The sequence below is a fragment of the Vidua macroura genome, chromosome 2 (assembly GCF_024509145.1).
Source record: "Vidua macroura isolate BioBank_ID:100142 chromosome 2, ASM2450914v1, whole genome shotgun sequence".
NCBI lineage: Eukaryota > Metazoa > Chordata > Aves > Passeriformes > Viduidae > Vidua > Vidua macroura.
The window spans coordinates 13,447,817-13,508,625 of NC_071572.1; the positions used below are offsets into that span (position 1 = coordinate 13,447,817).

The 60,809-nt window shown below is 39.0% G+C and overlaps 2 protein-coding genes and 1 long non-coding RNA gene across 8 annotated transcripts; 2 read left to right on the forward strand and 1 right to left on the reverse strand.

The window, feature by feature from the left end:
• The first annotated feature begins 4,462 nt into the window (after positions 1-4,462).
• On the forward strand, positions 4,463-17,373 carry LOC128803174 (uncharacterized). The gene is made up of 3 exons (XR_008435650.1): positions 4,463-5,926; positions 9,984-10,103; positions 17,130-17,373. It is a non-coding gene; the product is annotated as an uncharacterized LOC128803174 (long non-coding RNA).
• EIF2S3 (eukaryotic translation initiation factor 2 subunit gamma) lies at positions 11,148-25,181 on the reverse strand. Its single transcript, XM_053969826.1, has 12 exons — positions 24,912-25,181; positions 22,623-22,686; positions 22,049-22,176; positions 21,808-21,929; positions 20,383-20,477; positions 19,009-19,167; positions 17,627-17,761; positions 16,627-16,721; positions 15,566-15,710; positions 14,974-15,143; positions 13,855-14,027; positions 11,148-11,673 (listed from the first exon to the last, which is right to left on the reverse strand). The coding sequence occupies exons 1-12, from the start codon at positions 24,978-24,980 to the stop codon at positions 11,610-11,612; spliced, it is 1,419 nt and encodes a 472-aa protein (XP_053825801.1). The 5' UTR covers positions 24,981-25,181; the 3' UTR covers positions 11,148-11,609.
• Positions 25,182-25,319: 138 nt separating this feature from the next.
• Positions 25,320-53,654, forward strand: KLHL15 (kelch like family member 15). 6 transcript variants are annotated; one of them, XM_053969819.1, is made up of 5 exons: positions 25,320-25,861; positions 27,872-27,968; positions 29,653-29,763; positions 37,698-38,409; positions 46,792-53,654. In XM_053969819.1, exons 4-5 carry the CDS (start codon positions 37,705-37,707, stop codon positions 47,899-47,901), a joined length of 1,815 nt encoding a protein of 604 aa, XP_053825794.1. In that variant the 5' UTR covers positions 25,320-25,861; positions 27,872-27,968; positions 29,653-29,763; positions 37,698-37,704; the 3' UTR covers positions 47,902-53,654. The 6 variants fall into 6 exon arrangements, with proteins under 6 accessions (XP_053825794.1, XP_053825800.1, XP_053825795.1 ...); XM_053969825.1 differs by lacking the exon at positions 29,653-29,763 and having other exon boundaries at positions 46,792-47,548; positions 47,783-53,654; XM_053969820.1 differs by lacking the exon at positions 29,653-29,763 and having other exon boundaries at positions 25,320-25,551; positions 25,778-25,861.
• Positions 53,655-60,809: the final 7,155 nt, after the last annotated feature.

Genomic DNA, 60,809 nt, shown 5'->3' on the forward strand with positions numbered 1-60,809 from the left:
TTGTGTCAGGTTTGGTACACCAGAGAGACAATACACCTTGTATATAAAATTTTATAGCTCAGTTGTTCTCAATACAGTGAATAGAGCCCTTGCAGTCCAACTCTAATTTTACTTGTGATCTACTGTTCTTTGTATTTTTCCCTAGAATTTATTTTGGTGTCACTCAGGAGTAGGTACTGTGCTATATCTTTTTCCTCACAAAAGCAAATGAAGTCAGTGGCTTTTGCTCAGTGCCCTCTTAAAGTCATGCTTGAATGTAGCAGTCCTTGACTTAGTTCTGGAGATACCTGCTGCTAATTTCATACTTGGACATTTATTTATCACAATGGCTATTACAATGTTGTGATCAGCTTCCAGCTTGGTAATCTTAAAAAGGAGTTACTTTGTCTGTTGAGTCATGAAAAATGAGTTACAGCTCCAAGTGAGTAGGGCTGATATTTTTATCCATCTTGCTGATAATTTACTTGTCAATAAATTATAAACATTCGTAATGAGGCATTTTCAGTCACAGTTCCTTTTTAGCTTGTGTTTTAATTAGATCCTTTTCCAGGTACTGGCACCATGCGTAGCAAACACCATTGTGCCGAGTAACGCTCCCAGATTTCTCAAGCTGTAGCTCCTCTATTGCCAAGCCCCAGGTTGTAGGAGAGTAACTTGAGTTTTGTCAGCTTTCTGGTGACTGTTTTGAAGATCTTTAAGTAGAAGTGTTTGCTTCTTCATCTGTGAAAGAGATGAAATAGAGTTATTTTACCATGCAGTTACCTGATCATGTTTCAGTAACCATTTTTTGACCTTGACAAACCCCTCAGCTGGCGATGAGGGTTCATTGTGAGCTGGTTACGTCACTGTACAGTAAACATGGGCCTGCTGAAGTTACCTTTTCATGTTTTTCCTATGCAACCACAGTGATGGAGGTTGGGTAGGAAAGAAAGTGAAGGGGAATTGTTCTAATTTCTCCCAGAACAGTCCTCTGTTAATATATTCTCATGGAAATTCTGGAATAATTTTTCTGTCTTTTAGCTTCTATTTGAAACATCTATAAAAAGGAAATACTGCCATTTTACCCCAGGATCTAATGTTCCATAATATTCTCCTTTGATTGTTAATAATATTGCAAATGCACCAATATTTACCTGCAGTCATTAGACTAAAAAGGAAGGAGTAAGGAGGATTAACAAGATTGCTCCTAGCAATGTAGTAGCTGCTGACTTTCATGCATAGTGTATTCAGGACAGTTACACTGAAAAGGAATCCTTGTAAAAATAAATCCCAAAATTAAGGAAGAATGAGGGATAAGCAGTCTTTCTATTGATAGTTTAATCTGCAGGTCCAGATAACCCGGGAGACTTAAAATTGAGTGCAACAAAGGAGAAGCTGTCAGTCCAAAAGTCTGTAAGACCTCATAAATTGTTTCTGGTCACTAATCAGTAGGAAATGCCTAGTGAGAAGTAAAAGTATAGGGAAATGTGCAGTTATATGCTTTAAAATGCACCCCTGCCTGCCTTTGTCAGCAGAGGAGGTAGCTGGTTCATTTTAAACAATAAATCTCAAAAGTCTTGAGCCACTTCAGGAAGGGTGATACCAGCCAGTATCCCTTTGTCTGAGTTGGGTAATAAGCTGGCTGTCATGTTAAAGTCAGTTCTTTTAAAATAATGGGAAAGAAAACATGGCATTTCTTTCATAAGGAATAAAAGGGTAGAAATGTAACTAGTACCAGTAAGTGTGGCTTAGGGAAAAATGATCTTGGCAGACACACCAAACTTCATTACTTGAGTAGGTGAGAAGCTTCAGCACAATGTAATTGTGTAGATGGAGCAGACTTGGGTAAGGTGCTTCATACTACACACACTGCCTCCCTTACTTTCAGTATCATGTGTTACATGGCTTAAAAGCTGATGGACTGACAGTTGTGAAGAAAAACATAACATTGCAGAAATAACCTAACAATTGGATTATTCAGAGAGGTGGAACCCTAGTTATGGCCCAAAACTTCCATTGTGGTCTAGAAGTCATCATAGAGTCATTCCTGTTTTTATTTGTGGCTGTGATGAAGTTGCTGGAATAAGTACATAGAGATGATCAGGAAAAGACGATAATGCAGAAACATCACACAGACTGGATTACTTTGTAAATTGAACCACTCAAATAAGTTATGTCTTAATCTGTCCATGTGCAAAACTAAGTGTCTAGGATTAATGAATGCAAATCATGTACCTAGAGGATATTTCTCAATCCTGGAAAGCAGAAATTTTAGAAGAGAATGCAATCACAAGACACCTCAAAACCAGCCTCATATACATGTGGGACAAAAAGGGCTGGTGCTCTTTGGGGATGCTCACAGTGGAGTAGGTAGTAGAAATAAGGTGAATTTGTATCTGCTGGGTCATGTTTTTTAAATCGACCAAAAACTGGAGAGGCCACAAAGAATTATAAAAGAATTTGGATGCTTAAAAAGTATTTAGCTGTTTAATACCAGTAAGAACAAAAAAAAGTAGACATGAATTATATAGTCCTTTCCTGGTAATGGGAATTCATTTCAGTCTAAAGAGAGACATGGATAGCTGGAGTTTGAACAAGATATATTTGAACAAAAAAAAAGACTTGGCTTCCTAAGTGATAAATGGTGATCAACCATAAGCAAAACAATGGATGGGATGGGTCTTCCTCCCCTCGATGCCTTCACCTCCAGATTGGATTGCACTTCCTGGTATTTCTGCCCAAGTCCTTTGGTTCACAAAGGAGTGAGTGAAATTTAATGGCTTATGCTATAAAGACATTGATATTAGGACATCTTTTACAATCCTCCCCTGCCTTTTCACAAGTGGAAGCAGGTAGAGGTATCTAGAAGAATATAGTTTCTTGGAGTCCTGTTTATTAGTAGACTGATATTTTCTATCTAAGAATAGTTTCAAATAATTTTTTTGCTGTCAAAACATGCTCAGGCCTAGTTATTCTTAATAGACAATAGAATTTCTTGTCCATTTCGTAGTCTTCGTAGCACTGTTTAGAATTTCTGAAGAATTGTCCAGACATTAATTTGTGTTTGTAAGTTAAATTACTATAATTATCCAATACAAACCTGTGAAGACAGTGAGTTCTGTAGAGTCCTCTAGTGTACATGCTGAGGTGCTTGCTCTCAGACAGCAATGCCTGTTTGTCCCCTCTCTTTTTCATTCTCAGTCATTACAGAATTGATATTGCAGATATTGCCAAGCCTTTAATGGCTGACTGACACCCTGTTCCTGGTTGGTTTTGCTGCTGGTTTAGGAAGGGGTCTTTCTATGGCCTCCACAAGCACAGATTGCCATCACTGGTCCTTCATTATCTCTTAGCAACCATTTGGTCCTTCACAAAAAATGTCCCAGGCTAGATGGTCTCAAGAGTTTCCATGCAAGACCAGTGAAGAATGGGCTGTGACCCACCAAAGGAAATACGGCAGGAAATATTGAATCACAGCCTCTGTGCCTAAAATGGCTCTGAAAACAAGGTTCTGTAACTTCTCTCACCTGGGGCAAAAATCATGGTGAGAAAATATTTCCTGGAACCTCCCAAAGCAGCTCTGGTTATTGCTGTCATCTGTGACAGAGGCATGTGGCCATGCACAAAATCTCAGTGGATGAAGCAGAACCCCTTGAAATTCCCTACAGAAAAGTGAAGACTGGCCAAGTTACCTGGAATTCACAGGGTCTTTTATCCATGGTGTGAAGCGTTGTACCATGTTATGGCCAAGGAACCAACATCATGGAATTAAGCAAAATCATAGCATAGGAGAGGCACAGGCAGACCAAAAGAACATGAGGTGCTCGAAGCTGTGAAGCAATGTCATGAGGAGTCAGGGCTTGGCATTCATGCTGGACAGGGGAATGAGAGGCCTACGTAATTAGTCTTTCTGGTGGGTAGGAGATCCCAAGACTATAAAACTGCCCAGGTCTCAGTCAGTGTATGTGATCCATAACTTTGCATTCCTCTCCAAAGGCACAGTTCACAGAATCACAGAATGGTTTGGGTTGGAAGTGCTCTGAAAAATCATCTAGATGCAACCCCTTGCCACAGGCAGGGACCCTTTCACTACACCAGGTTGTTCGTCATTATTGGTGGCAAGCTTCTCACAAGTAGAGGCTTCCCTGTTCCCCAGCCTTCTCTGTTAGTTATCTGCCTCATTGAAGACACACAACTCCAGGACAGTCACCTGTCGTGTCCCCTGGCTTCAGCAGCTGCCAGTCCTGGGTTTGCTGCAAGATCTGCTCCCACCAGGCTATCCTCACCACGGAGCTTGAGACTGCTGCAGCTTGGTGTGCTGCCCATCACCGTCCCCTAGGAGCCTGTGAAGGGGCTTTGACCCATCCATCTGCACTTTTCCAATTGCTGGTGTTCAGGGTGCTCCCTGAGAGAGCTGAAGAAAGAACTGGCTTGGTGTTGGCAGGAAGCTTCATATAGTTTCTGGGAAGCAAGGCTTGGAAAGGGGCCTAGGCTGTCACAGTGCCTGTGTTTTGGGTAGCATCAGGCAACAGGCCTGATGTCTGTTGTAACAAATGGCTGGCCACTGAGGCAGGCACGTTACAGCCAACACTACACATGCAGACAAAGCCACCAGCTCACTTCAGCCCACGATGCTTGGGGACAAAAGTGCCATACACACTTGTCTCCAATTCTAGGGTGAATTTAGACAACCAGAGCTGGGATGTGCACTGAACTGCTTGTGCATACAGGCAGCCACAATGCTTAGGAGCCAAAGGTTTGAGGGCAAAGAAAGATGACTGAAGCTGTAAGAAATACTTTCTTTGATTAAAAAGTAGTTGCAATGAATGAAGTAATGAAACAAAGACTGACCTTTACAATTGCGTGTTAGTACACAAAATTCCTTTGAAGAAATTGACATTAAAAATACTCATTAAATAAAGCAAAATATCTTTCAGAGGTTTTTATGGCATTATAAGACATAATTTTACCATAGACATTGCTGGGATCTGTGTAACCCTGAAAAATAAGGTATTGGAGGAATATCTGTGAAACAAGTATGGCAGTGTTCATTTGGAGAAATTTCTTCATGATAAGGCTGGATTATTGGATAGCAAAGGAGTGGGAAATATACAGACTGAACAGTGAAACATGATCAGAGAATCTGATTTGTTGCTTGGTGTCTGAAAACTGTATTTGAACTTAAACTTTCTAATGGTTCCTACTTACAAAAAAAGAGTATTTAAAAAATGTGTTCAGATGTACCAGGCTGATGACCAACTGACATGCTTTTCATTCCAATATTAACATGTATCTTAGAGAACCGTGTCCAGTGTAAAAAAATCCTGTGGTTTTGGGACCCAGAAGAGGAATGCAAGGCTCTTGTGTTTGGTCTGTCTGTGCTGTGCTACACAGGATAGTTGTAGAGAAAGATCAGAAGAGGGTCCAGATATTCAGTCTTTTCTCTTTCAGTTATACAAGGTCAGTAGGTTGGAACTGACTTGATAGGTTTAAATCAGTGAAAATATAAGGCCAGTATCTCTACAGCTGTCTATATCTCAGATAACCTCTCTACTTAAAAATACCAGCAATGTGCAGTGTAATGTCACTTACTTTGAAGCTGACATTTTGCATTGTACAGGTTTTCAGTTGCTCATAAAACTTTGCCAGCTTTCACAAGTCTGAAATTTTCCCTAAGGGGTGTTGGCCTCAAAATGAATTTTTTGGTGAAGGCTCCAGACACAGTTTTGTCAGCTGCCTATGATCAAAATGCAGATTATTTGCCCTTGTAGCAAAAAGAAAAAGAAGAAGAAAGAGAAAAAGAAAAGAAGGAAAGAAAAAGAAGAAAGAGAAAAAAGGAAGGATAAGAAAAAAGGAAAGAAGAAAGATAAGGAAAATAATAAAAGGAGAGAAAAAGAAGGAGAAAAATAAAAGGAAAGAAAAGATAAAAGGAAAGAAAAGGAAAAAAGTAAGAAAAGAGTTTTTTTTGTTTTTTTTTAATTGAAAAGCTATATAAAAAAACTTGAAAACAGATCTTACATTTAAACAGCAAGGTGGTCCTTGTGTTGAGCAGGAGTCCCTTGCATCCTGTGGAGAACTGGTAAGTTATTTGTCTGCATTAAAATCTCTTGACATGTCTTGGTTTACAAATATTCAGTAGGCTTCTTAATCCTTAGTTGTACTTAGTTGTTACAGGAAGGCTTTCACAGGCAATTTTATTTCTAGTGCTTCCTGATTATGTGCTGTGCAAGCTTAAAGGTATTTTTAATTAGGTAGGACGGTTAATTATTTATTCTACAATTTGTAATAACAGCTCTTAGTTTGAACTCTCATTGGTTGCAGGGGCGGGGAGGGGACAGACATAAAAAAATCCATGATTTCCTCCATAATTCTGTAAGCTCACATTTCATTTACCTTATTTGCCCATGAATCAAAGAGGCTTAGAGTTGTTGGTGAGTACATATAACAAAGGTAAAAGGACTGGTCAATGTTCAACCTGATACAGTGTTAGAAGTCAGCACTGATGGATCTAGAAAAAACGAGTAGAGAAGATTCAAAGTGTTAAGAGTTCCTTTCCTTGCTGATGGAGTTGTAGATGGCCCTGAGGGTTACCTGCTTCGTGTTTTGAAATAGAAACAGCCCCTCCCTGTTTCTCTAGTAAATCATTTAACAAGAGAGCAGGACATTACAAACCAAACCATTACACTGAGGGACCAACCTTCTTTTTGGGGAGACTTTAATAGGACAACACTGATTTTTAGTGTTTGTCAATTCAAACCTGTGTTACTTGGTCTCTTTCCAGCAAAGCTGTTCTTGTAGCTACATTAACTGTACTCCCCTTGAATGGATGGGAGCTGGTGATCAGCTTCCACCTGGAGAGCTTTCACCAGTCCATAAAGAGACCAGGTTGCTCTGGAACGTACCAAGAGTCCACTTTCCTCTGATGTTGTGTCAAAACAGACACCTTCCCGTAAGGCTCAAAATGCTTTCAAAGACAAAATTTCAGGTTCTAACTGCAAAAATAAATTCCCAGCATGAACACACAGGTTGGTAGAACAGCAAAAGTGTGAAGTAGCAATGAATTTAAAGGATTAATTAAGCTTTCAGAAACATTGAAGTAATTTAAGATCCCAGTTTCCAAAACACAGCGCAAGCTCACCTTCAAGTGTACAAGGGTCCCAGCAGTGTTAACAGGACAATTTGTGTGCCTGAAGCACACAAGTACATGGTTCACAGGGCTGTACCAGTGTTTGCTGGCTTGGCGTGTTTAACGCGTGCTAACAGACAACGAGGCAGGAGGCAAGGAGCCAAAACCATATGGAGGATATATGAATGAGGATATGTGAATGCTTGTGATTGCTATGGAAGGACTAATTATACCCCCATACCTCTTTCTGGTGTGAAGTATGACTCCATGTTAGATTTTTAAAGAATTAAGTTGTATACAATTATTGCCAACGCAATAAATGGGAGACAATTTAAAGAAATAAAAATAATTGTTGCTAAACTTTGTTATCAACAGCATTTTGGCTATAGCCAAGAAAAAGTACAAAAAATTATTCTATTTCTGTATGCCCAGTGCTAGTCACCAAGGTTAAAAAAAGCTGCTTTAATGAAAACTTGCAAAAACTGAGACTTAACTCTGTTGTGTGGTAGTTAGGATGATGTTGCAAATGAAGTATTTTGAGATATATAATAGATTACCTAATCAAATAGATGATTAAGCAAAACCGGGAAGAGAAATGAGTTCAGAGAACCTTAAGGTGTATTTGCAGGAGAAAACATTTTTCAGGTCTTCATTGAACATCAAATAAATGAAAATAACTAAATATAGAAAAGTGTAATGTTTGGCAGGGGAAGGGGTTTTCTAAATAACGTAATGAATCCAGTCTAGTATATTGGATTTCTTTACAAATGCCCACACAGAGGCAAAAAGGGAGATGCCCTGATTAATTTGAATCCTTAGGATTATGTAACGTGAGACTTAAGTGAATCTTGATTTTTTTTTTTCCCAACTCTACTCAAATATTAAAAAAACTATGCTAGGCTTTAGAAAGAAACTGTTTGATCAGAAATGTTTGTGTTTTATAAATGTATAGTGTGCAATTTCTTAATGAAGCATTGCTCAACACAAGTAAGTATCATGTATATTAACATTACTTCAACTAAAATATTTCAACAGTTTTCATCTGTGGGCACAGTGTTCTAGTGCCTTGTTTTATAAAAGACATTGAAGAATATGTATTTATTTAAATATTTGAGGTAATTCCTTAAACAAGATATTTGTTCCTTGGTAACAAAATCCTCTTGCTAATTTGTCCTTTCTTTGTTGCACATATAGTGCCCATGTTAGGAGACTTGTTTGTTTGGTTTTTAATCCTTTCAGGGTAAGGAGAATTTATTTACATACTTGTATCACTGTTACAGCTTCTATGTTATTCACCATAAACCAAAATTTCTGTAAAATTTGTTACTCTATCTGGGTTTTTAGTCTGAAAAAGTATGAAACATGCACTTTTACTACACCACTGGGGTGGACTGGAGATGAATGGAACATTCAATGAGCACGTACAGATGGAGCTTTACAGAAACAAAAGCAGCAACACGAAGCCAGAGCACATTAGTAATTTTAGCACCATGGTAAAATGAACGTCAGCCATTAAGCGAACGGTGCCAGGAGAACTGTGGCAGTGGAAGAACTGATGAATAAGGAGCGGTGCTCACAGGGTCTGGTGATGTCAGTAAAAGGCAACAGGACGTTGTGGATGTCCCCGGGCCGTGCCACGGCCAGGAGGGGGCGGGAGCTGGGACCGGCAGTCGGTGCTTTGGGGTGGTGGTTAAAGGAGGGCAGGCGTTTGAAACTTTATTTATAAATGTTTAGCCCCAGCCTGGCAGCGAGAACTGACCCAGAACGGCACGGGCGGCCGACTTTACCCTGGCATAAGCACTGATGGGAAAGGGGGCGGGGACAGAGATTAAACCTTTCCTGCAGGCGGTCTGGAGGCTCATCCATCTCATGACTCAGCATGGAAAAAGCAGCAGAAACCCTTTCTGCAGCAGTGAGCTAGAAGGTAGCACTTTTCGAAGTGCTACAAAACGAATACAATAAAAATAAAATTTTAATTTTTTTCTGCATTTCGTGTATACTAGGACCAAATCAGTAAAGGTGTTAACTGAAAGTTTTTTCTTCACCCTTTCAGAACAAAATCTGGTATTTAGCTGGAAACGGCATTTCCCAAATACACAGTGAAGTCTCAGAAATAAATACTGACACACTTCAACTTTGTACCACTGCACAAGATATCTACATTTGTGTACTCAACCCATTAGAAATGCAAATGCACACCTCTGTTCAGGTAGCTAAATATGACCTAAAAAGGGTAAAAAAATAAAATCACTCTCAAGTAAATCCTTGGTAAAGTGAGAAAGCTTACAAGGTATCTGTCACTATTTTCATCCTGGCCAAAAACATAAAAATAATTTTCAACTTCCTTAGCTGTACATGATACTGCTTTCTCTTGTCATTCAACCTCTCAGCATCACAATTCAGTGACTGAGGATGGGGTGGTACACCCATCAGCACACAATGTATTTGCACTTACACTTGTCTTACACTTGTTCACACTTGTCTCCCCAGTGCTGCAGAGACATGTTCCATGTATTCAGCAGTCTCAAAATTCCATTACTTACCACTCATGCCAGCAGTCAAAGCTTTCCATTAGAGGAAATCTAACATTTTGGTGGCAGAAAAAGAACTCGGTATGTGATCTGCCCCTAGGCCCTCATCCTGGTGTGACAGGATATACAGCACAGTGTAGAAAGAGGTGATCCTTGTGAGAGCCTCACCCTGCCAGGAAAAGCCATGGGGAAAGTAGGTTGATGCACAACTTCAGCAAGATTATGGCACTGGTGTTCTTTAAAATGCAGATCAAGAGAGACACAATCTCCAAAATATCTGAATGTCTAAAAATGTCTGTGGGTGCTTAACCAGTTTCTCAGAAGCTTTTCCACATGTGTTTCATTAGGCCCACAGGTGCAGCGCACTGAGAAAGGACTGCACTAGCTTCACCCTGGAGCTGGTGCCATCCAAGCACTCTACCGTAGCTTACATCTCTTTTATGCTCACCCTCCTGCCACCAGACTAGGTAAGGCTTAGCTTCGTAGAAGTTCCTAGAATTCACAGTTACAGAAAGGACATGCCAAAGCATGGAAGATGGAATCCTTGAAACAGACACATTTAAGATTGTAGATTGGTCAAGTATCTAGAGAGTCAGAGAAAACTACAGCTGACTCCTGCTTTTAAAATGGAAAAGCACTATTCAAAAATTAATGTATTTACTCTCAACACCATGTGAGGTAGTACTTTACAAATGGAAGAACTGAGTACAGGAATGTAGACAGAGTAAGGGAACACAATATAGTGCAAAATCAGGAACAAAATGCAAGCTGTTTCATCAAATTCCAGTTTGATGAGTGAAATCGTACTTACCTTTAGAAAGCCCTTGAAGGTATTGAATAAAACCAAAACCAAGCTTTGAAAACATGCAGTACTTTGTACCAAAATATGTTAAGTAGCACAACTTGCTAAATAGTATATAAAACAGCTAGAACTATGTATATTAGTAAAAATGAAGAAGTGAAATTTAAATAGATTCAAGTATTAGCACCCTACAGTAAGTTTATTACATTATGTTTTATCCTGAGGCATGAGAATTCAGAGCTGCTAAACAAAAGTGGTTTTATACCTTTTTTCCTCATCTTAGTCACAATTCCACCACCTCACTCTACCCTCACCCTTTCTACAACCTCTTCCCAGTATTTTATATTTGCTCAACAAAATTTTAAAGTCGTTTGCTCCTACTGTATAAAGAACTCCCAGGTCACTCCCACGGAGTTCCATGATTACAAAGTTATGTCCCAATCAATCACATTATTTTCATAAATCCATACTAAAATAGGTCAAAACCAGTAGTGCCAGTTCAGATCCAGTTTACTTGTGGTTTTTCTTTGGGGATTTAAGAAAACATGTAGTAATATCAGAAATGACAAATTCATGTCAGTCAATATTGCCATCCTAATTACAAAGTGTAATACTTTAGAATCCTAAAATCAGAATCATAGAAACAAAGAAATAAAGTTTTTTGTTGGTAACAGTTGTCTAAACAAAACAAATTGTGCAGAAAAGGTACTAGTCTTCCAAGAAGAGTTTGCTTGCTTTTAATTCTTGAACTTGAACAACCACTGCAGTTTTTTGTTACTTAGAAAAACTGTATGAATTAATGAAAATAAGCAATATTTTATTTCAATACTAGATTTATGGTTTGTGTGTTACACTGGGGCTGCTTTGACTGATATTAAACAGATATGTCTGAAACACAAAGTAACATAAATTAGACATGCCATGAGACATGTACAATTAATTTCTACTAAAACATGGATAATGAAACCCACCCTATGCCAATTCTTTTACACTTTTAATGGTGATAGTGACTAGTATTTTAGTAAGAGGGTAAAATTCAATAAAAGGTATGAGGACAGCCATACAACTCAAAGATACTGTTTGCACAGCTTCCAATTCCACTGTGAAAATACACCCCCTCTACAACAGAAATAGGCACTTCATCTTTAAAAATGAAGCACTCTTTTGTTCTTCAGTCATCATCAACAGTTGGCTTGATTGTCACTCCTCTTCTGATCTGACCCCAACCAATTAAACTGCAAAAAAAAAAAAAAAAAGGTTTATATTATTTTTACTAGCAGTCAGAAATATCCTGAATAGGTCAACATCCTTCTGTCCTTCTTATGCCTTCAGTTCTTACATTTTGAATTTTCTACACTTGTCTCCCACCCAAAACATTCTACAAGAACTAAACCTGCTTAGTCGGAACACAGAATAGAAAAGGGTGAAGGACAGAGGACATTTGTGACCAGCTAAGGGTGTATTCCTGAAGAGAAGCTGAAAATCTGAAAATATTGTAACTTATGTTGTACTGTTGGATGGTAAATCTATTCACAGCTTGATCTCTTTCACCTGTGTCTGAAGTGTTGCATTACTTTCAAGGAGAAATGAAAATTCAGTAAGATTACAAACAGCTGTAATTCTCAATAGTGGCCTGTGACAGCAGCTCTCAGGTGAGTGCTATTTATATTCAGGAAAATGAAGGCCTTTTTTATAAGCCACTATTGCCTCAGAAAAATATACTTGTAAAAAGAAATTCAGAATACATCCATTTCCACAGTCAGCAGGTCTTTCATATTATTAGTAAAACTGTGTTCAAAACCTTTCCAATTTCTGGTGAGAAACCCCACATGCATCTCAATTTACCTTGTTAAGCAGTAAAGCCTGTATTGGGACACCAGAAAAGAAACTGAAGTTTATCAGAGCAGCATTTCTCACTTTTAAGTACCATACCCATGGGTCATAACTTGACCATCTTTGAATTTACTGATCCTTGGAATCACTCATGTATCCCATTTGCTGTTGAACCTCTCCCTATGCCTCTGTATATTTCCTTATTTCCTTTTTATTTTACACCTCTTTTTAGTCTTGCTTTATGATATTTCTTCTCTATTTTCAGTACTCTGTTGTCTCAGGCTGCAAGTTCCTTTTTACAGTACCAATTGTATATCACCTTTACTGCAATTAGACTTTATTATGCTGGTTTTCCCAGTTTGCCTTCTTTCCCTTTTCTCAACTTTTAGTTTCCTTATATTGTCTTTATCTTTTTAATACAGCATAGGAATCAACTTTTCAATAGCTATCTTTACAGCAGGCTGCCACTATTTGCCCACTTCATAATCCAGAGACAGGTGGGCTTTTGGGCAAAATTTGGTCAAATTTTTTAACTGGGAAGGAATCACCAGAAGCAACAAAAGACACATTATTATTTGCACAGGCTATCAGTCTACAGCTTAAAAAGAGCATAGTTTCTCCTCTTCCTTCTGCTTTACCTGACTTAATTTGGGTCCTGCCTTTTTTTTTTCCTCCTGTTCAAGACATGTTGCCTTTTGCCTTGGGTTTGTTTTTTTTTTCAGAAAATAATCTCTTCCCTAATTTGTCATCTTGCTCTGAGACAGCAAGCACTAAATTCCTGTCTACATTTTCTTGTCATCTGAAAAAGAAACATGCATCCATGGATATTTAAAGCTTGGTTCCTTTCCATACAGTACAGACTTGTAAAAATGGCTGTGCTCTCTCATACTACAAGGGCTGTGCAGAACCAACAAATCTAAAAACTCTTATGATCTTATCAATCCAGACTTATGAAACCTGTGACAGGTACAGTATGTGTAACCACCTAAAGAGAGTCTGGCACTGCGATAAAATGAATCACCAACCAATTCTGTTCATCATTTTCAGCCTCCAGATGCTTCTGCAGTCAGACATTTTATATTTGTAATTTGAATGGGTCAATCCAGTTGATACTTTATTCTTTCCTCTGTGCTTGTAGTACGTAAAACATTCAAACATCCCTCCTCTGTTCCCCAGCTGTTACTTCCAGGTTGCACTAGAAATCACATGCAGCTCCACAGGTAGAAAACCACTGAGATGTGCATAAGGATGGCTGTTTGGCTTAACATTGTTAAGAGAATTTCCCAACCCCTCTGCCAAGATTCCCTACTGAGCTCAATTTACAGCCTGGCAGTTTGGGCAACAAACATGAACCTCAGGTGTTTCCTTGTGTGTTAACTAATAGTTACCCACCCAATCATGGTGTTTGTTTAAAAAAGGGATAGCAATGAAATGAAGCATTCCACAACCATGGTACCAATGTCTAGGAGAATCCAGAAGAATTTTTAAAACAGACATACCTATTCTAGTACCAAGTCAGATCCATGTACTTTTTTGTTAACAATGTAGCAACCAGGTACCCCACCAACTTTGCACCAACTTACCGCCAATGTTTCTCAACTCTTCGACTCAGAGCAATTTTTTCTCCCACTTCTGTGCATACAGGGTTAGTTAGCACAATCTTCCCCAAATCAGCCTTTACGGCACTGACTCTCCCTCCAGTAGATAAGGATCCTATGTTTACCATCAGAACTTCATTCTTCGATAATTTTTGCACCTGAACACAGACATACAGAACTCTGAAACGTAAGTTTTAGTACTAAAAAGCAAAATAGCACAGACAGTACCAAGTTATCTTCTGTTATCTTCTTGCCACAAAAGAAGATACAGCTAAGAAATACTATAAATATACACACACAAATTATGGGCAGCAGTGTCAGTAGATGAAAGTTTTATATGCAAAAGGACAAATACATAAAAGATGTACATGTAGTTCAGAGGTTCTTGGTATGATGTAATTTCTTGATCTACGTATTCTATATACTGATGATTTCATATAACGTATTAAAAACGCAAACAGTCAGAGATATTGTTACAAACTGTGATGTTCTACAGATTATTTACTAGGATGGTGTATTCTCATATCCCTTATGCCTACATAAAAAAAAAATAAATAATCAATTCACAGCATAAGAAAGCACTGAAGCACCTTGCTCTCTGTTGCATGAAACAGTTTATAATTTTAAATGCTAACAGGGGAAATTATGATCTTTTAATTGATTTGTGTAAAACAGATTGTGTTACACAAGTTTGTGCTGTGTCTCAAGTTCAGGTTTTTTTTAACCAGAGTACCTCAAAAATATTTAAACTTTAAAAAATTCTTCAGTGAAAAAAAACTACAGAAAACACATCAGCAGGAAGTAGATCAGTACCACTGTAAAACTAATTATTGCACAAATGAATAGAATGACAGCAAAAGAAAACAACTACCAGCATGTTTAGAAAAATACATAACATGACACATAAATACTTTATGCTACTTTAAACTACTGTTATGAATTTCTACTCCTCTGAAAACCATTCTTAAGCAGTATTAAACAAGCAGATAAGTTTTTTGACAAGCTTATATCAACACTGAGACAAAATGTCTACATATGGTCAAAGAAATATATTCATTAATGAAACTTAGCAAAATCAGGACAAACAAAAGAAGGGGCACAGACCTTTGCAGCTTTCTTGTCTCCTTCAGTGCGCACACCTAAGAGCCGTCTCAGCAAGAAGTAGGAAATTTCTAGCTCTGTAAATATTTCTGGCAGTGCCCCAACTGCACCAAGAACTTGGCCCACCATGCGGTCAGCCCGGCACAAAGTGGGATCAATCTTAGTGCCAACACCTACAACACAACAAGGGATGTCAGAAGGAGTAACTGAAAGGTAGCTGTCATTTTTATGTACTAAAATATTTGAAGATGATCTAAAAAAAGAGAGAATGTACTGGGAATTCCCTACTACCTGGACAGCACTATCAGAATGTCAGCAAGACTGTAAACTCTGTCTAAACAGATGAAGAAATATTCTGCTGTTAAAGCTGGTACAACTTACAGTGCAAGCACTGGCATTGGCCAGTGACATTCAGGAAAATGATTTAATTCTTAAATATCCATTTTTCACACCAACCCTGTCTCTCTACATATATGAATTATCTAAAAATGCTCATGGTATTTTTGTTAATTACATTGAAATTCATTGTTGAATGAAACCAAGTGTTTTCAATAAGCATGAAGAAATGAATCTTTTCATCAGAGACTATTCTTACCTATAAGGCCTCCTGGAGCAGCATATTGTAGATCATTGTGTTCAGCAAAGAGTGACACAATTTTGGAAAAGATTGGCTTGCACATGAGTTTGCCTTCACTGTCCTTGGACACAATACCAGGCCTCACCTCAATTTCCTGGCCCACCTAATGACAAAAGTGAAAAAGTGTTTAACTGGTTATTTCACAGGAACACAAAGCTGACTAGGCATAGATAAGAATTATGTATCCCAAGATTTACTTTTTATATGAGTCCTTGGTTCTGGGCTACTGCAGAACTTGTAGGATTCCTGTTGCACCATTTGATGCAAATTGAACAATATTTACAGTAAATGTAACATCTGATTTTCTTTTCAATACAATTTGCAAAACTGCTTTAGCAAAGGATCTTTATCAGCAATAATTCCAACAATTAAATTTCAGTTTAATTGTAAACACTGTATTTAATTTAGAAATACTTCAGCTTTGAGAAAAAATGAGTTAATTCAATCAGTGTAACTGACTGACATCAATACACTGCAAACCAGAGAAAGTACAAGCTGTATAAATGTTCAGAGACAGAGTTTGCTCTCCAGCCTAACAAAGCAATCCTTTTAAAGTTTCTGTCTACTGCTAGCAAGCAAGCAAAATAAAAAATCAGAATACACAGAACACTTAAATGGGAAAGTGGGACCTGTGAGAACCCATACACACTTCCAAGGTGCTTTTAAAGTTCTTTTGCTCTCCTCTTCCCCACAATAATTCAGCAAGTGGAAGTGGTAGGAGAGGAAAAAAAATAGCTCCTTCCATTTTTGTGAGGGATTAAATCTGTTATCATTATTAGCAAAATGAAACCTGTTATCATTATTAAGACTACAATAATGTATTTAAAAAATTAAAACTAGTGCTTGTTGTTCTGGTATTTTAAATCTGTAAAGTGAAAATGAAGTACAGACAGAAAGGATAAGTGCCATGTGACTATTCAAGTTAAAAAAAATCAATTATATAGACACATTTTGCAGCAAATGTGGAAAACCTGACTCATTGTCATTACAAATTTCAGTCAAGAAAGAGAAAGGGCTACCTTTAAAACACCCTTTAGAATACTGCCACCAGCAACACCTCCCTTAAGGTCATCAACTTCACAGCCAGGCTTGTTGACATCAAAGGATCTAATTACTGAAAAGAAGAGATCACAACCAGGTTTATATTTACTATCAGATTTTTAAACAATGTCTTTCTTTAGCAACTTTGACTGCTTCTCTGTTCTTATGAAAGGATACACATATTTATAAATATTACAAAACCAGAACAATCAATATTTTATTCCCAATTTTTAGGCAGTTAGTTTTATTCACAAAACCATTTAAACTCCTCATATATATAAATGCTTCATAAGACTTTTTCTGCATAGCAGAAAGTAACTTAAAGATTTGAAAAAGAAAGCAATGATAAACCATCTTACAAAACCCCTTCAATATTCAAAATGTTACTTGTGAATACCAGAACTTTGTTTTAATGTACTCATAGCTGAACACTGTAACCTTGATGTAACATGGTGTATTTTTATGCATTTATGCAATGTAGGACTCCCTTGGATTATTGGAAGAAGATAGGCAAGCAAATGAATTCCTTATAGGAACTGCATTTCATAGTATGCTGGAAAAGAACTGAAACTTTGACAATTATAACCAGGAAACAGGAGACAAATACAAAAGATTTAACCAAGCTACCCAAAATATTTCCATGGAAATGATTTAATTATCAAATGCATCAGTTTGCCAATATTTTGTTAAATTAAAACTAAATTCATAACAATCAAAGGGACGTTTTTAAGATACAGAGAAATTTCTCACTTTTATTGCATTTTAGTGCTGTCATTTGCACAGAATACACACAAAACCAACAGCAATTAACGGTGAACAATACAGCTCTCAGAAGGCATGCAGGTTTTAAAATGAGAGCATCCTAAATACTCCTTTTAAACACACTTCTGTTTAGGGCACTCAACATGTGCTATTCTAAGTGTAGACACATTCAGAAAATGTTTGGCCACAAACACCCAGGCCTAAGCATTTACATACCAATGAGCCTTGGTTCAGATGTGAAGTCTCGCAAAGGGACCGGGATTTTCTTCACTATGTACTCACAAACCACCTCTATGTTGTATTTCAGCTGTGCTGAGATTGGAATTATTGGAGCTCCTTCTGCAACTGTACCTAAAACAAAATCAAGTTCAACATTAAGCCTTAATATGACCAAGTGTTCTGTCCTTGTTAAAAATACTAATGGATTTCATGGCATGAAATCTGTATTTTCCAAAGCACTATCAGAGCATCTATCCCTCCCTTCAACATTTTAGCTCACATAGCCACACCTACTTTTTGAGGCATTCTGAAAATGTGCAAGATAAGCTTCCACTCTAAGGGAGAATTCACTTCCTACGTTGTGATCAAAAATATTTTAAAGATTTCCTAAGAGAGGTCAATATCTCAGTATTGGATACAGCAGTGTTAATTTTACAGTCAGGTTTCATGATGACAAACTAAATTTCCTGTTAATTTAATGATTTCTGTTTTTCAAATTTTGCAATACAAATACATATTTTAGAAAAACCCTTATTTTACAGAAGAATGCATTTAGTAATCCAGGTTTGTTAGACATCATTAGTTTTAATTATGTCTATGTTCCTTGTGATAACTCCAGTTTTCAAACTCCAGATTTACACATCAAGCCACTCTGACAGTTATGAATAGCTTCTGCAAGGCACCAATTACGAATTACAAAAGAAAAAAAAGAAAAAAAGGGGGGAAAAGGGGAGAAAGGGGGGGGAAAGGGGGGGGGAAAGGGGGAAAAAAAAAAGACCCATTGGCAACTTCTGGTGGTGACAATCTAGCTCCGCAGCTTGTCACATATCCCACCTACTGCAGATAAACAGGGAAAACAGTGGAAGCTCCAGGGGAAGATAAAACTCAAATCACTATAAAGGTGAGAAAGGTGAGCAGACCTTTACAGAGTAAGATAACACTGCCCCAAACTGGATTTACACAGATAGATGAAAGAACAATCTTTTGTCATTAGATAAAAAAAATAATATATTTAAATCTACAAGGTGCCCCTAACAAGTACAGCTTCCTTCTCCCCTGCACTGCAGTAAAATCACAGTGAAATCTCTACCAAAGAAGCACTCCAGGAAGAAATCACAAATCCACTGAAAGCTACTACGTAAGAGTGACTGATGTTAGTTTTACAGCTAGAGCTCTGACCCAGTGCCATAACACTTGTATGTGAACAGGCTGAAACAGGCAAGAAGCACAACTCCCAGGGTCTAATTTTCACATTAACAGACCACGTACACCTGCATTGCCTAAGATAAGCTTTTCTATGAACATACAGAAAACCACTATGTCCATGTCTCAACACTGAATTTCCACCACTTACTGGATTTCTGCTCTTGAAAACTTACCTTGTACAAATGCAAGAATCTGTTCATACTGTTCTTTAGCCTGGCTCTCTTTCACCAAGTCAATCTTATTCTGTAGAATCAAAATGTGCTTCAGTTTCATGATTTCTATAGCAGCTAGATGTTCTGAGGTCTGAGGTTGAGGGCATGACTCATTACCAGCTGAAAGAAGAGAAGTGACTGGAATACAGAAACTATAAAGACAGGCAAAACTCCTACAGTTAGGATATCTACTTCCACCTACTATCACTATGTTAAAGAAAAAAAAAATAAAAGACAGTTGTCTCTCAGTAATCTACATGTGAAGCAACCAAGTCAATAAGCACCTCTTCTCCCCTGTAGCTGCAGGCTGTAGCCTCCACACAATGCAGGACAAATAAGAGGCTGTCAGAGAGGTTCCCCCATTCTACCTACTCCCACTAGGAACACTCACCTAAAATATCCAAAATACTAACACCTAACTTGGTTTACACCATCCTTTAGCTCTTCAGATATCTCAGTGTTGACTGTAGTGTAATACGCTAATTACCTTTCAAGAAATATCTTAATATTTTCTTATCAGTAAAGTCATAAAAATACCAAGATCCCCAAACTCTGTTATAATTCTATCAAGTGTGGGAATAGGGCTGCTATCAGCATGGTTTAGATTTCAGCTAAGAACCCAGACTGGCTGATGTATGATTATGGTGGTTAATCTTGCCTGAAGTTTGGTCTATCACACTTTCTAGAGATAAACAGGCAGAAGAAATGACAGCTCATCATCTATCTCAGACTTTAAATTACAATATCTGAAGTTGTTTTTTTCTTTTGTTGACATATCCTATCAAGGTAAGATAATTGCTATGTATCACTACAGAACACTAGAATGTTCTACAGACATAGAAAAATCCGTTTTACTCACTTTCTATTGCTTGCAAATCCGAACAAAAGTTGTCTGCATTACATTAAATCTTCTGTACTTAAATTTTGCCTATATTTATCTGGGTTACTGTTTGTACTGTTGTTTGTGAACTCTACTGTATAGCAAAGACTACCTGCATATTTAAAGGAAACTGAACCTTCAGGGAAATTCTAAATGCAGCTAATATGTTCCCATAAAGTGATAAAAATTTTACAGTGTTATACTACAAGAGAGTTTTATATTATCTATCTTCTATCAATGGGCTACCAGACTAGTGAGTATGGACAGCTGTGTTTAAAACAAGCCAGCTTGTTACAGTACATTACCATTGTAGCAGCACTTTATTTTCTTTAACACATCTCAAAAGCATTCATTTGTTTAAATTGCTCATCATATCCCAGGAGATTTTAAAGCCCATATAAAGTTGCTTCATGCTACTACAAAACAGAGTTCTGCTTTTGGGTAGCAATTGTTACCTATCAACAGCAAAGCTGCATCCATTACTGCTGCACCGTTCAACATGGTAGCCATCAAAATATCGTGGCCAGGGCAATCCACAAAAGAGACGTGCCTGTTGCAGGAAAAGGTAAAAGAGAAATCCAAAAGCCTTACCAACAATTCCTCTGACTGATTTATGTCAGTGATTAGCCAGATACAGAAGTTAAAACTATCCTTAAAATAGTATTTTCAAAAAAGTTCTAAAAGAACACAAACGCTACTGAACAGCTACCGAATACTTTGAGTTTTCAGATTTAATACCACATGTCCACATTAAGCACCTCTTTACTATTTCACCAATTTACTCTAAATTAGATTAGAGTTAAATGCACCAGGATAAAAGCCCAAAATCAAACCAACCCACCACCACTGACCAAACTCCAATACACTACATGGGATTTCTCTTATCTCTTTTAAAAGGCACCTCCCATTCTTCAATTTTAGGAAATGATGCATCTTTAAATATATGGTTATAACTGCACTTCAAAGATTTGTCTACAGACATGATGTTACATTTCCAAACTTATGGTTTTACTGTGCAGACCAAGATACTTGATTCACTATATTCTTTCCTGAACCTATCTAGTGAAGAATCCTTGTTCTTAGCAGCAGGCCACCAAAAAGCAAGGGACTACTTTGGTGCTTTGGTGATGATGTTAGAAATCTACTACAAGCAAAAAAACGGTAGGATAAAGAATGCAAAGTTTTTAACCAGTCGTTTCACAATGGCTGCCTGCCTGCCACACTCCAAAAGAAGTTAATCTTAGTACAAGTGCTCTGCTGGGAATCTGAGAAAAGGAAAGACACATGGTCACAGCCCACAAGTATTTTATCATGAACACAAATTAAGAATCTTGTACAACAGTCTTCATGACTACTCTCATTTGAGCAATCATTGTGCAGACCCACATAACCACTGCATAAAGACTGTGCTATACTTTATCAGAAATTGAGTAAATAAAGAACACTTGGCCTCCAGTGAGAGGCCTGATCTCACATTAAGCATCAGGCTTTCATATATTAATACTAAAAACTTTGGAAACTCTGCCCTTAGGAAGAAAAAGTTTAACAAAGGTCACGCTTCCAAAAGGGATTTTAAAGATGCATTTGTGAGGTCCACATTAGTTCTCTATCTCAATCTGGCTGGTTTAAAATGTATTTATATTAATAGCAGAAATATTTAACTTCAAAGTCCTGCAAGTAGCTGAGGCCAGCAGACACAGCTGTGCTCTACCATTAAGTGCTCATCACCACCAATGAATTCAGTTTAGACAATGCCTTAGCCCAGGGGTGCCAGATCTAAGAATGTGCAGTCTACCAGAACCCGTTCAGCTCACAGCTCAATCCTGTTTCCATACAAAGGGAAGTAAATACAATTTATTCCAGTAATTTAAAGCAGTTACCTGACTAGTTTAAAGTTCCCTTTGGTGCCAGGAATATCTGTAGGGAACTCGTCTGGGGTGCTACTTCCACAGGATCGGTAGCACTCTGGTCGAGAGCAGCTTGGGTCATCCAGCTTGTAAATCTGTGATTTTTTTAAAGTTGAAAAAAGGTTTAATTCCTCAAGGGTTAGTTATCTGTAATCTTACATCCCTCCTGAAATATATTAGCAACATAGCTGCTACATTTACAGTGATGACTCACCTTTGCATTAGCATAACCCAGCTTGATTGTGATATTTCTTTCCAGTTCATTTTTAAATCTGACAGTATGAACTCCAGATATAGCTTTGACTACTGTTGACTTTCCATGGGCTACATGACCAATTGTACCTGTGTTTTAAAAGGAAATGTTTGTCAATAAACCACAGTTTAATTTTGTGCAATGCTCCACTACAATCAGTACACAATTACCCCTAATTCTCCACAGCCATATGGTATACATATGGAATTTGTAATTTTTATTGAAACAAACAAGACCTGAAATTGTGCTCCCAATGGACAGATCTTTGCATTTTAATGAAACTCATTTCAATCCTTTATTTCAAGGTAAAACAAATTTTGCTTTAGCAAATATTCCCCATGCCATTCAACTGTGCTCCTGAAGTAAAATTGGTGCTTTTCAAGTCAAAAGGGCTTGACAAGTCACTAAAACTACTATGTAACTGTTTCTGTACCAATTTCTTGAAAGTGTTACCACATAGGCACCACCTGCTACTACACGAGCATCAAAAAGAGTCACCTTAACGCGCCCCTCTTTTTTATAAGGTTTTTTTTACCTATATTAATTGTTGCTTGTCTGCTGATGACTTCTGGTGAAAGAGGCGTCAACTTGGTAACATCCTGTATAAGGGAGATTTTAGAATTTATTCATCTTGTATATAAATGTTTAGAAAATGCTTAGAAATGTTAAAAATTTAGAAACTTGAAAATTAGCTGATAGTTCTATTCAGCAAAATCCAGTTATATTATATGCATTCCAGTCTTTTAAGTGTGTGAAATCCGTGTGAAAAGTGAACCAAGTCCTGCTTGTGAATCAGTACAGGCTACAATTCAAAACCCTTACTGTAAATCAGTCTTGGATGTAAAGTCTTAAAGATGGGAGTAAACAAAACAAGAAACCTCAAAAGAAACTTTTAGCAAAAGACCCCAAGCCCCTACATACCCCTGAACCTAAATTACACATAACAGGCAAATTCATTTTCAACCGTCCACATGATGAATTGTACAAATATTTTATAAACAAAGCTTTGTCAGTAAAACTTCGTCAATAAACAGTTGTTTAATTGGTGTAAGGTTCCATTAAGCCAATCCATAATTACAACTAACACTTAGGAGTCAGTGGGTCCAGAGGTTTCATTAGCACCATGGCTTTTTATTCTTTTTAATGGCTATTTTTTTCCTCAGATACCGTTCTTGCTGCTTTAGGTACCAGACAAAAATTCTGCTGTCCTAAATAATCTGTTGTGTGAACTTATTGGTAGTCACTGGCAAAACAAAAACCTCACAAATACACTCTGTACAGATAAAAAAACAACTCTGAAAGAGTTGTTTAAGGTTTTTTTAAAGCTGTTTCTCCAAATAATGGACAAGTGCTGAAATCCACTGAAATGTTCTTCTGTAAAGCTAATATCCATCCTGCATTGAATTCACATGGATGAGTCACTCAGTTCAAGCAAAGAGTCATGATGCCAGAGAGTCCTCGGTGCAGCACAAAATTTAAGATACAAACAATACAAACATTAAATCACATATTGTTTACACTGTTACATGAAGGCTCTGTGCAAAATGATCAAACACACCTGTGTAAAAATGTAAGCTCAGTCATTCTGCTCTCAAGTATGACACTAATAAAATCTTCATCTTCAATACAATGCAAGTTTTGAACACCTAAGACACACAATTAAATTTATATATCGAACTTAAAATGATTTCCCAGTGATGGGACCGTGACCTGCAGATGGCACCATGTGGCCGGGCGACCAGAATTTCAACGTGATGCAATTCCTGCCACCAGGAGAATTCTTCCTGGTGCACGAAATCGTGCACACATGGAGATTTTTCCTCAAGACTGATATAAGGCTATAGCTCAGCAAGAAGCTTCACTCAGCACTCAAGGGCTGGCAGAATAGGCCTTAAAGGTAATTCCTGCTGACCTTCCAGCTAGTCTCTATCTGTGCCTTTTCCAACTAGGAAATGCCATGGTCAACAATGACAGGAAGTCAAGAAACTATCTGAAATAACTAACATGCTCGCTGTAGGGAATTCCTGTGCTCAAGCCCGAAGAACATCGAATATTATTACTGTAAAGACAAATAAGTTGTTCCAGTTTAAACACCGGGAACACAGCAACAGGATTTCTGACGATGTACCTTACAATACACTTGAATTAGAAATATACATTACATATAGACTAGCATATAAGTGTAAGAGGTGAGGCAGCCCAGGCGAGACATTTAACAGGCAAAGCTGCAACCAGCTGCAGTGGTAAGTAGAACTGGCATTTCTCGGCAGTTTTTAAGTCAAGAAAATTGTCTTGGTAAACCAACCAAGACAGGGCTGGAAGCAAACTCCTCAAGCTTGCTGTAGAGAAACGGCTCAAATTTATGGTTGTATTTCGGAAAGGGAAAAGTCTTTAGTACCACAGAACAGGGCAACCCTTACACGAGGAAAACTGCACCCACCAGTGAGCCATAAAAGCTTCAGCGGCGCCGGCGGGACACGGAGCCGCAGAGCCTCGCACTCACCGGGAGGAGAAGCGCCTCGCCCAGGCGCCCCACACCCACCAGGACCGGCAGGACCTGCTCCCTGCGCCGCCGCTCTGCCCTCGGCCCGCGTCCCCCTGTCCTCGGCCCGCGTCCCCCTGCCCTCGGCGTGCTGACCTCGGCTCCCCGAGGCGCCACCGCCTCCTGCGCCCCTCGGAACGCATCGGCAGCGGTGGGGCCCAGCACAAGGCTCGGAGTCCTTCGGGCCGCATCCCTCGCCCACCCGGCCGCCCCCCCCGCTCCCGGGGCACCGAGCTCCGGGAGCCCGATCTCGCTCCCGGGCGCCTCGCGGGCGGCGCTCACCAAGGTGCCGAGATCCTGCCGGCTGAGGTGCGGCTGCCCCAGAGTCACTCCCGCCTCGTCCCCCGCCATCTTGGCCCGAGCAGGAAGTGAGGAGGCCCGCGCGGCCGCCTGACCGCCGGCTCCTCTCGGCACCGCCGCTGTCGGCCCGCAGCCTCCGGCCCACAGCGCGGTACCGGCCGGCCCGGGAGCGGACACCGAGCTCAAGGAAAAGCCGCGATCAGCGCCGGGGGGCCGCCATCGGCCCCGCGGCGGGGCGGCCACGAGTCAGGCGCGCCACCGGACAGCCCTGTAAAGGACCCCCGGTCGCCCTCACGCCGGATGATGCAACCGGGGCCTGCGGCGGGGCCGCGCAGCGTGCGCGCGCACGTGCAGGGGGCGGGAGCGCGGCCGGCGGGTAACGAGCGCGGGAGCGCGGGCAGAGCCCGGCGCGGGCACGGCGCGCCTGCGGGAGCGCGCAGCTCGGCCGTGCCGGAGCCCGCCTGGACGGAGGGCGCGAAAACCCCGCCACAGAGCGCCGGGAGCCCGGCACGGGCCGCGCTGGTGCCGTGCAGCGCGGGTTGAAGCGGCGCCGTGGCTGCGGGAAGGGGACCGGGCTCGGTGAAAGACGCGCCGAAGGCAGGAGGCTCGTGCCGTGCTCAGGGTTTGTTGCTGTGCGGATTTATTTGGGCTGCCCAGGGGGTGCGGTGCAGAAAGGCACCTGGCGGGGGACTGAGGCACGATGTCCGTGTATGTACTGAAATGAGCACGTCGACCGCGGTGTCTGCTGGAGCAGTAACGTGTCACCGTACGTGTTATAACCTCTGCTGGCCATCGGCGTGAGGAGATCTTTCTAATTTCAGCCTTTTCTCTTGTTACTGTCTTTGTAGACTGGGCGCTTATTGTTAGGGAAAGCATGTGGATGTGAGAGCTGCCCCAACATACGAGCAACCTGAATGTTTTGTACGAAACAGGTAAAAATCCCACCAAACACTTGCTGTTTCCAGAGTTGGGTATGACATAAATGCTTTATAAATTGAATAAAATCCCTAATCCAGTTATGAGAGCCAGTTTAGAGGTTCACCAGAGAGTAAAGGCTAAATTCCCAGCCCTTCCCTGTGGGAAATCAAACGGGGATTTGATGGGAACCTCTTCATGGGAACCTCTTAAAGGCATAGAAGATGTTGCTGATAGTATTTGCTTCGTGGTCAGGGAAGCAGGTTTCAATGCAGGTAACCAGTTATCTCAAATATGTGTGTGTTGTGCCAACAACAGTGGCTTTGTCTGTTGGAAAACACATTTGTTCTCAGACTTTGCCTGGCTTTGCAGGTCAAAAAAAGCAGATTTGGGGCGGACAACCACGTGACTAAAATGTGATGATGGAAATCCATGTGAAACTGGTATGCCTGGTTTAACAATGGCTGTAACCTCCCACTTTCACCAGTGCTACTATTTCCATACTTTCCTGATACAAGAGCTAGGAGCAAGTTCTGATGGATATACCTAGAGCAAACACATTGCCAGTGTTCTTGAGCTGAAGAAATTAACAGGAGCACATTGTAAAAAACCTTCCAGTATCTATGACGGTGTTGCCAATGACAAAATGTATTTTATCTTGCAACCCAGTCATGTTCTACATTGGTCTGGAAAATAAATTTTCATAATTTTTATCAGGCCACATGGTGTTTTCAATTTTGCATTAAATATCTTCTGGGAAAAACAACTGAGATACACGAGGTGTAGTGAGAACATGATGCAATACTTAGTTGTAGTTGCCTCGATGTTCACACATGTATAATCACTCTTTTATGAAAATGAACTGAAAATACTGGACTCTGTAGTTACTTAGCTGTTTAAATTATGCAATAAATGCAGTGCAATGTGTGTAAAATTATGGAAATAGTTTTTGTCACATTTGAAACAGCCTTTAAAAAGGACTTAATCCTTGCCAAACACCCTGACAGGAATATGAAAAAAATACACAAACTGTTGCTTCTATTTTAACAATGAGATTGTACATTTTACATATTCTGAGGTACTCTTGCTATTTTGATTCATTTATTTGGAAATGTTTGTAGTATAAAGGAAACTCAGAAAAGTCTAAAGTCTGTAAATGTCTAATAATTGTAGGATCATAGAATGGTTTATGTTGTAAGGGTCCTCAAAGATCATTGAGTTCAAATCTTCCTGCCATGGGCAGAAACACCTTTCACTATCCCAGGTTGCTCAGAGCCCATCCAGCCTGGCCTTGAACACATCTAGGGATGGGGTAACCACAGCTTCTCTGAGAAACCTGTGCCAGTGCTTCACCACCCTCACAGTAAAGAATTTCTTCCTAGCACCTGATCAAAACCTGCCCTCTTTTTAAAGCCATTCTCCCTTGTTCTGTTACTACATGCCCTTGTGAGAAGTTCATTTTCTAGCCTTCTTTTGGGCCCCCTTTAAGCACTGAAAGCTTCTATAAGGTTTCCTCAGGGCCTTCTCTTGTCTAGGCTGAACAACCCCAACTAAAATAGGTAAGAACATTTCTAAAAGTTGACATTATGCCAACGTACATGTATTGGACATTTATGTATTAATTGAATAAAGTTTAAAAATATTAGAATTAAATCATAACTAATATATTAATATAGCTCAAAAAAACTATATCCAGCATTTTATTAATTGCAATAGTCTCATTTAAGCCAGTGGTAACTGTTTAGTCACTGACTTTCTACAAATGCCTAAATCAGAGGGGTCAAATCTCAATTTAAATTAATATTCAGTAAGGTAATCTTGAGACTAGTGTTCATTGTCAGAAGCCTAAATGTAATTATTTAATTTTTATAGGAGACTAGAATTGAGACATTATTAACATATTTTGATTTTTTGGTAGAAGCAAATTGTTCAATGTGAAGGAGAAGTGGATGGGAGGGTTTTTTTGTGCTTTGAAATGTTGAGCTGTTTTAAATGTCAAAGCTGCTGTGGTTTTGTTTTGTGGCTAGGTTTGAGGTCTTCTTCTGTGACAGTGTGTAGGAGAGACCTGAAGACCATCTTGCACCTCAGCTTGACACAAACTGCAGACAGCAAAATGACAGTCAGGTAAAACATAAAAGTCTTGCTTAGCTTTTTCCGCCCTTGCTGACCTATGAAGGTCAAAAGTCTGAAGGGTGCAGAAGGATGCATGAAGTTCTGGTTGTATAATTTCTGTACATGAGAAACTTAGTTTCTACTCATTTTTCTTTGTTGGAGCATTAGATATGGGTGGGTACATGTTTGCTGCAGCAGATGTCCATTATGGAAAAGGGAGGGAATGTCTTTCCTTTGAGACATAGGTGGCTGGAACACCTGTGTGGCAGGGTCAGTCTGTAAAGGCCAGTTTTTTCACCATAAGCACACAAGTAACAGGTTTTAAAACAGTGACTGGGGAGACGGGGCAAATTTACTGCATGAGTGAATGAGACAGAATAGTAAGGAGTCGCAAAGCCGAGAGGGGTCTGGCCATTGGGACGAAGGAGTGAATGGGAACTTGATTGTAGCAGAGGGAGCAGCAGGTGGGCAATTGAGCAGAGTGGGAATAGCATTGGGAAGTCTTTGTGAGGCACGGCATGGAATAGCCGTGCGAAGCTGTGGTTCATTGTGTGAAGCCATGAAAGATGGGAAAGACATTCAGCTTGGGGGTGGCAGGTATAGAGAAGGTACACTTGTTTTATAAATCAGGAATGGGGAGGGGGTGATAACGAGAGACTTAAAGTAGGCTGTGAAGGGGATGGGAACAGCAGTAAACAGGGAGAGGATGGCAGCCTGTGGTCTGCTATTTAAAGCAGTGAGTGACATAGAAGGGTAGCAAATGGTTTGGGGGTGGTAGTGGCAAACCAAAGGTCCACGTAGGTTAGTTCATCTCATACAATAAAATCTGAGGTGCCAGGCAAAGGCAAAATAGCGAAAGCTAAGGGGTACTTGTACTAAGGCAGGGCCTTGCTCACCCCACTCGGGGCCGTGCTCCCTGTGTGCAGTTTGTTCACTGCTCAAGGGCTGCGGGTCCTGACCCCTCTGGTGACCCGGTTCCCACGCCGGCTGGCAAGGCAGCCTGCGGAAAGCAGAGAGCTGTGATCAGCCCGCAGCACCTGCGGCTGGCCGGTGTCCGGGGAGGAGCTCAGCCGGCACCGAGCGGCGATTGCTGTAGTCCGGGCGGGATGCAGCGCTACACCGGGCAGCTGCCATAGCAAACTGGGAGCTGCCATAGCCTCGGAGAAATTGGCCGCGGCCTGGAGGCAGCGGGGTGGGAGAGAGCAGCGCAACACCGACCCTCTGAAAGCGGACGCGTGTGGATGCGCGCCCTCGCGGGCCGGACGCAGATGATGCTTCTCGGTGTCGCTTTCTCCAGCCGTGCTCCTCGGGGCGTGCCGGGGCTCCGGCGCCTGGCTGAGCCCGCTCGGGGCGGTGCCGGTGCCGGGGTGCCGGAGCCGTTCCTTGCCCCGGGCCCGCCCGCGCGGCCGCAGGTGCGGCGGAAGTGACGGCCGGCGCGGTGCTGCCGGGGGAACATGGCGCCCGCGGCCGCGCGGGGCAGCGCGGAAGGTAAACAAGCGTGAGGGCGGCGGGGATCCCGGGGGCGAGGCCGGGCCGGGCCGGGAGCGCCGGTGCCCGAGCGGCGCGGCGGGGGCGCCTCCCACCTCCCCCCCGAGCGCGGACGGCGGGGAGGAGGGAGCCCAGGATCCCCCCTTCTTCCTCCGCCTCCTTCTCCTCCTCCTCCCGGCTTCGCCTCAGCCATTGCCCCTCTCCGCAGCCCCCCGGCGCCTCCCTCCGCCGCCCCCGGCTGTATGGTACACGGAGCCAGGGCCCGTCTCCGCCGCTCCAGCGGGAGGAGCCGCGTCCTCAGCGCCACCGCTGCCGAGAGGTGGGTGAAGGATCCCCCGGGCCCTCCCGCCGCCGTCGCCCGCCCCATCGAGGGCGGCCCGGGCGGTCTCCTGGCCCTCAGGGACCCTCCTCCCCGGGCCGCGGGACGGCGGGCCGGGTGCCCGCAGGCGGGGAGCAGGCGGGCTGGAGCGGGGATCGGGCACGGCCGCGCCGGGCGGGCACAGCGAATGCCTGGCGGCTCCGGGGCGGCCGCAGCCCCGCCGGGCCCCTCGGGTTCCTGCGGCCGCACGTCGCGGACCCCGGGCCTGCCAGCCCCGCTGGCCGGGGAGCTCAGCCTGCGAGCTCCGCTCACAGCGGAGCGGGGCTGAGCGTGCGAGCAGGCAGGCTGAAGTAGGTCATCTGAGTTCCTGCCCCGAAAATGGCCATTTTTACCCGCCCCCTCCCCCATCGTACCTGATCGGGAAAAAAGTATCCGTGATCTGAACGGGTAGAGCTACCCAGGGTTGGTACTAGAGCTTTGATCTATTTGGTGAATACTGGAAGGTCACTTAAAATTTTAAAGTTCTTGCCTTTTTATTGTTTGGGTTTTTTTACTCCCATTTAGAAAAGAAATAGGAGAATCATAAAGCTGTTACTGGATAAAAGGACAGAACTTCTGGAGTCTGGCTTCCTGTGGACTTGTTATATAAACTTGTCTGTAGAATAACCCAGCTCTTGCACCACCATTGCCCCAGTTCACATTCGGATCCCCTTAGCATACCACCATACACCAACATACTTCTGTGTTTTCCCTTCCATCACCTAGAAAATGTGTTTAATTTCTACCACCTGTCCCATAAACTTTCCCACTGACACTCATCTCCTTTCACTTTCCTTAATTATACCCTGTGGCTGGTTTGGATCTACACATGTGTTGATTTGCCTTTCAGTGAGCAGAACACAGCAGATAACCATTGAACTCACACTAGAAATATCAGACCTTTTTCATTCATCTAGCTGCTAGTTTGGGGGATATGTGTAGAAATAAAATAGGTTTGAGATTTCTGTGTTTCTGAGAAGTGAGTTTGGCATTTGGTAGTGAGGTCAAAACCTGTGTGTCTTGAACAAAGGGCACAATTAATGTCATTTTCTCAGAAGATGCTAGGAGTACGTACTAAATTAGCAATAAAGATACAGATAACAAAAAGACAAATGGAGGGTGGAGTTTAGCAATCCTAATTTAAATTTTAAATATTTTTACTAACATAGTTTGAATACTAATTCTTACTCTTTTCTATCTTATTATGCTAAAAATTTATGGTAAGTCAGAAAAGATAGGATTTTTTGTTACTAACAGATACTTAGCTTGCTACTTTTCTCTAAAAAATACACTATAATTTTCTTAAGAAAAATCTTCACAGTGACAGAATCAGGCTTTATTCATACCTTTTTCTTATATTTGAAGAGGTTAATCATTCTATAAGACACAAATATATATATATGTAAAAAGGACTGATATTGTTCAGGATAGACAGTCCTGTCCACTTTGAGAGCAGTGGCAAATCTGTAGTTTTCAACACTACTATCATTTAACTTCTAGGTATTAGTAATACAAGTATTTCCAGTTAAAGATAGTTCTCATTTTGGTGGATGTATCAACTGTTTTATACAGGGCATCTGTTCTGGTATCAGTGCAATTGGAAGAACCTTGACCTAAGCTTGCTCTGTGTTTGGGAGCAGGTTTTTCTGTACAGGTGTTGTGATGCAGTGACCTCTTAGACAGATGGTTCAAGCCATCTTAGTGTCTGTGAAGTGCAGTTACAGGTTCTGGCACACGTGGAGTGAAGAATAACCATGCTGAGCTGAGGCACAATCCATGCTGAGTTTTAGTAGGTTTGGTTGTAACTGGTTCTGATACTTTTGACATGTCTGTAATAACCACAGTGACACCAAGTGCCACTGTTGCTATGGGCTGATTCAGATTGCTCCCAGGTAGCAACAGGAGCTGTGATGGTCAGGGGAGCTGTCCTGGTCAGCTCTGTGTCCCTAAGAAATGGAGTCTGGGCAGCTTTCAGGAGTAGCCAAGTTTTAAGTTCTGGCAGTCTGGTTCCTCTGAGTGGTGGTGATTGGTAAGCTCCTAACTTCTCCATTCTCAAGTAATCCAGTGCTTTTGAAATTCTCAAGATGGATTGGATGAAGTCTTAAACATGAACATACCAATGTGTTGAAGATAAATGGTTTCCCAAATTTAGTGTACTAATTACAAAGGATTTCAGATAAAACACATGGAAACCAGATGTATTTCTTTGTTCCGTACGCTGCAATTGTTGTAGCAATGGAAAGTTTTGATAGCCACTGGTTATTGATCCATCCCACATGACATCACTCGTTCTGTTGCTGTTGTGGGGGGATTATGATGAAAAATGGTGGACAAAATTTAATGGTTTTAGTTTTAAACCATGTAAACAAAGGTTTAATTTGCGAGATAAATTATTTATGCTGTGTATGTTATAATTACATTCTTACTCAATACAGTACACTGCATGCAAAGGCCCAGCCTTCAGCCATGCGTGCACTTGTGAGTGTTTGCTAGTGTGTTCAAATACTTGTATTTTCATATGTGTGTATAGCATTTGCCTATGGAGAAATGTCCTCTTTCTGCAGAAAAGCATGTTAACAAAACTAGGGTCAAAGAATTCTGCTCTAGGCAGCCTTTGCTATGCACCTCATCAAATAAAGTATGCATGATGGCTTTAAAATGTACATTTAAATGTATGCATTTGGTGGATGGAAGAGATTATTGTGTTTTAAGCTCTATTTTAGTACTTTGTGTAACCGAAGCATGGTTCTGTGTGTCTGGTGAAATGTCTTTATGGTGTATCTCATAGATAGTGTTTTATTATGTGAAAATTTGTTGTTCAGCTTGTCCACAAAGATGATTTCTTAGAATATCTATGGGATAGGTAAAATGAACAAGTACTCCATAATTAGTAAACAAAACAAATCTTGCTCGTTCTGTCTCAGCATCCCAGAACAGTTACTAAGGAACAACAGTAAAGGAAAGCTGAAATTTTCCTTTGAGATCGTGTGCTAGACTTGGTATTGTCAATACTTTCCTAGGATTTCTGTCCCTAGAAAATGCATATAAGCTTACATATGACATAAAGACATGTATTCAAAGGGCCCTTTTTCAGGTAGAACTGCTTTTGGAGAGATTGTAAATCCAGGAGGGCATGAGTCAAAAGCAGATACTCTATAACTTGCTTCTCAAAAGCCAGTGCATTTAGACTCCATTACTTCTGCTTGTGACTAAGAGCCTCAGACACCCTGAGGAAAGAAGGTTCTCCTTGTTTAGCAAGAAAAAGCAGTCTTGAGTAGGATTTTCAGACTTTCATTACAGCTGCAGAATAAAGATGAGAAATCAGTGTTCCAAGTAAGTGGTTTTACAGTTAGAGCACTGTAGAATCTAATGCATTATGTGCTTAAAGAGGAAAAAATGTAAGGAACAGCTAATAAGGTTAAATGTATTTCTCTCTTGGCTTTTCAGCAGTCTTCCTGTGCTGCATTATCCTGATCAGCTCTAATATGTGCAGAACAATAAAGAATGTCAATGTACATTGCCCCCCACCTCCCCTTCATTGTTTATACATTGGATTTTTTTTGTTCCAGTTTTCCTATAGACCACTGCAGGCTCCATGTCTTCCACTGGATTAAGTGTGCAGCTGTGATTTGCATGCATGAAGAAAACCTAACTGAATTTTCCATTTTTATTGAAAATATGGAAAAAAAATGTTATGTATTGTCCTCTGGGAAATAACTGCAGCATTTGAATAGTGCTTAGAATTACATCAAAGATTGCAAGTATGTGTGTGGGAGGAATGGCATAGCTATGCTTTAGAAAAAATTACTTGCTTTGAGAGTATTTTGTATTGCTTTTTTTAATGTTTGAACTACCACATTGCTTTTGACAGAGGATATTAGCTTTAGAAATGAAGATTTTTTTTTACCAGTTAAGCATAATATGCATTTAATTATCTACTTTCCCAGTTTTTGTACTATTTTAACCCCTTTGTGTATTTGCACTGGTAATACCTTTTTTTGTTTTAAAGAAAAAAATATCTGCTGATACTGTACATGGCTTTATGCCAAGAAAAGGATATTTACTCCTTTTATTTAATGCAGGAAGACAAGTAGTCCTTTTGCTTTTCACTCATTGAATTCTGAAGCTTCTTTAGATGGTGTAAGGAGGAGTCTTACTGGTTTTGTGTCTGCCTTAGTAATCCATTACATGCTCACTGCTGTTTAGGAGGAAAAATATGTTAATGTTGAAAACTGTAGATTTACTAAAAGTAATATCAGCAGGAATGTGAAAAGAAGGATTAAGTGATTTAAACACCTACATTTTTAAAACATTCAGAAATATTAATTTCCAAGTGTTGCCTCCTTTCTTACTATTATGGAGATTTGTGGCTGACTCAGTGTTTTAAATATTTTTTTACGGAATAGCCAGTTGTAGGGAGATGTAAAAATTTGAACCCTAAAGAATGTTCCCTAAATACAGGTGGGTTTCATTTCTCAGTATTTCAGTGATTGCTGCCTTGTTAGATTTAAAATTCAAAGGATAGTAACATATACATTATTTTTTTGGTGTATGTATATTTGTCTTATTTCTATTTAATCAGAATTAAAAACGTCTCAAAAAAAAAAAAAAAAACCAAATCGTTGCACTGTCTGTGCAAAAGCAACACAATCAGATTCACAGCCTAGTTGAGGTTGTAAGGGACCTCTGGAGGTCATCTGTGCCACCTGCAGGGCCACCTAGTGACAGTTGCCCAGGACTCTCTGGTGCTGGTTTGGTTGGGGGTTTTTGTTTGTTTGTGTTGTGTTTTGTTTATTTGTTTTGGAGTTTTTGTTGGATTGTGATGAGTATTATTTACTTGTTCTCCTCCTTAAAAGCAACACTGAAGGTGCATCTACCATGTCTCTCCTTAACTTCACTTCCAGCTTTTCCTTTTTGCTGCTTTGAGGGTGGTGAAAGAGGCCTTTCTTTCCTGTGTACAAGTTAATTTGTCTCCTTTTATTTGAGGAGTACCCATAATGTAATTACCTTTTTCAAGGTAAGGGCAAAGATCCTGCTGTGTGTTTGGAGCTTGCTGCTGTGGTTTCTCAGTGCTGTTCAGGTACAGAGTAATGCACATACTCTTTTGAAGAATCCCCTTCAGTAGGGTTACCTGTGTGATTGCGATCCCATTATTTGCAGATGAATATATAATTGCTTCTGTCACTTGGGGAATGTTGCTTCATTTTTTACTTCTTCTCCCCAATACATTGTTGTGTTATTCTGTTCTCGCTCTCACATTTGCAAATTCCAACTGTCCTTTCCCATTTTTAACCCTGATCATGGAACTGAAGCTGAGCCAAGTCTTAGTTGATCTCCTAAAGCTCTGTAACTTACACAGTTGTACTGTCTGAGAGTCCTTGTAACCACCGAACCTCTTGGCTGATTCCAGACAGCAGTGAGAGTTGTTTTCAGTTGCTGTATATTTTATGAAAATGAGTGGCCCATTTAAAGGCAGGTGATCATTAAATCTCTTGAACAGGAAGGACTGAGGTATGAGCTCAGCTATTATTAAACATCAGAGAGCTGGGGATGGGAGAAGAGGAGTTACAAGTTCTCCAATGAAAGAAGGAAGTAAGCTAATATTGGTCCTTACCTTTTTATTTGATACCAGAAATCCAGTTAGAAAGCAAAATCCTGTGAAGTCAGGCTTTATGCTTCCTCTTCAGTTGGGTGCTTCTTTTTGAGGTGGTAAGAATTAGCGAAGTGGTTCTTTCCTCATCTGCTTTTGTGTAAGAGTTGGCAACAACTAAAAAAAATATCTGATGGTAATTTTTCTTTCTGGTAGGCATTTGATGTTGAGGAGTAAGAGAATCACAATGTGAGGTTCCAGAGCAGTTTGCATGTTTCTCTTTGTCTTCAGTGACATTGAAGGGAAGGTGCTGTCTTGGATACTGGTGAGAAAGTGATCGGATTGTCATCTTTGTTCTTTGCTCCTGCTCTTACTTTCAGGAATTTGAATTCTGTGAGAAAGCCTTAATTGTAATGAACACTCCCAGCATTGGCTTTATCGTGCACAGAGCCCATCATCAGACTTCAGCAGTGTGGGAGTGGTGTTAATTCCATGAGGTGTGGCTACAAACACCCATTCACCAGTTTAGTTTTGCACAAACAAAGGGTATCTCCAGTTTGGTTTTCCAGGATGGGTGCTGAGGAGTGAAGGAGAGGAGATGATTAACCATTGATGAGTCTAATAAAATGCATTCCTGTTACAATGGCAGCAGCCAGAATGTGGTGCTTGAGGAAGTGGGAGTAAGTGGTAACTGCTCTCTGAGGCTGTGAAATATAGGCCAGCCTAGAGTAACTTCTGGGTCCATATACTTATGTGAAGTTTTATGACCTTGAGAATCTGCAGGTTTTTCTAATGTGTTGGTATTATTTAGATTTTCATGTGTGTTACCAGTACCAAAGCATTATTAGCTTTATTTGTTATAGTTGAAGTGTAATTTAAGGTGGGATGAAGTGGAAAAAAAGTAGCTGAGCCAATTCTAATAGTTAGTGAATGCCAAATAGGGAAGTTGTTGCTCTTTCTCTCTCTTCCTGCACAAGTATGTGTCCTGCCCTCTGCATCAGGTTGGTTCTTGTGCCAGACCCCACAGTGTCAAGTCAGAATTCAGCTCACTGGGAAGCAGAAAGATTCCTAGTTTTGAGGTTTTGTGTGTGCTGGGGAATCGGGGTGGTCATGTTTCTGTCATGTGTCTTTTTCACGTCTGTCCCTCCCTGCTCTTAGTTTATTTTTTAGTCATGTTTATGAGTTGAATTGACTTTCTGGAGAAGCCCAATGAACCCCAGAAATGGCTCAAAGTAGGCAGCAGGAGCTCAGGTCCTGGAATGTGACAGAGAAGGAAAATGCAGTGTGCTGTGGTCCTTTGATGAATTGTTAATTGGTTGAAGCTGTGTTGGGCAACTTCATCCTACCTAAACCCAAGGAAGCTGAGCAACATTTTGAGAAATTTCTGGATTTTGAATAGGTTTTTATTTTGATTATTGAATTTACTTTAATGGAGTAGGATCCTGCTACTCTTAGATTTTTTTTTTTTATTTGCAGTTTAATTATAGCTTGCATATAAGTAACACTACATTTGCAAATGCTTAATGAGCAATTAAGCTTCATTAAGCCCACTATACAGAATTTTATTTTTTGTGACGTATTCTTGTCAGTGCTTCTTGTTGCCTTAATATTTTGCACTTCATAGATCTCATAACTTAATATTAATCACTATAGTAAGAAATGGGGGGGAACATGATGGGACTGTGTTTTTACAGGAGAAGTGACGTATACAATCTCAAATAGTATCATGAAAATGTTCATTTTCCTACAAATAACTTGAGTAAATTGCGTAAATAACTTTTGATTAAATTGACATAGATTTTAAAACATAATAATTTTTTTTTAGATCATATAATGTACAGATCTACTGAAGCTTGTTTCTGAAGTTAAGGAAGTTTGGCTTCCTTTTATTGAGACCTTTGATATCCAAGAGTGGGTGTTTTATTGCTCCCCTGAGATAAATTCTTTAGAAAGATTAACGTGGGGAAGAGCAAAAAAACCATGACAACCTTTTTAGTTCATTATATGACATGAATTAACTTGGAGTAAGGAATAATTTTGGTAGTGTTGCATAGTTATTTTTGTTCATTACCCTGTTTTTAAAATGAGAATATTTGGTTTGGGGAGAAGTATTTCAAGTTTGTGTTTTAAGTTATTTCCTCAGTTGATTTTTCAGCTGGAGACAGAACAGAAAGAATGGAGAAGACTTTTAAGTCCTTATCAAAGCAATCTCAGTTGGGATTTATCTGGTCAGGAAGGGCTTGTAATATGTTATTAGAAATTACGATTTATTTTTATTTTTATTTATTTTCTTTCTTCCCCCCAGGTGATTCATGGCAGGGGACGTGGAAGGGTTTAGCTCCTCCATCCATGACACCAGTGTCTCTGCAGGATTCAGAGCACTGTATGAGGAGGGATTGCTTCTTGATGTCACACTTGTCATTGAAGACCACCAATTTCAGGCCCATAAAGCACTGCTTGCCACCCAGAGTGATTACTTCAGGATTATGTTCACAGCAGACATGCGAGAACGAGATCAGGACAAAATCCATTTGAAAGGTCTGACAGCTACAGGCTTCAGTCATGTCCTCCAATTCATGTACTATGGAACTATTGAACTGAGTATGAACACTGTTCATGAAATCCTTCAGGCTGCCATGTATGTCCAGCTTATAGAGGTGGTAAAGTTTTGCTGCTCTTTTCTCTTAGCTAAAATCTGCTTAGAAAACTGTGCAGAAATTATGAGACTTCTGGATGATTTTGGTGTAAACATCGAAGGAGTCAGGGAAAAATTGGATTCCTTTCTGCTAGAGAATTTTGTGCCACTCATGTCCAGACCTGACTTTCTTTCATATCTGAGCTTTGAGAAGCTCATGTCTTACTTGGATAATGATCATCTGAGCAGGTTTCCAGAGATAGAGCTGTATGAAGCTGTTCAGGCCTGGCTACGCCATGATAGAAGACGCTGGAGACATACGGACACCATCATTCAGAACATCAGGTTTTGTTTGATGACACCATCCAGTGTTTTTGAGAAGGTTGGTGCATTTGAAAAGCAATAGGCAGGATTCATCATTTAGCTAGGGCAGCATGCCATTCAATAGGTAAGATTCTGGAAGCTATGAAAAGGAACAAAATGATAGCATTTATTTTTCTAATAAAGAAAAGCACAGAAGGCAAACATCTAGAAGTGTTGTCTTTGGTTATTAGACAATAATACTACAGTGGCTGGAGAACAGGTATGTTTGCAGTACATGTTTATATGTGACTTAATGTGGAAAATACCTTTTGAAATAAGGTCACTTGTGTCTAGTTTGATTTCAGACATTCTTAATTGTTTTCCACAAGTTGCTTCTTGCTTTCCAGAGGCTTTAGACCTGCACATAATATGTAGGGTGTATGTTATGATGATTGTTATCAATATAATCAAAAATAGTGACAAATAGATCTTATGTGGCTTAAGTACAGGGGAGGGTTATTTACAAATGACAAGTAGCATCTGCTCTTAAACCTGCAGAGTGGTGTTGTTTTATCTTCAGTGCTTGTGCTATTGCACCGCAGTTAGAAGTAAGCCCTGATCCTGCAAAGTCACACATTGTCTTGGTTGTACACAAGACATAATACAATTAAAAATTATTGATGGTATCAAATGTAATTATTTACTTTAAATATCAGAGGACTCTTTGTAACAGGTGATCTTATAGTTAACTTTCATTGTATGGAGTAAGAGTTAAAAGAGAACTTGCCTTTCCTCCTGCTGAAGAACAGACAAAAAATTGTTTTCTAGTTCTTGAGAATCTCTGAATATTTGTTAACAGTAGAGGATTACAATACTTTGTAAGCAGTTCTCTTACAGGCCAGTAATAGTGTTCAGGTTAGGAATTACTTGATCTGTGCTGTTTTAACAATGTTAATTTTGTGTTATAAGATACAACTTCTGTATTTTTCACTTCTCAATAGGACTTCAGACCCCATGTTTTTGTTGTGCTTCTTACAAATTAATCTTCCATATATTTTTACTTTAGTATCTAGTGAATATACAGAACAGGTTGTATTGGTTTTGGTGGTTTTTCAGGGCCAGTGGATCATCTAAGCAGTAATTCTTAGACTTATTTGTATTTCAGATTATAAGAGCTATTAATTACTTCAGACTAGTGAATTTTTATATTTTTGGGTTTTTTTCTGTATGTGTGAACTGAGTATAGGAAGTAATAATACATAAAATATATTTATGATGCTATATTGGATTATAGACATAAAATAAATACCTAAACATATTTTAGAACACTAATGTAATGTTTATATTGGGTTAAAACATTTTTAATTAGTAGGAGCTCAATTCTGCAGAATACTGTATAGTGTCTTGTTTTAAATAACACTTTTACCATATTAATACATCATTTAAGCGCTTCAGTAATAAAACTTACAGAATTCACAACATATTTTTTTGAGGTTAAGCTAATAAGGTAGGATTTGTGTGAGTCTGCTTCAGCAGTATGAGTTTTGGGAATGGCAGCTCAAGCATCAAGCTGTCTTCAGTTAAATTTCTGTAAGTGCAGGTGGAAGTGTATGTTAGTCTTCAGCATTATATTTGGGTATAACTTCTGGAGTTGGTTTTAATATCACTGGTATAAACCCTGCATACAGTGCTTCTCATGTTTTATCTTGACAGCTACCAAATGGCTCAATAGGTACAAGTTCAGGAGAGCAGTTGTTTTCAGCATGCCAGGTTATATACCTGCATGCAAAAGCTTTATCTGGTAATACCCTCTCTGTTATTTGTATGTGGGAGCAGAGAAAAGCCAGTGCAGATTACAGAGTGAGACAGCTCAGCAGAGGGAAGCAGAGCTAATTATGTCATTTGTTACTGCAGCTAGGAATGCATTTGTGTTCTACCCTGGCTGGAGAGTATTAAGTTATCCAGCAGGACAAGTGACAAAGGACAACTGCAGTTGGAGCCAACATCAGAATATAGAACACTTTATTTTTTCAATAAAAGAGCATGTCTGTTCACTGTTCTGGCAGTAACTCAGAGCGAGCCTGTTTCTTCTTTCTGTAGAATGGGGAAATAGTGGTAAAACTCCCTTTTTTGTAGATCCACAAACAGAATCCACCCTTTTTCTGAAGCCAGCACATACTAAATGCATGAATGTACCAAATACTCTGAGGTTGACTCTTCCAGTTCACCAAACTCTGTATTTGCTATACACTGGCTGGCTTGTTATGTACTTTTTTGTAATCTTTCTAATACACATTTCTCAGATGCCCGTCACTGTAGCATATAAATAACTTATATAATTTAACTTTGCAAGTCATGGTAAGGATACTTTTGTCCTCTTAAGCCATTCTGTTCCATACATCTTTTTTTTTTTTGAGATATGTACAATTTAAAAATCGGTGAGTCTAGATTAATATCTGGAGGCTGATGTGCATTTAGAATGCACAAGTGAAGGTACAGCATATTTGCTTACTACAAAATGTTGTGGAAGAAAGGCTTCTGAACTATGAGTAGGTACTCTTTTGTTCCTCAGCCTTTAAAGTACATGCAGATGCATGGGGAAAAATGGAAATATAAATCAAGTAAGGATTTAGAGAATAGGCAAAGTATTTGGGGAAAAGCACAAGTTTCACTATCCATGTTGTGCTTTCCTTTTTTATTGAACATATCCACGGCTCTGGAAGTCTTGAGGAAGTTGGAGTGCCTTTCACTCAGATCACTGAGTTAATATCCGTGTTACTGGAGGCAACCATGTCATGATTTCCCTGAAATATACTGTTTAAGCTCCATTTAGTTTCCGTGTACTATTCAGATTGAAATGTTGTTTCAAAATCTGTCCTTAAAACCCAGAGATTTTTTATGTCCAGTAAAGGTTTATTAAGTAAGGTTTATTATGACTAACTCATGCTTATTAATTGCTAGCTTAAATCAAAAGTTTACTAATCACTTGTTCATCAGCTTGTATTTTAGAGATAGGATGAATAGCACATTATCTTTGAATATCTGCTCTCCTGTTCCTAGAAAACAGTAATTTTTGAGACGTCAATTTTTGTCAACTTTATGTTCCTGTGACTTTACCTTACATAAATGCGTTGAATTTTTTTTCCCATTTATTTCCATTTCTAGTAGTACATCTGTATCTACTTACACAACTTCATTTGCTGAAGCATAGAATAAGAAGTGTGGATGAAGTTAGGGGCCTCTCTTACTGTAAATAGGTGCTGTGCTCAATATTTTTGGGTGTTAAGATTACTATTGATATTGATTACTGTTGATTTGAATAGATTTGCTAGCAGTATTTATTATGTGCAGAGCTTCTTAATTGTGACATATAGATTGTTGACTCCACTCTGATTTGGGAGATTAGATAGAGTTAGACTCCAGCTTGATTTTGACAATTTCTCTTTCCAGCTTCTAAAAAGGAGCAGCTGAGTAATCAATTTGAGGGCATTGTCCTTGCTGCATAGAGGCTGTGCCTTTCTATGGTTAGGCTGAAAACATTTAAGTGATTTCTATTCTTGCAGAATAGCCCTTCACTGGTACTGAGCAGTTCTCATACCAGATTATAATTGTGATTAGAATATGGCTGGAGATAAATAGATGTGACAATAATAAGGATCCTTGTTAGTGGAGTTGATGGATCTTTAGTTGTGTTTCAGGTTAATCTCTAACAAAATAAGTTTGGGGTTTTGTTTCGAGTAAGAATTTGATCTTCAGAAGTATGATACAGATCATTGTTCACTGGAAAGGTGGGGCATTGCTTCTGTACTCCTAGTAGCTGAGTTTGAGTTGCATCACGCATTCAGAATTGGCAGCCTTAGGAAACATAAGCACAATAAGTTAGAATCTTTAAAACAGTTCTCTGTTTACATGGCTAGAGATGATAAAGTGACATTATGAGCCATTGAGATTTTTCTGTGCTTTTGTTTTTTTTTTTTTTGTCTTTGAGATTTTTTTACCAGTTCTACAGAAGGAAGCAAGATAATAGCCACCCCATATAATAACGTACTAAAATTTAGTAACCAGGTGCACAAATAATAGCTGTTTAGTTTGGGAGTTCAAAAGAATCCTTTCTTTCTGATTTTGAAAGCTTTTTATTGCAAACCTAAGTAACAAGAATACAAATAGAGCAGTAGCTGTAAATGGTTGTATGAGGAAATTTTGTTCTAAAAAGTCTGTATACTGAAGTCAAATGTGTTACAGAACATTTACCTTGCATTTCATTGCTCTTCCTGCAGCTTATAAATTGGCATAATTGTTTTTGGGGAGGGGGAAAGCTGATGAACATAATGTGGGACACAGCTGGTCTTTTGTGGAGATAACTTTTCAAATTAGAAAGTAATGGCTTAATTTTTTGTTTTACTTCTTCATATAATATAAATGCAAGATTTGAAGACTTCCATAGCTGCTACAACTAGAAAAGCATGCATTCAATACAGCAGAAAAATAGGCAATGATTAATCACTGCACTAACTTGGAAAGCCAGCATTTTTTATGGAGTGTTTCACTGGTTTAAAATGAAAAAGAGGAAATGCATTAAAGCTCAAATTTACTGGACTGGAGGGATGCCCCAGGGGGCAAGTGAAGAGATGGATGTTTTTAATTATTTTTACATCTTGTATTATGGAATAACACATTTGATTTTGTTTATGCTTTTCTCAGTCTGTGTAGCAGAAGGACTGACTGTGAACCACTGGTAGTTCATACACTGAGATAGTTCCCATTTCTCCATCTCTGGAGATCTTGTGGAAACTCTTACATCAGGCTGTGTCCAAGCATAACCTCTTTAAGAGGGTTTTCTCCAGAAAATTAAAGAATTGGAAAGAATGTACAGAAAATCACATGAGCAAAGCTTTAGCACTTGGATTAAATTCCTTTTTCCTTTTTTCACGCTGTGACTGGGGTTAATAAGGAAGTCCAACTTAAAATGCCTTTGAGACCCTTCAGGAAGATAACAGAGCAGTTTAAAGAAAAACTTTGAAAATGCTTTGAAGCATTTATATATTTTTATCAATTCAGAGTTGATGATGTACTCTTTAGGAATGCACATTTGTTTCACTTCAGGGTTCCTGACAATTGCTGTACATTTCCACCAGTTTTGCTGAAATCTGTGTGTTCTGTTTGAGTGTTGGTAATTATGGACACATTCTTTCCAGAGCTTCTCCATTTGAACTTAACAGGAAGATTTGTCTGTTGATAAGCACTTTGATATTTGCTGATCAACTTCTTGTTGCTACTTACAGGTAGTGGCAGAGTCAACTTTTGAAAGCTGAGGGCTTTCCTTCTGCGTGTTTTGGGTATCAGATAGAAATTCCTGCAGAGGCCATGGGCTTTCATCTGCTGACATTCACAACTTACAGTTGTTTTAAATACCAAACTACTTTAATTCTAATGCTTGTCTCTTTTGATTATATACACAAGTCATGAAAATTACTGTAAAAATATTTGAAAGTGTAGGCAGGGGGTTTTTATTACTAGTAGGGGCTGAACAGGGCTTTCAAATATTTCTGGAACATTTCATAATGTGTGACTGAAGGTAGGCCAAATGACCTACATTTGCTTTGTTTTCATTTGCATTAACCAAGTGTGAGCAGTCTGTACTTTCCTATGGGCATGTCCTAACATTCATCTTAGACCATCATTTGAGGTGGATGGCTAAAAACAGGGATATTTTTCCTTGACAGCCAAGTCTAGGAATGTTCCAATTAGCTTTTTTTACCAGAAGTGAGGTAGTTGATCACTCTTGTTTTGTGGGATTTTTTTCTGCATGTTGTAAGAATTGCTAGTGCTTGTGTATTTTCATGTTTAGCTCTTCAAACTTGTTGTGCTTGTCGAAGCTTCCCCGTGAACTTCAGTCACAGAGGGGTGTTAATAACTGGGAGTTGCATTTGCTCTGTCATGTCTTTTTCATTTGAGGTAAGAGCTTGAGGCTTTGCTTTGACATGAGTGTCTTTGTCAAGACAAGCAGTAGTAAACTAATGGATTGATTCCCTGGTCTTAAGGGTCTCTCTCTGGAATCAGAGATACTCCATGTTTTCTTTGGCATGCTCTCATGGGGTGAGATTTAGGCTATGTGGAGGAGTACAGTGATGAAGTTGTAGGCATATTTTAATTCCAGTTTCTGGCTGGCATTCCAATTTCTAGATTTAATAAGAGAGTTGTAAATGCTGAGGGAGAAAGAAAAAAAAATTCAATCTCTGCCAGGCTTTACTGATATGCTTCACATTGTAAGCATGTTGATCCTGTTGTCTTCCATAACTGTCCAAGAAAGCCTGAACTGCATATAGATGGAACAAAGATAATTTGTATTTTCATTTAACTCCAAAGAGGATAGCTCCAGTTTGGGAATGCCTGAAGTAGTCCTGCTGGTTTAGAATTTGAAAGTTCCTTTTAAGGATAAAGTAGCCCAGCCATGATTCTTTGTTATTTTAACTTCCTTTTTCATTTTTTTAACCTTTATATGTTACCATTTTTCTGTGCTGTGGTTCTCCCTGCCAGCATATTTTCTGTAATTTATGTTCAGTCTTTTCAGTCAGGCAAGGTATATGGTTTATTCTAACAAATACCACATGAGCAAATCCGCCTTTGTATGACATATTATTTATTTGCAACAAGAAAATAGAGCTGTTGTTCCCACAAGAGTTGGGCTTACTGTGTGTTTTCTGTAAGTACCATACCTGAGAGACCTTTTTGCTCCAAAATCACTTCTGGTAAAAACAGTAGAAAGAGGCTGGGCATTGCTTCAAGAATAATATATATGATCTGCATGTGACCATCCTCCTTTTTTTCAAACAAAGATTAGCTGAATGTGTCAAAATTAAAGTGGAGGAAAGAAAAAGTGTAAATAAAAACATCAAGTCACTGTCACTCTTGAGCTATACATTTCTTTGCAATAGTAGGTTAATATTTGGCTTTTTGAAATCTGGTGTTTCAAACTGTCTCAAAAACTGTGCAAATTGTGTTCTGTAATAACAGTTCAAAAGATTTTAAAAAAAAATAATTATTTGACAGCAGAATGTCTTAATTACTACACAAGGAAGATATGATTACCAGATGGCTAACAAAATTTTAGTGGTATGTGTTTATGGAACAAGCAGCTACTTTATTCACAAGGTATAAAGAACATTAATTTGTAAATTGTTTTCCATATATGTCAAATTTCCTACCACCACCCCTGAGGCATTTGTTCTTTGGGACAGAGAATAGGAGGAGGTGGGGTAAAAGATACTTAAAAAGAATAGCTCCTGGTGTTACCTTGTGGTCACTTGAAATTTCAGAGTGGCCTCTTGATTTTTTTTCAGAGCATTGCTTCTTATTTGGAGCTGGTGGATACTAAAGGCTTTTAGACTGTTTGAAAGCAATCCAATTTTATGTGAAAGAAACTGGGATTTAGGATCAAATCTGATGGAGGGTTTGTGGATTTGGCAGCATCTAGCAGGTTTTGATTTGTTTCAGAAGTGTGATTCAGAATGCTGTGTTACACCAGACTCTACAGGAAGAGTGAGGCATCTGAAGAGATTCCCACGGTGAGCTGAGGATTGCCTTGAGCTAGATGAATTAAAATGTTCAAGACAGGGGTGTGTTTTGGAATGGTCTCAGGACCAGCCTCAGGCATTTGGATTGGCTTAGACAGTAGGAAGGGTCCCAGAAGGAATTTTTATTTTCCCTTGTGGCTACAACTCCAATAAAACTGAGCAGGGATGGCTTTTAGGTTGTAACTCTCACCTGGGAAGCGGAAGCTCAAACCTACCTCTGCAATTTGCCAAAGAAATGCACAACCAAAGGATTATAGGTGGAGATGTTTCTTTCTTGTGTTAAAGGCATGTGTTAACATGTGGAGACTCACAGAGGGGAAGCCATAAGGTCGTCATCGTGATGAGTGGTTGGTGAAAGCACATATTCTGAAGGAAGGCAGTTGGGTACCTTCCCTTCCCACCCCATGGCAATTAAATAGCCCTGTGAGCCTAGCATTTGAGAGCTCAGGCTTCATTTCTGAGAATTCAGGAAAAAAACAGATCTTGGTAACCACAGAAGATGGGTGTGTAGAGTGTCTTTGAAACCCAGGAAAAGATGGAATTTTTAATTTGGGTGCTTTGCCGATTAAGCAGGAGATGAACAGAAGCTGTTTTCAGGAGAAGGAATAATGGGTTTTAGACTTGGGGATTTCAGTTGTGCCTAATTCCAGCATAAATTCTGCATGTGATTATTCTGCTGAAAATGTTAGTCACTGCTCTTAATCACTAAATTGCCTTCTGGATTTTGGATAACAATACATGATAACATAAACCTTCATGCATAAATGCAATTGCTCTCAAGATTGCTTGAATGAAACAAAATAATCTTCTAATGACATATAGTGATTTAGGTTTTCTGGATTGTTTCTCTTGGTCAGAATTTTAATATCTTTTAAATGTATTCATAGGTAAAAACATCAGAGTTTTATCGATACTCCCGGCAACTGCGACATGAGGTTGACCAAGCCATGAATTACTTTCATAGCGTTCACCAACAGCCTTTGATGGAAATGAAATCGAACAAAATTCGTTCCGCCAAACCCCAGACTGCAGTATTTAGAGGAATGATAGGACACAGTATGGTAAACAGTAAAATTCTTCTCTTGCACAAACCAAGGGTCTGGTGGGAACTAGAGGGTCCTCAAGTACCTTTACGACCAGACTGCCTTGCCATTGTAAATAACTTTGTGTTCTTATTAGGTGGGGAAGAACTGGGGCCAGATGGTGAGTTCCATGCTTCATCCAAAGTGTTTAGATATGACCCAAGACAGAACACTTGGTTACGAATGGCAGACATGTCTGTGCCACGTTCTGAGTTTGCTGTTGGAGTGATTGGCAGGTATGTTTATGCGGTGGCTGGGAGAACCAGGGATGAAACGTTTTACTCCACTGAACGCTATGATATTACTGAAGATAAATGGGAATTTGTGGATCCCTATCCAGTCAATAAGTACGGACATGAAGGGACTGTGCTTGGTAACAAGTTGTATATCACTGGTGGAATTACATCATCTTCAACTTCTAAGCAAGTGTGTGTGTTTGATCCCAGTAAAGAAGGGACAGTAGAGCAGCGAACACGGAGAACTCAAGTGGTCACTAACTGTTGGGAGAACAAATGTAAAATGAATTATGCGAGATGCTTTCACAAAATGATTTCTTATAATGGTAAGCTTTATGTCTTTGGTGGTGTCTGTGTGATCCTGAGAGCTTCCTTTGAATCTCAAGGATGTCCATCTACAGAGGTTTATGACCCTGATACCGATCAATGGACTATATTGGCTTCCATGCCAATAGGTAGGAGCGGTCATGGTGTAGCTGTTCTGGACAAACAGATAATGGTTCTTGGAGGCCTTTGTTACAATGGTCATTACAGTGATTCAATTCTCACTTTTGATCCAGAGGAAAACAAATGGAAAGAAGATGAATATCCAAGGATGCCGTGCAAGCTGGATGGCTTACAGGTCTGCAGCCTGCACTTCCCTGAGTATGTTTTGGAGCATGTTAGACGTTGCAGCTAAAATGGAATGAAAAACCCAATCAAATGCAAAAGAGCTATACTAATTTGTTGAAAAAAATTACAAACCAGTTGAATTCCGGCAGAGACATTTCCTTGCGTATAAGAACAATGGCTAAATGCTCAAGAGAAACAGGATGTACAGGGAGTGTACTTACCAAGTTTATTAGAAAAGGTGATAGTTGGTCTGACCTTGTGAAAGCTTTGTTGGTTTTTTTTTAACAAATATAATTGTAAGAATGAGAAAAAAAATATATTTTTGAGTCTGCTTTTTTTTTTGATAACATTTTATGTCCACAATGTGTTCTCTTTTTTTTAATGGCCATTATACCACTATGCTTTTGAAATAAGTTGAGTTTGACAAAATATTTGTGAAAGGAAGAGAAGAAAGATGTTACTTTCATTTTTTATTGAGCATCAAAATACCTGTACTTGGGTACAACCAGGTATAAAGTAACAAACCAAACTATTTCTGTATCTTATGTTGTCTTTTAGATGCTTTTTCCATTAACTGCAAAGTATTCTCAAATCTACTAGGTGTTTTTGTTTTCCCTTATTTACGTTGGAGAAGAATTTTAACCCTTTTGCATGACCCTTTTCCTGGTTTTGTACAGTTGTACCAGTAAGTCTGCCAAAATGCAAATTACACATTTTCTACTAAATTGAAAACAAAGCATTTTTATATTCAAAACACTATTTCTATGCTGCCTTCTATTGTCTGTGTTGTGTTTGTTGGTGAGTAAAAAAATGTATAGACACTTGTGCATACACTGTAAAAACTGTATATAAATGCATCTTTTTATGTGCAGTTACAATATTATATTTTAACTAGTGCACAGATTCAGCCATATCTGTTGAATTTAGGGTATTCTTTCATGAGCTAAATAGTTCAAAGTTCTTAAGTGAAACTGGAAGCCTCATTTGGTATCAAAGTATCTTATCTTTAGTATATACTGATTGATTCAGTAACCTTAAACTCTTTATATTGTTGCTACATAATGAACTGTTAGTTATTTGTTATTTTATAAATTATTTCTTAAAAAGTAAACTCATTTTACCTGAGTTTCTTTTTGGTTTCCATGTGCTGCCCAGTTTTCTTTTTTCTTAAAAATAGAAAATGTCAATAAGCAAATGCTCAGCACTGCTGTACCCCACAGTTATTTTTGGAACTGGATATGCTACAATTTATTGTCAATACTTTTCTTATACTCACACTTCAATATGAGTACTCATACTGAAGTGTGAGTATAGGAAAAGTATGAGTACTCATATTGAAGTGGTATAATATTTTTATTATTATTATTTAATTATTAACTGTTAAGAACTACTGTGTTTTGAGAATGTGGAGTTAGGTGATTGGTTTGTTAGTATAATTTCTGTTTCTTTTATAAAAACCTGCAGAACTATGGCTACTGACCTTGGAGTGCCTGAATAGAGATGGCTGGTCCAAGAGGGCTTTGACTATTCCGTTGTGTTAACTTGCAGGTATAAATTACAGTAGATTGATAAGAATTATCTGCCAAGGCATAAATAGTAACAGTTAACTGCATTTGGACTGTCTTTGTGGATGTAAATTAGCCACTTCTAGAGCCCAAAGGAGACATCTGGGGAAGCTGAAGGCTCACATGTAGTTCAGATGCTGAAACGTGAGCTGCATATTTTGTAAAATCTTATGCTGCTGTTTCATTTTAAGCAATAGGCTTTACTTTATATGCAGCAATGCAAAACCACTTTATTCAGCATCTTCCAGTCAGAATTCACTGTAGAAAAGGAATGTACAGTACTCAGGGAGTTCAAAAGAATGCACTTACGAAGGGACCAAAATCACCCTACATTTTCTACGTTAAAAATAACACCTACTTGTGTAAATGAATTTCAAATAATAGAAGTTAAAACAATGTGTAAAACTTCTCATACTGTGTTCCGGTATTTATAACATAATTTGTAGGAATTATGTTCTGGGTTGAAATGTCAGTTTTTGGAGCTATATGGCAAGTCATCAGATTTTTAGGATTTGTTTATTGTTAGAAATTATTTATTAATCGAGTATTTTCATATGTTTTAAAACGAAGAGGGAATGCTTGCCATCATAGCTGTAGTGATAAGTTATTTGCACCAGAAGGGACTGGACCAAATATTGATATTCAGCCTTCTGATGCAGACTAGTTTGCAGCTAAATTTGTCTTTTTTAATAAGAATTCAGTTTACTGAATTAGAAATCTAATTTACTTTCTTGATAGCCTAACTTAAAGAAAATGTGGCTTACACTAAAACCTCAGTTTCACTGTGAGATGTGTACATCACCCTACATGGGAAGAGATAAACTGACTCTGGTAGGTGCTGGCTGTGTGCTGACTGTACATAGTTCATGGAATATTGGGGCACAAGAGAAAAAAAAAACAAGTTGGGGGATTTTTGTTTGTTTGTTGGGATTGTTTTTTTTGTTGGTATGTTTGGTGGTTTTGTTGTTATTTTTTTGTCACCAGCTCATTTCTTAATGGGGCAGCAAGCTAATCCTGTGTGAGGCGGCTGTCAAGGGCATGTTACATAGAGTAGAGTACTTCACTTTGTGGGGCCAGTGCCAGTGTGAGGAGCAGCCCTGGATCTGGATATCTGGTGTTCAGGAGTCAGATGTCTTGGAGACATGGCCAAGACTTTATTAAAAGTAGTGGTAAGGATATGAGTGTCTCAAGTTACATTTTTGAGTCTGCATTTAAGCGCTTTCTGAAGTTCTGTGCACTCAGCAGCTGCCACTGAAGTCATTGCTGAGTGCTGACGCTTGAAAAATGAAGAACCAGAACGGTTTTGGTGCTCTGCTTTTAAGCTCATGTTTATCTTCAGGAGCCCAGTTCTGAAAGATCTTGTTCAGGATTGTAGTAGTAATTGTTCTCTGAAATTATAATTGAACTGTTAGTTTCAGCTTCCCTGAAGCTATGTCTCCACTGAGAGGCCGGCTGTAGCCTTTCCAGCATTAGGGATGGTTGGAATTTGCTTGGGATTAGAATGGAGGGGATATGTGAGAATGTTTTGTCAATTTACATATCTACCGTGCTTTCATTGTTTGACACCTGAAATATGAAAATTAGCTTCTTTTCTCCTTTGTATAAGTATAATGGAACTTTTGAGACAGTTACTTTGGTTACTTGGAGGGATTTTTTAATTGATTTTTTTTTTTTTATGTTTGCTCTTAGTATTTAGCTCCAGATAATTTAGTACCTTAATGGGAACAAACCTAAGATGGCTAATAAGAATTGCCTATTACTATCAAATTTTGAGCATTATGGTCAGATTAAGATGGGTTTTAAAAAACATTTAAATGCCTCTCATTTGTCAAGGAATAGCTAAGTTCTGATCTTTGGTTATTAGATTTGAGGAGGTTCTCCTATTCCCATCCCATGATGGAATACCAGCAAATCTAAGGTCACCCACATATGATTTGCTTTGAAAAGCAAATGTACTTGCCTTTTTTTAGAAAGGTGGACATCGTGAGTTGCAGTTTAGGGGTTTTTTTTCCACATCTATAGAAAAAATGTGTCAGCGTCATGTCTTAATTTAGCAACCAACTTCAGGAAGAAATTTTCTTTTCAAACGAGACAATGGACAAAAAGCACAGTGTTCCTGTAAAGGGACTGGATACTGCCAGTTCCCATTTCATATGCTCTTAGGTCTGTTTTTAGGGGGCAGATTTTTTTTGTAAGTGCTGCATAAGGAAAAAATAGCTCACTTTCTGCCACAAAGTGTAGGTAGTTTCATTGTGGGAGGCAATGGAATCTCCAATCAGCTGGCAAAAGGAAACTTTAGGTATTTTTTTCCCCATTAATTCAACTGGAAGAAAGCAGATCTTAGGTTTACAGAGGTCCTGCTGTTTCAGAAAGCACTGCTAGCAAGTGGCAGCATATGAGCTACCTGGCAATCTGCTTTTATGTTACTTTCTTTTGAAAAATGTGGATGCCCTACTTCCTGCAGTATGATAGCAGTCCTGTTAGAACTAGCTCTGAGGGTTTGACTGTAATATTTCCCTGGTTCCTGAGCTTTGTAGCTATGTATTCTCGAGGCCCTCCTGCCTTAGAATCCTAAGTGCTGCCTTTCTTCATGCTGATAATATTGTAACTACTTGTGTCAGGGATGAAGCTTCACTTGACACTCAGGAAACAAAGATAAAATTCAGCAGCTGCAGATTCAAACTGATGTAAAAAACCCCATTGCTTAACTCATTATGTCCATTCTTTAGCAAAGGGAGGGTAAGCATTGTGGGGAGACACTGACAGTTCTTTAAAATAAACTTAGAGTTTGTGTCAGCCTGCATATGTCAAAGTCTTTTTAGAAGTAGTTGCATTTGTAGAGGTATTTTGCCTTTTTAATATACTTTTTCTTTAAAAAAAAAAAGAGAATTGGGCCCCAGATTCTTTTAACACTTCAGATGTGGACTTCACAAATGTGAATAGTCCAATACAAAGAAACAGAAAGTTCTAAGCTACTTAAAGGAAAACATGTAAGCACATGTGTTACTAAGCCTGTGCTTAAGAGTTTATTGGGTTGGGGCCATCAGAGAAAACATCTCTACTGCTAATAAAAATATATATAGGTGGTGAAGTTACTTGAATACATATAGGTGGTGAAGTTGTCTGTCACACATGGTGGAGTTTACTGAAGGAGAGTGGGAAAGAACATAACTGGAAAACACATCATCTGTTTGAACACATCATCATCTTGCTGGTGTCCCGTAGCTAACATTCTGAGATCTTCATGTTTGTTAAACAACTTAAAGCTGCTTAAAATAAATACTAATGACTACTTTTGCATCTGTATTCTATTTTTGGAAGTTGGTGAGTAACTTGAAAATTTCCATTTTTTGTGGGTAAACTTCATAAAACATAGTTGTATGTGGCAGGTGGCAGAAAAACTAACTTGTTTTGAGCACAGCTTTTCTGTGTGTCCCTCTACTAATTTTTTTTACGCTTCTCTAAGTTCAATTTATGTAATCTTTTAAAAATAGCTTTCAAAAATCAATTTTAAATACCTTCGGATTAATATTAAGTTGGTAGCTAGGGGAAGATAATTTCTATTTGCAGATGGTTTTTATTTATGGTTCTGGTAGAAAAATCTTACTGTAAGTCTAGGAAATGAAGTGCTCTGTAGGACTGTAAAGTCAGCTGTATTTAGGGGGGCTTTAATTACCTCAGTGGGACCCACCTAAATTTTATGTCAGTGTTGGAGCAGGTGAAGGGAAGAGTGAATTTTGTTTTCATGTTAAATATTTTTCCCTATATATTGTTATTTTTGTAGATCTTTCTAAAATAAATTATTATATGCTGGAGATTGCAGTTCCACTATAATATTCCACAATTCCAGTGTACAATATCAGATTGTTTGTATTGAAAAGAATGTATTTGATAAGTTAACAGGAAAAGTTATTTTCAAACTGTGCTGTGTTTGTGTCTAGCTATTGGAAATACTTTTCCTATAGAAAATCAAAATTATATGTATATGTCCTCATATATACATTTGGATTAACTGTCTAATGATTACCCTAGAACTGCTATAAGCTTATCTAAATAATTTAAGAATTGTCTCTTTTTAAATATTTTAAAGCATTTTTCTTGTCTTCTTTTTTTTTTTTGGCAGAAAGTAATTTTCCCTTGCTATGGCTACAGTATGCTCAGACTTGCATATGTGCTCTGTTTGGGTTTCAGGCTGAAACAAATGTATAAAATGTGTATAAAGAAAAGTGTAAATAAAATATTTTTAATCTTTAAACAGTCTTGTGTAAGCTTTGTAGTACTCAAAAATGTAGTGGACCTGGATTATCTTCTCCAGGACTTCAGAGATGACTCAGTTAAACAGCTCTTCAAAACTGTCTTGCTGCAATATTTATGTAAGATTTTATTAAAGCTGTTCCATCAAGTTGGATGTGCTTATATAAACAACTTCAAGCTCTTCTCTTTAGCTTTGTTTCACAGGTGTCTTCCCTGTCTTAATTGCTGGAGTGTTTATCTATTTACTCTGCATTTCAGGCTTGAACAAATATTCGGAGTTGACTTGGTTGTTACATTTGTCCCCTGGTGTTGAAGTTATGAATTCAAACTGCCAAGGCTGAGCAGCCAGGGCAGCCTTTGGTGTTGGCCAGCAGCCAGGAGAGAGCATTCCCTGCTGTGGGGCTCCCAGACAAGGTGTGTTCCTCGCACACCTGGACCTCAGAGTGCCAGAAGGCCAGGTTATACTTCTTAACGTTTCCTGTAACAGGAAGGGGAAACTTCGTTTCAGGATTAAGGTGTCAGATCAGCATTCAGTACCAGGGAAGAGGAGCAGGGTGGGAGGGCAGGTAAAACAGGTTATAATCCTATTTTCTCAAGCAGTCCGATGAAAGCCTTCCTTGTCAGTCCATTGCCACACTTTTACTTTCTCTGTCACTATTTTGTCAAGTCTCTCTCTGATCAAAGCCCCTGGTTTAAAAGTCTGTTGTCAAGAATATTTGAAAATAACTGCGGCGTCTTTATTTTTTTTCAATATTGAGTTCTAAAATAACATTTTAATTTTATTTTAATAATTCAAATTACTTTAAACTTAATTTGCATAAAGTAACTTTCCCCATCCCCCCCTCCTTCCTCTCCTTTTTTAGTAACTTTTTGTCATCCTACACAGTGTAGTGTTTAATAGGAGAATGCTGGAGGAATTAAAGGGAGGAAGGGCCACTTTTAATTTTGATACATCCCCATTTTGAGTTCAAAAGGAGATCAAATGCATTAGATTGATACAGTAGAAGAGAAGATGACAATCTTTTCACACTGTAAATATTACTTACATTTCTTTTTATTTGCCTTTTTAATTTCCCTTCTCAGTGAGCTGGGTTGAATTTTTTGGCAATACCTTTTTTCCAAGATGTCACAATGCCTGACTTTACTTGTTAGCACCTCTGTAGTTCATCAGGCATCTCCAACAAAGTTTCCATTATTTCACTAAGAGCTCTCACATTTTGACTGGTTCATACTGAATTCTCCACTTTTTTTTTTTTTTTTATATGTGGTCTTATTTTTTGACAGTAGTTAGTAATCTGTGTTCACTTGTTTTGAATGGTATGAAATTAATGTTATTTTGGCAAAGGGCTTATTTGGTGAATGCTTTCTATATTCTTTGCTATAAATTATTCTTGTTGACATGAAATTCTTAATTTCAACAGCTGTTCCCCCTTTGTTATAGGTTGGGGTTTTCAGGGTTCTGCTTTTTTGTTTGGGGTTTTTTGTTTGTTTATTTGTTTTCTTTTTGAATCCATTAGCTTCATAATACAGAAAGGCAGAGTGTTGCTCTGGGTATTGCACAAGTTCTGTGTCAGTTCTGTACCTTTTGAATTCATAATACTCTTGTAGATATGTGATCCCTTACCCAGCCTCTAGCCTGTCAAATCTTGCTGATGGTTCAGTGTCATGCTTTAACTGAAGTACCACCTTGTCCAAGGCAACTTTCTTGGCATGTGCAAAACCTTCATTCAAGGAAGAGGGTAGGGAATATGTGTAAAGGCAGCTTCAATTTCTTGTTCTCATTAACACTTTCCACTTATATGTTCAGTTCTATAGTTGTGCTGACAGGTGCTGTGGGCAATATTTACAGGTAAAAATAAACCTCATCATGATGTCTGTTTAAGCCTGCAGTGACTGGTCAGTCATCTATCCATTGGAATGAATGCCGACATTAAGCATCATGTGCTGAGCACCAAACATTCTAGATTGATGATATGTGGTATGTAAAGGAACTAAAAAAACCTCTTTGCTGTGTATCTGATGTCATCAAATGTCTCCTGGTGGTGTCACCCTTGGTAGAATTTCTCCTATATTACAAATAAATGTTGTTCAATAAGTGGTTCTGAATAAAATATGTTTTCTAATGAGGTAGAAGACTTTAATGGTTAACCCTTTTATTGCACTATTTAATTTTACCAGACAACTATGTCTGTCTTTGGCTTAAACTGGCAGCCTCCTTTCCCACAGCCTTTTCCATATGTCCTCAGGCATGTTCTAAACATTGGTTTGTTTGGACTATGTCACGTGTTTCATCTCATCAGTTTGAGTTACACCATGTAATTATTTTTTCTGTGAGAGAATCTTTTCTTTCCTGTGGTGAATTGTGCATGGTATGGGTCTGTTCATATGTACTTGTGTGCTATTGATGAGACACTCTGTCTTTACCATCCTTTCTTTGTCAAAGAAATTACATAATGCCAACAGAAACCAAGTATTTCCTCTGTGTTCAAGTTCTGTCATTTCAGGATAAAAATTCTAACATGGTCAGTGGGTTCCTCTTGTGTTTACCTTCCCAGATTGCCAAAGTCATACAAAATGCATGGGATTGTCTTCTGGTGTCGATGGAAGGCATGACTTAAGTGCTTCCTTCCCCTAATGCTGGTATAGAAATTACCTTTATTTTCACTCCTGGAATTCAAAGAGTTGCTCTGCTCAGAAAGCCCTCCTGGCAAATTTATGCCCAGGAAAGAGTCCAAGTTACTTAGGTATCCTTGGCTGAGGATGTTCCATAGGATTTGCCTGGTGGCACACATGCTCTCACTTCTTTCTCTGGCTCTTACAGGTAGTTCTACAAGGATTTTTTTCATCTGACACAGATGGCAACTTGATACCAAGAACTGAATTTTAACTTACTATAATGAAATCCAAAATAGCAGTTTCAGATGAAGATGTTTCAGAGGGCAAAAGCTCCTTTTAAAATCTGTATATTTCTTCTCCTCCTGATTTGGAGTTCATTTGATTGCAATCAGGAAGTTACTGTCAAGTAATAACTTTTCCTAGTCTTTCTCCTGACAGATTATCCAAAGCACTGCAAAGCATTATGTAGTCAGAAGGGAAAAAAAAAGGTGATGTTAATTAACCGAACTGTAGCTTTTAGTTGAATGCTCCTAAAGTTGGGAACTGGTCCAATTACCAACCTCTTTGAAGTGTTTTAGCTGTTTTCTGAAAGAGGTAGATTTTTGCTTAGTGCTGTTCTCTGAAAACAAGGGGAGTGAGATTGACCTCTGTAAGTTAAATAAACTAAATACCTTAGCCAAGGAAATCTCAGTACAAAATTGGTAACACCCAAATAATAACCAACTGTACTCTGCAGAACTTCTGCTTCTTAAAAAGTGATCAGAGTTTCTCAGTTTTGTCCTAGCTTTGCTGTGCAGAAATTTTTATTTTTCCCATGGCAAAAATTAATTATAAGAATGTATCTTTTGCTAAACTTGTTAAACTGGAGTAGAAAGCCACAGAGAGATCTGCTCTCAGATCTGCAGCCTTGTTCAAAGCAGGGCAGAACACATTAATGTGATTGGATGGGTTAGCAATTTTCCAGTACTTTAACTTTTGATGATTTATGTATCTGCTGTGGATGGAAATAATCCAATATCCTCCAGAGATAATGCCTGGAACCAGACATACAATTTACCTCTTTCATATTCCCATTTTCTGTAACAATGGATTGATCCCTCAGGCTTTTCAGTTCATGAAATTGCCACTCTTGGTGTTCAGCAAAGTTGCTCCTATTTGTAGCACCCAGTTTCTGGACCTGTGTAGTACTCTGTTGTTACATGCAGAGAAGAGTGAGAACCTATTTGATCACACTTGAGAAATGTGACATTTTTCTCATGTATACAAGAGCTAAAGCAAGCTAAGACATTGTTTTTTGGTGTGCCAGCACCATATTGTACTAATTCATGAGTCTGAGGAGGTAATTTCAAATGCTGTACTCAATAGAAGCAGTTAAAAGTAAAGGCTCTGTCAGGCTGTGCCCCCTCAGTTCCTGAACCATGAGCTGCAGTCATGCCAGCCCAGCCATGGCCCTTCTCCAGAGGGAGTGGGGGGTAGGCATCAATGGTGTCACATGAGAAGTAGTGGGGATAACGTGTGTTAAACATCAGGGATCATTAGGGGACATGCCTAAATGACTGCTTTCATTAGTGATTGTGAGAGACCTGTCCTAGAGTTTCCTAAGTGCACTTCAGGACTGAGCTTGTGTAAAGTTGCTGTTGCTCCTCTGTGGCAAATGCTCCTAGAAAGAAGCAATAGTGAGAGGTACCAGATATGATGTGGTTTAATTAATATGAGGCAAAGGAATGCAAAGGTGCAAACCCAGCCTGAACAAATGCCATGGTACCACAGAGCAAGGAACTGCAGAAGGACTTCCTGACTAATGGGTGCTCTGCACAGAAATCAGATTATGTCCCAAAAAGGGTATTTTGCTTCCAAAAGGAATGTGTACCTTTAATTGAAAATTATTTGGTAGACCTAGAAATTAGTTTAGGTAAATAATGTACTACATTTAATATGCATGCATATTTATGAAGATATGTAAATCAATGCATTTACAGGCAAATGAGGTAAAGCTATTCACATAACCTTGCTAAGAAATTTGGGATTACTGTGAAAATAATTTTTTAAGGTTAAAAAAAAATTGTGCACAAAATATATATAGACTGGCAACAGATGTAGGACCTTTCATCTTCTAGCCTGAATTGATTTCCAGAATGTATCCTGTTCATCTGAAATCTGAGGTGTATTTTAATTTTGAAAGGAGTTGGGGTTTGTTCTAATGAGTATTTAAGGGCATCAAAAAGCTGTTTGTGTTCCCACTGCTACTGGTAGCCTGTTACCTGTGCTTCACTAGACAATCCACACATTTCTGGTGGTGGTATCAACAACCTGTTGATAGAATGACAGAAGAATTATTCATTGTGGCTGGAAGGAGTAGCTGAAAAATGTGGAACCAGAGCTACTGGTGGCTGCAGCAAGAAGCCAAGGACTTGAATTAGGGAAGGAACGTTTGGCTTTTTAACCATGGTATATCAAAAGTGAAATAGATGCAGCTGAATTATACTGAGGTTTTTGCATTATGTATGTCTCTCTTCCACCTGCCCCTTGTCTTATTTTATAGAATCTTTATTTGGAAAGCACAGAATGTATTCTGGATGCCATCAAAATGTGACAAAGCTGGTGAGACAACAGGTGCTGAAGTTGTCCTGGTTTACCTCAGATGTGAATGCAGTAAAGACTTTGCTGCAATTAAAGGTAGGTCAGTGGGAACACACAAATAGCTCTGCAATGGCATTTGTTCTCAACACCCAATTTACTTTCTCAATGTGTGACTTCAGACCTCGTAGCTTCCGGTAAAGTGCCTTTGACAAACATTGAAAAATGACCAACCTTAGCTATGAAAAGAAAAAGCACAGGGTAAGTTTCACTCTAAATAAGACGGTATCATTAAATAAAAAACCTGTTCAATTTCGGTTTGCTTTTTTTTTATTTAGGAAGTGAATAAAGTAGAAAGGATGAAGAGGTATTCTTACGGACATGCAAACTACTCCCCTTCACAAAGGCATTGTGAAAAGTGTCATCATGCACCCAATAAAAGCCAGTTCAATGAGCGGCCGAACAAATATGTGCTAAAAGTGACAGGAACCTGAGAAATGGATCATTGCTTTGCAGACCCGCCCAACAAAGCTGTGTGCCTGACATGCCCCCCTCCCCCTATGCCTTGTGTGGCCATTTAGAGTGCCAGGCTCGCAGCATTGGGTGAAGCTGCTTAACTGAACGTTGAATTTACTGGAGCCCTTGTGGTTGTGTATTCCCTATTAACTACATGTTTTCAAAGAACTTGAGAGATCTGCCAACAGCATTCTTTCCACTTACAACACAACACAGACAAAAAGCTCTAAGAGGCAGAATAGCAGTTTATTTTATAAAGACATCAAAACCCAATTCTGAACAGGCTGGCAAAACTGTAGTGACAAGTCATGGTATTTTTAAAAATCATTTGTTTTAATGAGAAAAAGTGCATGGAAGAACATGGGGGGTGTTGGGGTTGTTTGTTTGCTTGCTTTAATATGCAAAAAGATTTATGAAGGAGAACATCAAACCAGCCTTCCAGAATTATAATATTTTCCAGTAAATCAGTGTGAGTAGGTAACTTCATTGGTATTTGATGGACAGGTGTTACACACTCATATTTTAACATGAATAAGCAACAAATCTATTTTTTCCCTACGATTATACATCTATGGCAAAGAACTGTAATTGTATTAGTAGTAAAGGAATGGTCTTATTTTCCTGATAAAAAATAAACTGTAAACAAGCAATCTAATACAACATTATGAAAGCTCAGACCATAATGGCTAAGGCATTGGATTAGAGATCAAATTTCTTAAATTGTATTCTGCCTGTGATGACATAGTTCATGAACTGTGGCAACATTTTCAAGCTTCTCTGAGCTGCAGTTTTCTGAAGGAAATGTGTCTTTCACAAGTGTTTAGAAAAGCCAATTTTCTAAAAATACTGGCATGCAAAATCAAACTGAAATTTGCTAGAGGTCCTTACATTAGAAACAGCCAGGAGTCAATCATGCCAAGCCTCTTTATTCTGTGGCCTCAGCAGCAGAAACTTCAGCTCCTTTTTAAGCCTGTCTGACAGTGTTTTGGACTGTGCATAATCCATTATGCCATATATTATCCTTGTCCCAGGGAAATTTGGCAAGGACAACCTCCTCCAGTATAAGAGAAGAATACACCTACATGAAAGCAAATATATTTGTATTGTTCTCTACAAAGGTTTTCCCATTTATTTTAATCTGTCTACCAATATTTTTAAAGATTAATATCCACATTAATGAAAAAAGTGCACTGAAGATGCCTGAGCTAATAAAATTATTTGGATTAATTTTTTTTAATTGAAACAACCATCTGTTCAGATATTTGTATCTGTGTTAAATTGTATTAATAATTGCTGTATAGCCACTATATATAAATTGATGACAAAAATCCATATTTGTAACATTTACACATTTTATGTCCAGAAAGAATTGGAATGTTCTTTACTGTTCATGTACCAAACTTAAAAAGAAATATTCTTATGTCTGCCCCCTGCAAACATTGAGAAA

Excerpts from the sequence above, each read along its gene's own strand:
- EIF2S3 (XM_053969826.1), bottom strand. The coding sequence starts at position 24,980 with ATGGCGGGGGACGAGGCGGGAGTGACTCTGGGGCAGCCGCACCTCAGC. Across the intron at positions 21,930-22,048 it reads TGGGTTATGCTAATGCAAAG|ATTTACAAGCTGGATGACCC; the intron begins GTGAGTCATCAC and ends AAAAAATCACAG. Across the intron at positions 11,674-13,854 it reads AGAGTTGAGAAACATTGGCG|TTTAATTGGTTGGGGTCAGA; the intron begins GTAAGTTGGTGC and ends TTTTTTTTGCAG.
- KLHL15 (XM_053969819.1), top strand. The coding sequence starts at position 37,705 with ATGGCAGGGGACGTGGAAGGGTTTAGCTCCTCCATCCATGACACCAGT. Across the intron at positions 38,410-46,791 it reads CATCCAGTGTTTTTGAGAAG|GTAAAAACATCAGAGTTTTA; the intron begins GTTGGTGCATTT and ends ATGTATTCATAG.